At 35.0% G+C, this 72,089-nt stretch overlaps 4 protein-coding genes and 2 pseudogenes across 5 annotated transcripts in view; all 6 read right to left on the reverse strand.

Annotated features, from left to right (window-relative positions):
- Positions 1 to 2,739, reverse strand: part of LOC122103976 (olfactory receptor 2L13-like) — a 6,845-nt gene extending 4,106 nt beyond the window's left edge. Inside the window, exon 1 of one of the 2 annotated variants that reach the window (XM_042674662.1) lies at positions 1,834 to 2,739. In XM_042674662.1, the coding sequence (XP_042530596.1) occupies positions 1,834 to 2,739 (906 nt within the window). Of the gene's footprint in view, positions 1 to 1,800 lie in introns of those variants that run through there. The other variant, XM_042674661.1, reaches the window with a different exon arrangement.
- Positions 2,740 to 13,278: 10,539 nt separating this feature from the next.
- LOC122103889 (olfactory receptor 2L13-like) lies at positions 13,279 to 14,253 on the reverse strand. Its single transcript, XM_042674577.1, has one exon. The coding sequence runs from the start codon at positions 14,251 to 14,253 to the stop codon at positions 13,279 to 13,281; it is 975 nt and encodes a 324-aa protein (XP_042530511.1).
- Positions 14,254 to 28,043: 13,790 nt separating this feature from the next.
- On the reverse strand, positions 28,044 to 29,006 carry LOC122103892 (olfactory receptor 2L13-like). Its single transcript, XM_042674580.1, has one exon. It carries the CDS (start codon positions 29,004 to 29,006, stop codon positions 28,044 to 28,046), a length of 963 nt encoding a protein of 320 aa, XP_042530514.1.
- An 8,011-nt stretch (positions 29,007 to 37,017) lies between these two features.
- On the reverse strand, positions 37,018 to 37,938 carry LOC122103893 (annotated as a pseudogene).
- Positions 37,939 to 46,694: 8,756 nt separating this feature from the next.
- On the reverse strand, positions 46,695 to 47,633 carry LOC122103894 (annotated as a pseudogene).
- Positions 47,634 to 65,618: 17,985 nt separating this feature from the next.
- LOC122103971 (olfactory receptor 2L13-like) lies at positions 65,619 to 66,557 on the reverse strand. Its single transcript, XM_042674655.1, has one exon. It carries the CDS (start codon positions 66,555 to 66,557, stop codon positions 65,619 to 65,621), a length of 939 nt encoding a protein of 312 aa, XP_042530589.1.
- Positions 66,558 to 72,089: the final 5,532 nt, after the last annotated feature.

A 72,089-nucleotide genomic window follows, 5' to 3' on the forward strand; every position in this document is an offset into this window, starting at 1 on the left:
ACCCCAAGAACCACCAAAACTGAAAATATTTTAAAAATGAATTTAATACCTTATATAATACAACATACAAAATTCAGAATTTCAATACACTGTAAGGTATATATTCTTTACCCCTGACTTTAAAGCCAATTATACGGTAGTGTTACTGGCTTCTATTCAACCATGCAAGGGATTATGTTCTTGAATATATTTATCTCAAAGTTCAAAATTTAAAATCTGAGTTCCAATTTTACACCATCTATATCTTACTACACCATAAAATTTTTCCAATATTTTTCCTACCAGTTTCAAATTTCCCAGAGCTCCATTAGGATATTTGATCCATTTTCAATTTTTTTGACATCTAATTTAATTTTGTATATGTAGATACACAGTTTTGCCAGTGCCATTGGTTGAAGTGATTGTCTAATGAAGATTTTGGTGTACACAAATACTATCTAATGTACAATTCATTTATAAGCAATATATAAGTATATTTCATGTTATATTAAATATAATGATTTGAATTAAAAGGATCTATTAATATTATTGTTAAGTACAGAAAGCTGAGTTCATGCCATTTCACAAAGTATTTTAATTTGAAATATGTTACTAGAATTCCATTGTCAATATATATACCACATTTTCTTGATCTATTCATCCATGGGCAATATCTGGTTTGATTCCATATCTTGGTTATGGTAAACAATGCTACAATGAACATGCATGTGCTAATAGCTTTAGTGTTGCCTTGTTTGTGGCCTATTGGGAAATGCCCAGGAATAGAACTGCTGGATCAAAGGGAAGCTCTATGTTTAGTCTTTTCACGAACTTCTATACTATTTCCTGGAGTGTTTGAACAGAAAGAATAACATTGCATCATTTGTAAGAAAATGGAAAGACTTGGAAAAACAATTATTAAGCAAAGTAAGCAGGACACAAAAAAACATATGTTGCATGGCTTCCCTTACTTCTTATAAATTGAATGTGTTTATAGATCCACAAGTAAACACACTGGATGGTAAGAGTCAAAAAATTAAACTCAGACATGATAAATTATATGGAACTATAAAATCTCCCAAAGTAAGAACAAAAGCGGTTATTCTTAGGCGAGGACCACAAAGGCTCAATAGCTAAGTGTACATGATCATATCAAATGAGGTTTATCAAAATGAACTCCAAGAAATGGAGTTGTTGTTTCTTTGTTGTTATTTTGCTTTTTTTTCTGATCCATTACTGTTTTTGAGTTCTTTACCTTTTGTCTCAAGTATAAGTTTATCAGTTTTGGCGAGGTTAAAAAGAGCACAGAAATGGTGGAACAAAGAGTGAACAAATACATCAGTGATACTAACTAGACATTTGTGGTGTCTCACTGTGAGGGTCTCTGGCTTATCCTAACCACTTGAGATGAAAGAAATCTTCTAAGACCACTTCTCAAGCCAGTGTAGCAAAATGGTGTGCATTTCTCATCCCAAGCTACAGGAGAGTTTGATTTTAAAAAAAAAGGTTCATAAATTCAGATTAGCCCCAGCAGAGAGGTCCTTTAACACACTATGAGTGCATGGAAGCCTGATGTGGTAGAGTTTGCCTGAGGTTCAAGTGACTATGACAGTAGAATGTCTATAGTAGTCACCTCAGGGCTCATGTACATTGCTACACAGGAAGCCAAACAATAAAGTCACAGAATGAAAAGCATGTCTGTAATCATAGCTCGGCTGTGTTGTATTATAATAGGCATTATAAGGCACAGACTTGAAATACTGAGTCTTTCCAAATAAACAGAAAAGACAAGAAAAATATTATGAGAAGTATTATGAACGATTATTTTCCGATAGAAAAGAACATGCCAAGAACTCTTGAGATAGCCCTCAGGACTTCTTTATTCCTCAGGCTGTAGATGATGGGGTTGAGCATAGGGGTGAGAATGGTATAGAACACAGCCAGAATCTTATCCCCAGTAGCAGAGCGAAGATGAGAAGGCTGAAAATAAGTGAAGAAAAAAGGTGCATAGTAAAATGTTACCACAGTTAAATGTGTCGAACATGTGGTGTAGGCCTTTTTCCTTCCCTCTTGTGAGCGCATATGAAAGACTGTATAAAGCACACGTCCATAGGAAGCAGTGATACCAAGGAAAGGAAAGAGGAGGAACAGGCAAGTACTCACAAAAATAATGTACTCATACATCCAAGTGTCAACACAGGCCAGAGGTACCATTGCTGGAATATCACAGAAGAAATGGTTGATAGCCCTAGATCTGCAGTAAGGAAGATGAAGGGTATATGCTGTGTGTGCCAAGGAGTGGAGAGAGCCCAGTATCCACGATCCCATAATCATTTTTACACATACCCTTTTACTCATACGGATGGGATAATGGAGCGGTTGGCAGATGGCCACAAAGCGGTCATAGGCCATGGATGCCAGCAGCAAACCTTCAGCACTTGCCATAGTTGAAAAGAGGAAGCTTTGCACCCCACATCCAAGGAAGGAGATGCTCTCTTGGCCAGAGAGGAAGTTGAATGCCATCTTGGGGACAATGGTTGAGATAGACATGAAGTCCATGAGAGAAAGCTGGCTGAGGAGAAAGTACATGGGGATGTGGAGCCGGGGATCCTTATATATGAGGTAGATCATTCCTGAGTTACCAAACAAAGTAAAAGAGTACAGAAGGATGAAGAGGAACAAGAGAAGGAGCCCTATTTGGTTTGTTGGCAATAACCCCAACAGAATGAAGTCACTTGAAGTGTGATTCCATTTCTCCATTGAAATGTTTTCCTTATATTCCTTGAAAGAAAGATGAAAGTAGTTACCACAAATATGCATGAACCTGAGCAGAGGACTCAAAAGAAGAGATCTATAAATGGATTCAGTAGAAATAAATATTTCTCTATCCACACTGTAGCTTTGGTTGAACAGATGTCATATTAGAACTGAATTTTCCTTTTCCACCTTTGGCACTAGTGAAGAGGGATGTGCAGTAGCATAAATATGTTAGTTATAGAATCCTATCCATCCTCATGGCCAAATCCCTTAACCAGAACTAATAGCAAATCTTGTTTTCTCAAAACTCCAAAGATTTTCCCATTTCAGACTATCACAACTTAACCCAGCATACTTGCAATAGGAGCTCTAAAGTGTTACTCAGAGATATTCTGAATAACATGCTTATGTTTTCAGTGTCCTCTTAACTTACTTTATCCCAACCTTTATTTTCTGGTTCACCAACCCCACCTTTAGTATTCCAGAACATAAGATATATTCTTCATCTCCATTATTTTCAAGTAAGTTTGATCAATTCTTGAAAGTCTCATCACAAAAATGACTGTCTGAGCAGTAGAGATATTGTGTGCCCTGTAACAACCTCCCTGTTTTTCAAAATTTGAATATGCTCTCTTGCCTAATGTTTTTACATTTTCTGTGCCTGATAGAGCTCAAATTGGTTGGAAACCATGTCAAATACATTTCTCTTTCCTTCATGTAAAGAAATACATCATGTTAATTTTCACAGATCACAATCTTTTTACTTCCATTTTACATATACCTGCACTGCAACTAGTGTTGTAATTGAAAGTTAAAGTATGGTGTGAATATAGCATACATAAAACTCATCTGGAACTTCGTATATATGTTGTGGGTATGAATTCAATTGTGAGTATTTATCAAATGTGAATTCATTATTACAGCTATCTAGTTAACAAATATTGATAGTATGAAGGACACTGATGGGAACAAGCAAGGGGCAAAATTATATTGACCATGGAGCAAAGGTAGGATCAGAGAGAGGTATCCTCTGCTCTTACAGCTTATTAGAAATAAACTTATAACTTTACATATATAAGCATGTATGTAACATAAACATAAAAAATAATCTGTAGTTAGGATAAAAAACCATTGCTTTTAAATGTATTTCTTTTCTTTTTTAAATTGAAAATCTTGGTGTGGAATGGCATGAATTGATCAATAAAATATAAAAGGTTCCCCAGTGTGTGGTCAAATTGAAGTATATGAAGCAAATAATAGAAGGCTACATAAAATTCATAATAAACACACAGTGAATGACTGACTTTTATAGGATACTGAATTGGGGTTAGAGGTAAGATGGCAGTGGGATTATAATAATACTATATGTACTATATGGAACTTGAATTGCAGAAGGTAAAGAATATTTTACTTACAATGAGGAGAAAGTTTATGATGACAACAACAATGAAAGCAACCAAGACAAGAGTGTATGAGGGACAGGGTATATGGACATCTGAGTAAATAGAAAGGTAGACTAGAGTTTGGTGTTTAGCGAGATGAGACATAATAAGGAAGACTTGATCTGAGGTTGCTTTTGATTAAGGTTTATGTGTTGAAGCACGAGGTGTATGCCAGTGAGGAGGAAATTAGTTCAGATGAGGCTATACTGGATTTTAAATTGGTTGTACATCCTTGATAGCTACCTTGGCTGAGTTATACCAGGACAGTTGGTTACTTATGTGGAATACGGGTATAACTGTGACTCACTTAATTTTCTACCCCCTCATGTACTATGTTCTATCAAATTGGCCCACTGTTCTATTTCTAGTGGAAATGAAAAGAATTCTCTGTCTATATTATTACATGTATGAGAATATTTCACAACTCAAAAAAAAAGCGTGCCCTCTCTCTTTACATTCATTCCAGTATCATCAGGAAGAAGATCACAGTAGTCCTGAAATTGGTAAGTTTTCAATAGCTAATCTTTTACACATAAAGAGTCTTGTGTGTTTATGTATCCCATTGCTGAATCTTGAAGGCAGAGCATGTCTGCAGTTAGATTAATAGCTACTTAGACTAGACTCCAGAGAACTATAAACATGTTTGGATTATAAGCTACTGATATCTATTTTCTTTACTAAGTAGAAGTTTCTCAAATTGAGTTAATACTGGAAATTAGAAAACTTTAGGTTTGTGTACACCTAGGAAATGAAAACTAGAGTTGAAGGTCTATTTCTGTTGATGACCAGTAGCTTTGTTTATTGGACATATTTAGACTAAGTTTGTCTAAGATTAGTTTTTCCAATGAATTTTTTATGAGATACACCACTAAAACTGAAAATTTTAAAAAAGTTTTAATTGGCAAACGCTTTTGCAGAAAGAGGAAGATTTTTTTACAAAATTAAGAACTAATGCAAAAATTAAAACAGGAATTGTAAAGAAAAGCCAGGTGCCAGTGGCTCACACCTGTAATCCCAGCTACTCAGAAGGCTGAGATCTGAGGATCGTGGTTCAAAGGCAGCCCAGGCAGTAAAGTCCCTGAGACTCTTATCTCCAATTAACCACCAGAAAACCAGAAGTAGTGCTGTGGTTCAAGTGGTAGAGCACTTGCCTTGAGCTGGAGAGCTGAGGGACAGTGCCCAGGCCCAGAGTTCAAGCCCCAAGACTGACAAAAATATTATATAGAATGATTACAAAGCCTATAAACACATTATTTATCTGAGACAGATACTATAAAATCTGTACAATGTCAAAGGAAAGCTAGAAACACAGAACTGAGCTGTCTCTCTGTCTGTGATTGGCATTTAGGTTTTCAAGAAGTTTTGGTATACATTGTCATTCTGTGACTTAATTATTGACAAGTACTAGATGTAAAGCTACTTAGTATCTCAGTGAAATTCACAGCCTTCAACAACAGCATGTTGTAGAATTATAGAGGTTTCCACCTAACTTATTTACACTTACTTTTCCAGTTTGTTATGGAATTCAAGATCCTTTATTCATCAAGGATAGGAACTCTCATAACAGGAAAACCCTACCTCAAATGGAAGGAGCAACTTAGTTCAGTAATTTCATTTGGACTCACCTGGTCCAAAATTATCCAGTTTGTACTTTATAATGGCACCATTCCCAGATAATAATCCACAGAATTCTTTTCAAGTTCCCAGCATAGGACTGTGACCACATCATCTGATAAGGAAAAAATGATCATATCATTTATCAACACAACCTGCAACAAAACTGAACTCTAACATTAGAAACCCTTCTTTTCTACCAACATCCCTAGAGATTCAAAAGAATAGGTTGTGATATATATTGCTCTTTGCTCCCACTACTAGTCATTTTCTTTATGTTGAAATCAGAAAAAAAAATCTTTACCAACCTTCTTGAATTGCTTGTAAATGAATGGAGTAGGTAAAATACCTTCCTTATCATTCCCGTGTACAAATATAAGCAGGAAATATATATCACATTTCATGTCCTTAGGTTTTACTGATGAACAGTAGAAATTATATAAGCAGATGCTTCTGAAGCTTTTGAATTTCCACTATACCTTAATTGATCTCCTGTGTCCAAGTCAGTAGAGAATAAGTCTTCTGACCTATCAGTTGAGTTTGCTCATCTACAGATTAATTCAATTCTGAATTTAGAACAAATTGACCAAGTCCATCATCTTCACAGCACTAATCTATACTCCTGGTTAGATGAAAAAGATGTCTATGCCTTTATTTAAAATAATTACTAGAGTATTATACCATGCTTATTGTAATCCTCACTTTTTTTATGTTGTAGATCTCAGGGTTAAAGAGATGCAAGAAAGCCAGGAGCCAGTGGCTCACGCCTATAATCTGAACAACTAAGAAGGCTGAGAAATAAGGATCACTGTTCAAAGCCAGCCTGGGCAGGAAAATGTATGAAATTTTTTTATCTCCAATTAACCACCAGAAAACTGGAAGTGGAGCTATGGCTCAAGTGTAGAGCATTAGCTTTGATCTAAAGAGCTAAGGGACAGTGACCATCTAAGTGACAGGCCCAGAGTTCAATCCCCACAACTGACAAAAATTTAAAACAAAAATGATGCAAGAAAAACTTAAGTGTTTGGAAGGCAAGCAGAATTCATATCTGAAACTATTTCCTCTCTACTGGGTATTGCTTTTCCAGAGCTAATTTTGGATCATCTTGCCAAATTAAATCGCATGACAAAATACATACCTGCACTAGTAGAGGAGTAGGAAATTGATTTCTGAAAAATTAATTTAGTAGCCAATCTATTTTTGTATAAAAATGAATCAACTGTCTTGTTGCAAAAAGAGGATTCAGGTTCAGAGGGAGGTGTCTAGACTGCCACATAGAAACCTAGTCATTTATGTCAAATCCTTATCTTTGAAATGATTTGTTGGACATTCTGGGAACTATCTGGGAAGCTGTTTGGCCAATTATCACATAGTGTGTATGCAGTGTCAGGAGTGAGTAAACATTAGGATATCCTGTCCTATTCAACCTAGAGATTTGTAAAGCAAGAAAGTGAGCTTAACATTGTTTTTTATGCTAAATCATGAACTGGTATCTTCTATATTATAAATAGATGAAAGAATAGTATTGATATTTTAAATGAATATTAATGATTCATGTGACTGGAATTTAATGAAGTATGAACCTTGACCAAATAGTCCCATTACTCTAAAACTAGAGGTGGGATAATTTTAAAAATATAAATAAAATAAAACAAAATTATGTTGTAAATACATAGATATTTTAATTCTTGCCATTTGCACCTTGTGGGTGACTTCTATCACTCCTTATTCAACAAAATGTTATTCATGCCACTAATGTGAAAATTTTCACTGGGAAGACTAGTAATATAGGGGAAACTCAATATAACTAGTACTGTTTATGAGACTATAGCAGTTAGAAATCTGAGTTGGCAGAAGAAAGGTCTAACTCAAATAAGATACAATTACATTCAAGTCCTTTATTTTGGAGAGTAACTACTGGATGACTGGTAAGGACTTGCAAAATACAAAGTAGGAAACTAATTCTTTGTAATAAACAAATAAGATGCCCCAATTTTTAACATTTACCTTTATTACCCTTACATAGTTGTGCAAAGAGATTTCAGTTCAACATGTCAATTTATGTGTTCAATGCATGCTGATTATTGTCATCCCTTTCATCATTCCCCCCATCCCTTCAATCTTACCCTTCTCCACAAGGTACCCAGTTGCTTTTATACTCACATACACTGAATATCATTACTTCACCTGCCATCCATCCTCTCTCATTTATCTACCCCCCCCAAATGTCTCATTTGTGAATATGTTAAAATTCATTTGTTCTGCTCACAACTATGTGTGATAATTTTGTGAAGCTTCCCAATAATATGTTGCAGATATTTACTCTTTTCAGTATATGCCATTTTCTTTCTGTGGCTATCTAGATGCTGACTTTCTAAGTCCTTTAATCTGTGGTCATAGTGGCTTGTATAGTGCCACTGTGTGAGTTTCTAAATGTGAACTTGCCTATCCCTTGTTGTCACTGTATTTGATTTTGGTACTCTGTGTCTTTTATATACATTTATCTGATTTGGGAAAGAGAAGGGTAAAAACAAAATGATGAGACAAATGGTGACCCAATGCAACAGCAATACTCACAAGAGTTATTGGGAGGAGGGAAAGTGGGAGAAAAATGATGGAGGGGGGTAGCAATGTGCCACAAGAAATGTATTCACTACATTATGCATATAACTGTGACCCCTTTGTACATCACCTTGACAATATAATTAAGTTAAAATATGTGAATTTGATCTGAACAAGAGTATATGGATTTTAGAATTACTATTATCAATTACTATTAGCAATACTACCGCATAATAACTTATACTTGTAGCATGATAATATGACCCATTTATGTAAGATGTAATAATGAAATAGATGGATAATCTTTTTTTGAAGGGGGTCTGGTCGTGAGGCCTGAACTCTAGGCCTGGGTGCTCAGCTCTTCAGCTCAAGGCTAGTGCTCTACCACTTGAGCCACAACACCACTTCTGGCTTTTTTCTTTTTGCTTATGTGGTGCTGAGGAATCGAACCCAGGGCCTCAGGCATGCAAGGCAAGCGCTCTACCACTGAGCCACCTTCCCAGCCCAGCATAATCATTTTTATTTCCTGAAATATTACACATTTGTATTTGTTGGGACCATGTATACTCTTTTCTTTATTTTTAAATGTATCACAGATCTAAGCAGCCAATATTAACTCTACTATTCCATAGATAACTAGAAAGATTTCTTCCTATTTATATTTTGGTACTGCATATCTAAATTTATTATGTCCTTCTCAATATGTAGCTACCACTCCTATTAAGTCTGTTAGATAAAAATTTGATTTTCTTTTTTTTTTTTTTTAATTTTATTTTATTTTATTTGAGAACATACTGTACAGAGGGGTTACAATTACATGGGCAGGATAATGCATACATTTTTTACCAAGCATTGCAGCCTCCTCCTTTGTTTACCCTTCACCTCCCTTCCCAGCCAAAAATTTGATTTTCTATAAGTGAGTATATTATTATCTTTTTATATTATTGTCCTTTGCAATTATTTTCTTTCAGGCTGTATTATTACACTTAACAGAAGGAAATTAAATCCTACCATTGTCGATGCAAATGGCAAGGTTCATTTTCATGGCAGAAAACTATTTGGTGTGAATATCATTGCATGGATCTCTTTGATATAAAATTTTCATTTCAGATATGTACCCAATACTAAGATATTTGAACCATTTACTAGGTCTATTTTTAAGTTTGTGTGGAGCTTCAATACTGTTTTGCCATGATTCCTTACTAATTTTCATTCCTATTAATAGTGTATAAAAGGCACTTGTTTTTATTGTTATTGAAAAAGGCATGTACAGAAAGGTTATGTTTTAAAAAGTGAGGCAATAATGAGTACACTTCTTTTTGAACAGTGAATGCCCTTCCCTCACTTTCTTCCAGTTTTTACATTCTGACCCTGCCTACAAGTGATATAGTTTATTTTCAGCATGGTATCTGGTGAGTGTCACTACTGGGTTGTTCACCCTTCGTTCCATCAGTTCTGGGTTCCTTCCTTATCTTTTTCTAAAACAGATAAATTTACATATAAGACAAAAAGTGCAGAAAACAGAGATTCTTTCTAGCTATGCATCAGAAAAGGATCTCATATCTAAAATATACTGCGAGCTCAAAAAATTACCCCCTACACAAATAAATCATCAAAGAAACAAGTACTAAATTAATAAGTGGGTTAAAGACTTAAAGAGAGACTTCTGAGAAGAAGTCAGAATGTCCAACAGACACAGGAAGAAATGTTCAACATCTCTTGCCATAAAAGAAATGCAAATCAAAACAACAATGGAATTCTAACTTGCCGTTAGAATAGCCATTATCAAGAGAACTAACAATAAAAGATGGTGGTGGAGATAAATACCCAGGAGTGGAATTGCTGAGTCATAGGGAAGCTCTATGTTTAGTTTTTTCTGGAATCTCCATACTGCTTTCCGGAGTGTTTGAACAGAAAGAATGACATTGCCTAAGCCCCATGATTGACGAAAGAAAGAATCTTTTTATTTTAGTAGATGAGCATGTATCTTACCTTTTATAATTTAAAGCTTTTGTAATATCCGTTCATTAGTCCCTTCAAGACTGTTTATGATCTTAGTATTTTAAATGTCAATTGCCTTATCTATAGGATCATATTGTGTATGTTTTCTGGACATAAGGCATATTTATAGGAAAATAATTGTCAATGAATTCATTGCAAGGAAGCACCCCAACGCACATTTGTTCCATGTCTTCTTTCTGCATTGTTCTGATAATAGATATAGAGGTTTATTCCTTGTATTTGCTACGGTGAATAGGGCTTCAATGAACATGGGAAAACAGGTTTCTTTTCAACATTCTGATTTCATTTTCTTTAAGTGTATGCCTTGTACATGAAATATCAGACCTTACTGTACAACTTTTAAATTTTTGAGGATATGTTCTACTTTATTTAAGACTTGTAGTAATGTATAATCCCACAGTGTGTTTATCTTTCTTAACAAAAAATATTTGATTTTATTGACTTCATTGTACTTGCCATCTATTCATGTTGAACTTGTTGATGTGATATATATATATTATATGTATACTATATAATTACATACCATTAACATATAATTAAAAATGAAAATTATATATATTATAAAATCATATATAAAGTATAGGAAAAACATATATACATATATATTCAATATATATTGTATAAACATAATATATAACATATAAATGTTATATAAACACATAAGATTATAAAATATGTAAAATATGTTTATGTAAAAACGTGTAAAAAGTATTTAAATATAATAAAGTTATATTTATACATTTCTGTGCAGACACTTATTTTACACATTTGAAGTATGTTCACTCCAACTTGAAATTTCTATGCATCTACAGTTTCTATGATATAATGAATACCAATAGAAGAATGTATTAGTGGTATATATACACAATGGAATTCTATGCCTCCATCAGAAAGAATGATATTGCCCCATTTGTTAAGAAATGGAAAGACTTGGAAAAAATTATATTAAGTGAAGTAAGCCAGGCTCAAAGAAACATAGGTCCCATGGTTTCCCTTATTTGCAATAACTAGTATATGTCTGAGACAAGCAGAAAAGGTCAGATAAGTTGATGTAGGTGAAATAAACTCCAAGATAAGGAGTCAAATGTTTTTTCTTTCTTGCTATTGTTTCTAACATATTTATAAGATGATTTCTTTGTTGCTTTGTACATCCCTCCCTTATGGTACAACCCCTGTTTTCATTGTATTTGATGTTGGTATAATTTGTGGAAGGAAAGTAAAAAACAAATTGTTTCAATAGGGATACAGGTGGACCCATTGCAACAATGAGATGTACAAGATGTTATGTCGAAAACAAACTTTACAACTTTGGCCAGGGTGGAGGAGAAAAGGGGAAGTAAGGGGTTGGGGAGGTTGGAGGGGGGAGATGGGAAGGGATGGGAAGAGGAAACAAAGGAAGTGGCAACAATGCTTGAAAGAAATGTACTCATTACTTTGCCTATGTAATTGTAACCCCTCTGTATAGTATTTTCACAATTAAAAAAATTTTTAAAAGAAATGAAATCATGCAAAAGAAGAATGTAGCAATAATTTCATGTATTGTTGAGAAATAAAATTTTGGTATTGGCACAAATACTGTCATGTTTTCAGCAATATACTTTATAACTTTGGGGGGGGGCGGAGTGGGGAGAAGATGGGAAGGGATGGGAAGGGGAAAAAAAGGAGGCAGCAATGCTTGATAAGAAATGTACTCATTATCTTGCCTATGTAATTGTAACCCCTCTATACGGTATTTTCACAATTAAAACAAAGAAGAAATGGTTAATTTTATACTGGCTATAAGGATAAGAAATCAATGAATATATTAACAATGATACACAAATATAGTACATATTATTTTATATGATATTTAACCTTACCCTAACTTTTATTGCTGGCATATTTTAAGTTATATATATGGCTCAAGGTACTGCTCTGAGGTATCCTAATCAACATAGAAATGACCAACAAAGAAACAGGAAGTAAGATCTGTGTGTTTCACCATTTTGTTATTCCCCCTTCCCCTCCCCAAATTAGATAAATGTATATACAAGATGCAGTGTAGCAAAATCAAACACAGTAACAACAAGGACTATACTACAGGGAGAAGAACATACAAAAGAAACAAAAAAATCACATAGTATATTAAAAAACAATGACAAAGTAAAGCCTCTTGCATTCATATCTTGGGGTTCACTTCATTTAGCATCATCTTATATGGTCCTATGTACAGTTTTTGAGCTTTATGTTCATTTGATAAGGTCATCCTAGACATATACTAATTATTGCAAATAAGGGAACCCCATTGTAACAATGATACTCAAAAGACACTATTTTGGAAACTTACAATTCTTGGAGTGGGGAAATTGGGGAAGGAAGGGATGGTAGGAGAAAAAACAAAGGAGGGGATAGCAATGCTCAATAGGAAATGTACTCATTATCATGTAAATGTATACCCCTCTGTATAGCATCTTTACAATGAAATAGAATTTTAGAAAAAGAAAAAAAAATCTGTGTGCCTGTGGCTCACCATGTGGTACAGTGGCTAAACCTAGTTAATTGGGAATCTGGGGACAGGAGAATGGCAATTCAAAGCCAATCCAGGCAGAAAAACTTGTAAGATCTATTCTCAACAGAAAGTGGGCACAATGGCATATACGTGTCCTCTGAGCTATGAGGGTGACATTTCAGGGCATCACAGTTTCTGGTCAGCCTAGTTCACAAGACATTACTAAGAATGTAAAGTTAGAATTACAGTTCAGGCTCTGTTCCTACCACGTGCTAGACACTGTCCTATAATTAAACTGTGAAAGACATGACTAGAGCTTAGTCATACCACACAAGTCAGCAAGCATGCAAGCCTGCTATAAAACTCAAAGTAACACTGGAAGAAAAGAAAGAGACATTATTAGGGACTGAGTTGTCATTTTTTCCTGCAAGAAAACATTGCAAAGACTCTAGACATAGCTCCTAGAACTTCCTTATTCCTCAAGCTATAGATAATTGGATTGAACATGGGGGTGAGGATAGTGTAGAAGACAGCCAGAATCTTATCCCCTGTAGGGGAACGAAGACTAGAAGGCTGAAAATAACTATAGAAGAAAGGTGCATAGTAAAATGTCACCACAATTAAATGTGTTGAGCAGGTGGTGAAGGCTTTCTTTCTTCCCTCTTTTGAGCGCATATGGGAGACAGCAAAAAGGACCCGGCCATAGGAAGCAGTGATCCCAAGGAAAGGAAAGAGGAGAAACAGGCAGGTACTCATAAAAATTATGTACTCATAGACTCTAATGTCCATACAGGCCAGAGGTAACATGGATGGTATGTCACAAAGGAAGTAATCAATAGCCCTAGACTTGCAGTAGGGAATATGAAGGACATAGATTGTGTGTGCCAAAGCATGGGCAGAGCCAATTATCCAAGATCCTATGATCATCTTCACACATACAATTTTACTCATGCGGATGGGATAGTGGAGAGGGTGGCAGATGGCCACATAGCGGTCATAGGCCATAGAGGCCAACAGTAAGCCTTCGGATCCTGCTAAGGTCACAAAGAAGAAGATTTGCACTCCACATCCCACAAATGATATTCTTTTCTCGCCAGAGAGGAAGTTGAACGCCATCTTGGGGACAGTGGTAGAGATGTACATCAAGTCCATGAGGGAAAGTTGGCTGAGGAGAAAGTACATGGGAGTGTGGAGCCGGTTATCTATACGTATGAGACAAATCATTGTTGAGTTGCCAAACACAGCAACAAAGAACACGAAGATGAAAAAGATCATAAGAAGGAGGCCTGTTTGATTTGAAGGCAACAACCCCAACAGGATGAAATCGCTGGAAGTTTGATTCCATTTCTCCACAAAAATATATTCTGTTGCCCCCTTTGAAAGTAACATGAAAGGAAATGCACACAGTATGAATGAAAATGAAAAGAAGAAAAGAAACTAGCTTTGTCAGGGCTTTGCCAAAATTAATTGGATTTTCTCCCTAGTTGTTGTTTAAACTGGTTTAATATCTGAATTTCATGTTGTTTCCAGTAGTCTCCCACCATTTCAGCCTGTTAAGAGATATGGGTCCAGGCTGTGAGTGTAGTCATTGGCAGCAAAGATAAATGTGTTAGCTGGAGCCTTCCAGCCTTCCATGATTACTGACCAAACCCATCATTTAGGATTAATAACACATAGTATAAACTGAGGAGAGCTAATATCCCTACATTTTTCTTGCCCTTTTCTGCATCTTTATTTTCTGTCCTCACTCCCTACCCACACTACTACAGAGACACAGGTTTAACTTTATTTTTATGACCTACTTCTACAGTCTTTATTAATTTTGATCCATTCATTAAAGCCCACCAATTTTTTATTGTTTGTTGTCTAAAGAATTATTTGTATATTGTATAAGGCTTTCCCTAATAATAAAAGGTATTTGAACAGTCTTTGTTTACTAATATTCGAATTTAAATGAACAAAAAGCAAATGGATATATATCAAATACATTTTCTTTTATATAAAAAATTCTTCAGATAAATACCATATATTACAAAATTTCTTCATCTCAATATTACATATCTATAGACTCCCACTGGCATAGTAATTAAGTTTAATATATATTTGGTTATAACTAACAGAGATAATTATAAACATATACACATCATCACTATAAAAATACAAGAGATTTTAGTATGCTATACCTTAAGTGAAATCTTCATATTCATTTATTATAATCCTGCAAAAAGCAAACATTATTACATTTAACCATTAATACTTTCATGTAAGTAACAGTTTCATTGATGGGAAGAATAAATTTCTCTAATACATTTACTAAAGTTATCAGATGTTGAGCCTCAGTTTCACAATCCCATGTTTTGTAATGGAGTGGCAATGGTTCATTGTGCTCAGACCTCATTCAATCCACTAGGCTCATCTATTATCCTTCTCCAGAGGACTAGGCTTCTTTCAGCACCATAGAACTATTTTGACTCTTGTTCTATATTTTATATTTCCAATTCCTCAGACTGTTCCATGAAGCAGTTGAAGATGTTTACTTAGAAAGAAAGAACATGTGCTAACACATTCTTGATTTAATCTCAACTTCTCTTCTTCCCTTCTCTTCTTCATGTTAAATCACTTAAGTAAAATGTGGTATACATTTATGGTATACATTATATATGCTATACATATATATCATATATATATAATAAAGAAACAAACAGGAAAAGAAAATGAACAAATTTCCTTTCCAGGTTATTTTTTCCTCTATGGCCAGGTTTTGGCTTGGGGTTGTTATCTCTAACATGACACACAGTCTGTGTCTTGTTTTGCCAACTTAGTTTTCTTTCACTAATTTCAAGGATCTACATAATAATCTCCTTCCAATACGAGATTGTCTGCTTTGTATGTATATGTTCTACTGCTGGAAGAAGATTTGAGATCACAGGCTGCTCTGGACAAGGATTTTGGTAGTTATAATGTATTACTAATTGTTCAATATTTAATAACTACAGTCAGTGGTTTGTTGCTTTTATTCCTATACATAAGTTTAAATCATCTCAAATTTTCAATTACTTTTATGAGTATCAATATAGTTATAAGGGTTTATCTTAAAATGGAAATGCACTATTGTAACTTTGAGAAATACAAATAAAAACCATAGACAGGAATGAGATGGATATACAGTATGATTGAACATGGAGCAAAGACACAATCCTATGCATTGTTTGCTTTTTAATTTTTTAAGAAATAAAGAAGTCATGACATGAAATATGTATGTTATATACTATCTAGACCATACATGCTTTTTTCCATAATACATATATCAAACATGAAATAAACATATGTATGATATAGAATAACTGTATTATATATAATCAAATCATTATTTCAGAATATAATCCATTTTAGAAATTTTTAAAAATTCTCTTATGAACTGGCATGTATTTATCATTCAAATTTCACAGGTTCTGCAATCAGTACTCCAAATTAAGTACATGAATATGTAATGGAATGAAAGGGTAGATATATAATCTGATTCTGTGTAGCTATTGCATTACATGTAAAAATGTGGTAGGATTAATGGATATACTCATATATGGGCAGTGTATCACAGTAAGTAATTAAAGTATCATCTTCTTACAGTAAGGAAAATGAAAGAAATCTTGAATTGAAAATGTCTTTAGTACTAAGCACAGCAGAGATTACAGGAGTATCTGATGAAGAATATTTCAAAGTATGGTGCGTAAGCAGGAATTAGAACTTGCATGTTTTTTCTGTGAGATAAGACAGCATCAAATGAGAGTTCCTCTTAAGTGTATTTACAGAACTCACAGTGGTTGCTCTGGATGGGAAGGAAGTTAGATATCAAAACAAAGGAGGAGGCAACAATGCTTGATAAGAAATGTACTCATTACCTTGCTCATGTAATTGTAACCCCTTTGTATGGTATCTTCACAATAAAAAAAGAAAAAAAGAACATATTATCTAAACTAGGAGGTAATAAAAACAGATGGGGACTACACTGGGTTAACAAATCTAAGTCATACATCCTGGGGATCTACTTTAATCTGTGCACATCAAGATACTCGGCTTCGGGGCTGGGAAGGTGGCTCAGTGGTAGAGCGCTTGCCTTGCATGCATGAGGCCCTGGGTTCGATTCCTCAGCACCACATAAGCAAAGAGAAAAAAGCCGGAAGTGGTGCTGTGGCTTAAGTGGTAGAGTGCTAGCCTTAAGCTGAAGAGCTGAGGGACAGCACCCAAGTTCAGAGTTCAGACCCCACCAACGGACCCAGAAAAAAAAGATACTTGGTTTCTGTTTTGAGACTAGACTAATATCTGTGGTTTTATGAGCTCTATTTTTTGGTATCCTGCCTATTGCATAGTTGGACTTCAACTTTTCTACCTGGAGAAATGAGCCAAATAGTACACTTAGATGTAAATGAATGTTACTGTCATGTGACTAAATTGACAATATTATTTCAAAACTCAATATTTGGCATAGAGGCTCTAGAAATGTGGGAAGATTAGCATCTCAGAATTCTTATTTCATTCCTTTCTTCAACCCAGGATTAAACTGAAAATAATAGACCTAGCAGCAGTCTTGACAGAAAAAGTCTTGGAGACACAGGGTCTTTTCAATGTTTACTCAGTTAGTGAGTAAATCTTTTGAAGGGAAAATATTTGTGCATTTAGATTTCCTGCTATTCATATTAGCAACTGGAGAATCATAAAGATAATTGGATCATTGATATTGCAATAACTATTTTGTTTCCTTAATAGAAATTCTTATGTTCCATGTCAATGAAATTAGCTACTTTCAGGATTGTATACAACTGGGAAATGAGGGCATAAAGATCTGAATGACTACTGTTAGAACTGAGAGTCTATTTTCATTAATGTTGAACAGTTTTCTTTACTGATTATAGACTTAACAACACTACAGATTTAAGTGAACAATCATCACATTCTAAGCCCCATCTCACTTAAACTTTGCAATATACAAAAGATGAGAATATGGAACTTCATTACCTACCTTATTGTAGTGAACACATAGTAGGCCTTCAAGAAAGTTTATTCACTGTTCCCATATATATTTAAATGTCTCAAATACAGATACTTCCAGTTTTTAATTTCAGCCTTCAAAAGCATCAAGTTTTACAAATCTAGTAATTACTTCCATAAACTTTAACTTCAGGGTTTTGTTGTTGTTGTTGTTTTGGCCGGTCAAGGGGCTTGAACTCTGGGCCTGAGTGCTGTCGCTTAGCTCTTCAGCTCAAGACTAGTGCTCTACCACTTGAGCTACAGCACCACTTCCAATGACTTTACCCCATTTGTTAGGAAATGGAAAGACTTGGAAAAAATTATACTAAGTGAAGTAAGCCAGGCTCAAAGAAACATGGGTACCGTGGTTTCCCTTACTTGCAATAACTAGTTTATGTCTGAGACAAGCAGAAACGGTCAGGTAAGTCGATGTTAGGTGAAATGAACCCCAAGATAAGGACTCAAATGGTTTTTCTTTCTTGCTATAGTTTCTAACATATTTATAAGATGATTTCTTTGTTGCTTTGTATGTCCCTCCCCCACTGTATAACCCCCCCTTTCACTGTATTTGATGTTGGCATAATTTGTGGAGGGGAAGGGAAAAAAAATCGTTTAGAGATACAGGTGGACCCATTGCAACAATGAGATGTACAAGTCGTTATGTCGAAAAACGAACTTTACAACTTTGGTGGGGAGTGGGGGGAGGATCGGGTGGGGGGAAGGAGGGAGTATGGGAAGGGATGGGAAGGGAAAACAAAGAGGAGGCAGCAATCCTTGATAAAAAAATGTACTCGTTATCTTGCTCATGTAATTGTAATCCCTCTGTACGGTATTCTCACTATTAAAAAAAATAAAAAGAAAAACAATAAAAGAAAAAAAATGAACTTTACAACCTTGGCAGGGGGAGGGCAGGGATGGTGAGGGGAAACAAAGGAGGAGGCAACAGTGCTGGATAAGAAATTTACTCATTGGGCTGGGAAGGTGGCTCAGTGGTAGAGCACTTGCCTTGCATGCCAGAGGCCCTGGGTTCGATTCCCCAGCACCACATAAGCAAAAAGAAAAAATGCTGGAAGTGGCACTGTGGCTCAAGTGGTAGAGCGCTAGCCTTGAGCTGAAGAGCTAAGGGACAGCGCCCAGGCCCAGAGTTCAGGCCCCACGACCGGACCCCCCCTTAAAAAAAAGAAATGTATTCATTACTTTGCTCAAGTAATTGTAACCCCTCTGTATGGTAATTTCACAATAAAAATTTACTAAAAATAAATAGATTTTAGCTTCACTTTTTTAAGTTTTGTATTGTAAAAATACTGCACAGAGGGGTTACAGTTACATAAGTAAGGTAACGAGTACATTTTCTATTGAGCCTTGTTACCTCCTCCTTTGTTTTTCTCCTACCATCTCTTCCCTCCCCACCTCCCCAACTTCCCCACCACCACCACCACGGAAGTTGTAAAGTTCATTTTCCACATAATGTCTTGTACATCTCATTGTTCCAGTGGGTCAACCTGTATCCTTATTTAAGCATTTTATTATTTTCCTTCCCCTCCTCAAATTAGAAAAATGAATATACATGACAGAAAAGGTCAAAAGCTAAGTACATATGATCATATAAGATTGGGAAACAGGTGTTTTTTTTTTCTTTCTTGTTATTGTTTTTGATGTATTTATGATATAATATGTGATTTTTTTGTTGCTTTTGTATGTTCTTCCCCCACTGTGTAACCCCTGTTTTCACTGTATTTAACTTCACTTTTAACTTTCCCAGTTTGTCCTGAAATTTCTCATTCTCTCTTCAGTACAATGAAGTCATTCATGACAAGAAAACCACACCTCCAAAATATTTCCCGGTAGATAAACCTAACACAAACCAACTTAACGCTATAATTTCTTTTCCACTCACCTGCTCGAGAGATCGAGTTTACAATATAAGTGAAGAAGTAACCTTTTAATGATACCATTTTCTGCTTCAAGTCCATGGAGCTCTTGCCAAGATTTCAACATCAGGCTATTGTCACATCATGTGCTAGGAATGCAATAAGTTCACATCCCTGATCAATACAAACTCCAGCAAAACTGAACTCTACTCCGATATAAACAACCGATCTAAATCTACCAAAAACCGAGAAAGAAAAACACAGAACCAAAAAGAACAAATAGTTTGTGATACACATAGCTCACTGTTCCTACCACTAGTCAGTCTCCTTGTGATGACATAATACACAAAAAAAATCACTAACCATCTTAAATTATTTGCACATGGGTGCTTAGGTAAAACATCTTTGTTACTGTTTATTTGTATCAGTAAAAATAGAAAAGATACCTCATAGTTTAAGTTCAAGTTCTACTGAAGGAAGAGAGAAGAAAAGTTCCCCAATTTATTGCAAAAACTTACTTCATAAAGCATTAGATATTTAAATCTTATAATTATTTTCTAATGTCCAAGTCAAGTCAACAGGATGAAACAATCTGTAATTTGAGTTGAGATTGCCAATCTGGAGAGAAAAATCAAATCTGAATGTGGAATAAATCAACCAGCCCTATATGAACACTGGCATCCACATACCATTCAGAATTAAACTAATCAAGGAAGCATGGCACTATTCCAGAACATAATTACACGCTTGTAAGGGGTGTTAGGTCATGTTTATTACAATTCCATGATTTTATTTTTTTTAGAGGTGAAGGCCATTCAGGAAACACAAGAAGCCACTAAGAAAGTGATAAGGCAAGCCAGCCACTGGTGGCTCACGCCTGTAATCCTAACTACTCAGGAGGCTGAGATCTGAGGATCGCAGTTCAAAGCCAGCCCGGGCAGGAAAGTCCGTGAGACTCTTATCTTCAATAAGTCACTAGAAAACTGGAAGTGGCACTGTGCCTCAAGCAGCAGAGCGCTCGCCTTGAGCTGAAGAGTGCAAGGACAGTGCCCAGGCCCAGAGTTCAAGCCCCATGACTGACCATAACAATAAAAAACAGAAAGTGATAAAGAAAACAGAAATGGTATCAAGTAATAATTTCTTCTGTTGTCTGTTAATCTTCCAGAGCCAATCATTGAATATGTTAACCAACTTAAATTATGCTATGATAAAACATTTTGCTCTATTTATGAAGGGATAAACAACAGAGCTATGAAAATATTAATTCAGTCACCAGTTCCACTTTTGTGTTAAGGTAATTCAGCTATGTTGTGATGAAAAGAGAATTCATTTAATCTCAGAGAGAGACATCTCACATTCCAGAAGCCCCTGTGAAGAACCCCAGTTGGGCTAATTCCATAAGACATGCAGTTTTTCCAAAAATTCTTCTCTCTGGGCTACTTTTTTTGGGACTCTGGGAGCGGAATGGGTAGAGGGTAAAATATTGCATAGTATATATCCAAAATCAGGAATAAGTAAATTAAAGGATTACTATTAAGTAATCCTATTAAGTCCTTGTATCTGTAAATCACAGAAGAGAACATTTAATATTATTTTGAGTAGTTGTCATAAACTGGGATCATTATTCATAGGGAAAGTGAAGGAATTAATTTTTTTTGTCAATAATTACAAATGAATAACTTGATGGGGATTTGATAAAATTCAACTCTTCACCAATTTTAATTTCATTATACCAATTCCTTTGGTGAACAATGATAGTTAAAACAGTTTCTTGGGGCTGGGAATGTGGCTTAGTGGTAGAGTGCTTGCCTAGCATGCATGAAGCCCTGGTACCAAATAAATAGAAAAGGCCAGAAGTGGTGCTGTGGCTCAAATGGTAGAGTGTTAACCTTGAGCAAAAACTCAGGGACAGTGCCCAGGTCCTGAAATCAAGCCCATGACTGAAAAGAAAAGAAAACAGTTTCTTGGTAAAAAAAAAATTACAAGTAAAGGTTTTGCCTGGAAGGGAGCTTTGACATGAAAGGTACTCTGAAATGCTTTGTGTTTACTGACATGTTGAATGATTACCTCTTTATACAGCTACTGAGATTTAAAAACAATCAGTGAAAATGAGCAATAATTCAGTGAGGATTTTAGAAATCCGGGAGCCAGGAAAAAGCAGTTGAGTGAAGTATGGTACAAGTATGTGCAATACTTTGGTTTGGTGTGTGACTAGATGGCCAGTAAGGAATTTAGAAAGTGCAAAATTAGGGAGAGTGACTCTTTGCAAGAACCAGGAATAAGTGGATTTTTTTCTGGATATGCTTAAATTAATTTATATTCAGAGATTCTTTCGGTGTAGAATAATGCCATAAAGGTTTTCAGTAACCTACTATAGACATTTACTCTTCCCAGCACTGCATTGTTTTCTCTCCAGTGACCTGCATCTTACCTCAGTCCCTTTATAGACAGGGGCTGTGGTGGCTTTGATTCTACCAATTCATAAGCTAATAAGCATGGACCTGATCTGAACAAGGCTATAAGGATTTCTCATTAATATTATGATGATGACAGTCATTATTATTACTATTACTCATAGATTTTTGTACATTTATGTTGTTGTATGATAATCTATTTAATATATAATGATTAAATAGACTTGAAAATCAATTTCATTTCTTCAAATGTTAATCATTTGCATTTGTTGAGAATATCCATTCTCTTCTCTTCATTTTTAAATAGGTCACAGGTCACTATTCCCAACATTTAGCCTATTGTGCTTTAGAACATAGGACATATTTCCTCCTAACTATGGTTTGGTGCTTCTTATTTAACCCTGTCCTTCCTTCCAAGTATTTAATAACCAAAATTTTGTTCTTTTCTAGCCTCCTACAAGGTGAACATTCTGTTTTCCATAAGGTAGTAAGAATATGTATTTTCTAGTTTGTTTAATTGTTTAATGCAGTGAACTTAATTGTAATTCAGATAGTGATATGATAGGATAGCAAATAATAGGATTCATTATGGATGAATATTGTGCCATTATCAATATGTAATATTTCTCTTTATGAATTCCTATATCAGTGGACACCTTGTTGGATTTTATACCATAAATAGTATAAAGACTTCTTGAATACATGTAAAAATTTGAGTCTCTATGACATAGGTTTTCATTTTCTTTGAAGTCTGTACTGAGTAGTGGGAAAGATAGATCACATGGTATTTTTTAGTTAATTTTCTCTGGAATATCAATAATGTTTTCCATAATCCTTGTATTTATTTTTTACTATATAATAGTGTATACAAATTCTTCCTTTACCTGCTAAACAACATTTGCTATTTTTATCTTTGTGATGACAAATGAATAATTACAAACACACCAATACACACACTGGCACACACTATGGAGAAATATCTCCTCAGATTTTTAGCCTGTTTTATTTTCTTGTGCTATAATTGAATTTTGAATCAGGGCTTCTAAGTCTTATTTTGGTCAAATCTGGTACTCTACCCCCTTGAGCCACACTTCCATTTTTGGCATTCTGCTCATTAGTTTGAGCTAAGAATCTTTCTGACTTATCTGTCCAAGTTTAATATGAACTGAGATTCCCGATGTAGCCTCCTGAGTTGTTAGGATCACAGAAGTGGGCCACTAGCTCCTGGCCTCATTTCAATTGAATTATATTTCTTAACCAAGATGAATCTTGTTAACATCCAACATCCCTACAGTGTAAACCAGTCACCCTTTTTTGTAGCAGTTTTAAGGAACAAATGAGTCAGGCACCTAGAAGTAGGCTGATTATTGTATACAGTTTCATGCTATGCATGATATCACTGTGTTTACCTATAGATGAAAACATTTTAAACATTTCTCTTGATAACCTGTTTTCTATTTAACAGTGCCTTTTTAAATAATCTTAACAAATCTTCTATTCTTTTATGTAGATTACCTCATCCATGGGATCCTATAATGTATGGTCTTTGGTCAAAGTCTGACGTTATGGGGGGAAAATGTGACTAGGAACTAATTTTGTGAAAGTAACTGGTCATATCATATACACCATTGTCTATGAGTGTTTATACAGCAGTAAAAGTCCTGGTGGAGGTTCTTGCATGGCACTGGGTAGGTGCTTCTGTAGAACCTGCACTCTAGAAAAGTAAGTATGGAGTCTATGACTCTATGCTGGAGTGTGATTCTGATCTTCTTTTCACAGGTTATCACTAGACAAAGAAGTATCTACTCTCACTGTTTCACAAAATGCTCACAATAAGCTTTACTTTCTCTCATGCTACCTCATACCTTTGAGTTGAGGGACCTAATGCCCAAAGAAAAAATAAATCCTCAATTCTCATAGATACTAAATGTTGACCTAATTTATAGTCAAATTTAAGGTACCAATGAATTGGTTCCTTACGTGACACTAAAGACACTGAAGAAAAAATTGAAATAGGACCAAAAATATATGATGTTTAATTTAAAGTAAACTGCAATGTGTAAAGTATATGACTCACTCAGTACAATAAGCACTACACAGGGAATCCAGAAGATCTGAATTTGTCTTGTTGCATGACTGTTAAGTAAAACAATTATAGCAATGAACTAAATTAAAAAATGTCTCAGAAATCAAGTTGGGAGTTACTGATAGAAGATTTTTATCTACCTATAGTAATTGCAAATTGTATACAGAATTTTTTATTTTGAAAGGACTGCCAGGCGCTGGTGGCTCATACCTGTAATCCTAGCTATTCAGGAGGCTGCTATCTGAGGATCTCAGTTCAAAGCCAGCCCAGGCAGTAAAGTCCATGAGACTCTTATCTCCAGTAAACTACCAGAAAAACCAGAAGTGGTGCTGTGATTCAAGTGGTAGAGTCCTCACCTTGAGCTGAAGATCTCAAGGGCAATGCCCAAGCTCACCACAACCAACAAAACAAAAATATATAAATATATTTATATATACATATATATATGAGGGAAAAATTAAGCCACAATATGGTCTATGACATTTTTTATCTTGGGTTGATTATTTATAACCCTATTATATCAACACATTAGCAATACTAATAGTGGGATTATTTTTGGTATTGTCACCAAATGGATGTCAGTCATTATTAGTTAGAAATCTTATGTAAATTATTGAGATTAGTTTGACAAATACAATTTATCTGTTTTGGAGATTTTTCAGGAATGTTTTGGTTACATATGTCTTCTCAAAAATTACATGGAATGTAATTATGTCTTATAACTTCTGTTTTCATATGTGTTAAAATGTAATTCGTGACCCTTAATATGACTATATTAATGGGATTCAATCTGAACTTAAATTCATTTATTCTAATATTGAAAGAAGTATCTCATAAATGACATTTAGATTCAGTTTAATAGGTTGACTTTTAGATTCAATTATATTTTTACTGATTTTCTTGGTGCTTCACCTTTCACTTCCTCTAAAGGATTGCTGAAAATATCCAATTTTATCAACAGATACATGCAACCTATCTCTTAACCCTGGTATAATATTCATGCACATGAAGTTTAAGTGATTTTCAGAATGAATCCTTACATCATTCTGCCTTTCTTTATCTCTAATAATTTACTTGTTTTGAACCTGATTTGGTGTGCCATTAATAAAAGCAATACGAGTAGTGCTTTGTTTTAGGGTTACAATGGCTCATATTTCTTTTGTTTTCAGACCTTTTTACCTATATATTGACAGTATTTGATACAAATTAGTGTTGTTTTATTTTACAAGTAATTGGATGCTCTATTTTCACTGATATATTTAGATCACCAAAATATATATGTAAGCAAAAAAAGGATTATATACTACAAACAAATTATTGTATATAATATATATTATATAATATATTATACAAACTATAATATTTTATATATAAATTTTGTCTATAATTATAGTTATGTTATAAACATAAATTTCTATCATATAAATGTACATGTAATTAGAATATAAATATAAATAAAATACTGTATATAATTATTATACAAATTATATTATGCATATCTTATTATAACATTTTTCATATTATGCATGTTTTTATATATGTCATTTTATAGATTATATAATATGTGCTTTTTCAATTATAGATATCTATGACCTAAATATTTTAATGAAAATATATGAAATTAAGTTATTCTGTCATTATATAAGTAGTTTAAGTACAACTATCTTTTGCAACATCATCTGTATTATTTTATTAACTTGAATGTAAAAATAAATATGTAAGACTGTGTTGTTGCAGGCCAATTTATCTCAATGTTATTGCTGAAATTAGGGAAAAAATCCTGTAAAATAATCTTTCTTATACAAAGTTTATGAGGAAGGGACTGAATTCGAGTGTCAATTTTAATCAAGATATGCATGTTTAAAAGAGTAACATCAGGTTTGAATACTAATTTTACATATTATTTTTCATTCCACAACCCTTTTTTGTTGTTGGTTGTGGAACTTGAACTCAGGGCTCTTTTGTTCATCACTAGCACTCTAATTTGGGGAAGAGAAGGGGAAAAAACAAAATGTTTAAATAAGGATACAGGTTGACCCATTGTAACAATGAGTGGTACAAGACACTATGTTGAAAACGAACTTTACAACTTGGTGGGGGAGGGTTGGGGAGGTAGGGAAGGAAGCTATGGTAGGGGAAAAACAAAGGAGGAGGTGACAATGCTCTATAGGAAATGTACTTATCACCTTACTATGTAACTGTAATCCCTCTGTACACTAGTTTTACAATGAAAAATGTAATTAAAAATGTCAAGATAAAAAATATAAACTAGAGGGGCTGGGAAGGTGGCTCAGTGGTAGAGTGCTTGCCTTGCATGCCTGAGGGCCTGGGTTCGATTCCTCAGCACCACATAAGCAAAAAGAAAAAAGCCAGAAGTGGCGCTGTGGCTCAAGTGGTAGAGCGCTAGCCTTGAGCTGAAAAGCTCAGGGACAGCGGCCAGGCCCAGAGTTCAGGCCCCATGACCGGACCCCCCCAAAAAATAAAAAATATATACAAACTAGAGAAAATGATGAAAAAACCTGAAGGCACATTATGCTATATGTAAGGGCTTTACTAATTTATTCACCCATCAAAAGTAACTAAATGTTTCTCATTTTATTCCACAATGGCGGCATTGGATATTTCTTATCTTGTTGATAACAGCTGTCATGTCTATGATGAGGTAAATATTGTGTTCTTGCTGTGAAATGTATGCTTTGGAAAATATTTCATGATTTCCTATTCTGTGCATCCTGTCTAAACCCACATACATATAAGGACTTGAAACCCATAAAGTCTAATTTATAATTTTCTTTAATGAAGAAATATACATGAATCTTTTAAGTGGTAATGAAGTCCAAGTATGTGAAAACAGTAAGAGTTTTATGGCAATTACTTTGTAGTAGTTTTTCAATATCAAAATAAACTTCACATTAACAGTAATAATTCAAGTAGTATATGAAAAAAATATCTTGACAGTATAAATATTAATGCTAATTTTATAGTGATTTAAATTAGTAATAATATTACTATACATAAATATAGTACATGTGAATTCAATTTGTATTTAATTTGAAGTATATTACTATTAAAACAAATTAAATATGCTACTCATAGTACATTTCCATTAGACAGTACTGTTCTCTATCGCCCTATTCAGGATGAACCAGCAGTAAGAATTGGATGCAGGTGGTTCCTGGACTCACATTTGTATCTCATCCTCATTGCCTGGCAAGTTGAGAATGGGAGGGTGACTGTTTAAGTCTATTCTGTGACAGGAAATCAAGATAAATGAGAGAATGACCATTGAGGATTCATGGTTCCAGACCAGCCAGGGAAGAAAAATCCACAAGATTTGGTCACCAAACATGGGGAATCTATATTCAGAGTTTATGCCTGTAATCCAACAGCAACAGAAAACCAAGAGTAAGCATATTATAGCTCAGGAACACACCTGGGCAAGAAGCAAGTCATGGAAACAACCAAGGAAAACATGTGGGAGTCTAAGTACAATAGCCCCTGATTTCACACTCCCAAAAGATTAGCAAAAAAACAAATTAAAAGGAGGGCTGGGAAGGAGGCTCAGTGGAAGAGTGCTTGCCTTGCATGCACGAGGCTCTGGGTTCGATTCCTCAGCACTACATAAGCAGAAAAAATCTGGAAGTGGCGCTGTGGCTCAAGTGGTAGGGCTCTAGCCTTGAGCTGAAGAGCTGAGGGACAGGGCCCAGGCCTAGAGTTAAGGCCCCATGACTGACACACACAAAAAAGTAAAAAAAGAAAGAAATAAAGTGTGGTTGTGATAGATTATCTTTTTTTCATAGAAGAAATCATACCAAGGACTCTTGACATGGCTCTCAGAACTTCCTTATTTCTCAGGCTGTAGATAATTGGGTTGAGCATGGGGGTGAGGATCGTGTAGAATACAGCCAGAATCTTATCCTCTTCAGGGGAACGGAGTTTAGATGGCTGGAAGTAGGTATAAACAAATGGTGCATAATAAAATGTCACTACAGTTAAATGTGTTGAACACGTTGTGAAAGCCTTTTTTCTTCCCTCTTTTGAGCGCATTTGGGAGACAGCAAAAAGGACCCGACCATAGGAAGCAGAGATACCAAGGAAAGGAAAGAGGAGAAATAGGCAGGTACTCATAAAAATTACATATTCATAGACCCTGGTGTCCATACAGGCCAGTGGTAACATGGATGGGACTTCACACAGGAAATGGTTAATGGCCCTAGACTTACAGTAAGGAATGTGAAAGGCATAGATTATATGTGCCAAGGAGTGAACAGAGCCCAAGGTCCAACATCCTATGATCATCTTCACACACATCCTTTTACTCATGCGGATGGGGTAGTGGAGGGGGTGGCAGATGGCCACAAAACGGTCATAGGCCATGGAGGCCAGCAGCAAGCCTTCGGAGCATGCTATTGTCACAAAAAAGAAGCTTTGTACTCCACACCCCACAAAAGAGATTCTTTTCTGGCCAGAGAGGAAATTGAACGCCATCTTGGGGACAGTGTTAGAGATGTACATCAGGTCCATGAAGGAGAGCTGGCTGAGGAGAAAATACATGGGGGTATGGAGCCGGGGATCCACACATATGAGATAGATCATTCCTGAGTTACCAAAAAAGGCAACAAAGAACAAAAAAATGAAAAGGATCATGAGAAGTAGGCCAGTTCGATTTGGAGGTAACAGCCCCAAGAGTATGAAATCACTTGAAGTTTGATTCCCTCTATGGATAAAAGTGTATTCAGTTATCATCCTTTAAAGAAACATAAAATAAAATACTTTACCATAAAACATGAATGAATATGGGCAAGAGAATCTAAGGGTACTGGTTTCATTAGTGCTTCAATAGAATGGTAAATTGTTCTCCCCCACATCATAGCATTTGTTGAATTAATTTGCAAAGTGACTAAATGCTTTTCATCTGCTCTATTATGCCAGTAAGTCAGAGAGGTGTGTACTGCTTTTTATAAGCATAAAATCACGCACAGCCAACATAAATTATCTGAGGAATTCCCCGCTATGACGCTCCTGACCAAACACATTAGTTAGAACTAGTAATAAATCTCACAATGCTAGAGCCATTGCTTAAATCTTAGAACACTAGCCTTGAGTTAAAATGCTGAGTGAAAGTTCATGAATCTTGAGTTCAAGCTTCAGTAATGGCACACTTACAAACAATTAATAAGCACCCCTATATATTGAGGAGATTTGTGACCTCTACATTTAACATAGAATTCTTCAGTAGGAATTCATAAATGTTACTCAACAACATAGTATTTGCTTAAATTCTCAGTCCACCTTCCCCTTTCCCTTTTTGCATCTTTATTTTGTCATGCTCCATTGGCACAACTCCAGAGAGACAGGTTGCATTCTTTGACAATTCAAATGTAGCATTTTAACTGTAGCATTTTAAATTAATATTGATCCATTCCTGAAAATCTGCTTATTACCACAGCACTGTTTTTATTTTTCAAAATGCTTTTCTTGAATGGAAAAGATATTGCTTGTCTCCATGCTTACAGTATTTGCATAATCTCGCCTCCCTGATGCTGTTTGCATTTTCCATGTGTGACAGAATTCAAACCAAATAGAAAGTATACCAAATAACATTTTTTATTTTCTTCAGATAAGGATATTTCTCATGATAAATGTTATAGATTATTCAATTTTGTTTTTTAATTTTACATGTCTGTAAACTAAAACTAGTGTTGTAATTGCAATTTACCATGTGTACAGTGATCAAAACACAAACAATCATATACAAACCTATATCCTCCCTATTGAAAACAGAAGGATTTGAGACGCGAACTCTTCTTCACTTTACTTCATTTATTGTAATTCTGCAAAAGCAAACATTATGAAAATTTAAGCATTAATATCTTCAGGATCTTAACTGATCCTGATGGGAAGAATAAATTGCCCAAATATTGTTAGTGACTTGAGTCTCAATTTCATCATTTCACATTTCATAATGGCTTGGATATGTTTCAACTGTCCTTGGATCTCATTCAATTCAATGTGTTTATCACCTTTCTCGAGAGTACTGTGCGTATTTCAGTACCATAGATAGACCTGGAGAGGTAGATCACATAGGCATGGGAAAGGATGAAGCTTCTCCGCCTTTGCAGTTCAAGTTTCTATCACACAGGCTACATCATGATCAGCGAAAGCTGATCAGCTAGAAAGAGAATGTGTGCTGCAGTAGATTCTTGCTTTCTAGCTCACCTATAATTGTACTTATCCTCTTCACATTGAATCACTTAAGTAAAATGAAAACAATAAATGGTGATCATGAAGAAAGGAAATGTAAAGGAGAACAAAATGAACAAATTTCACTACCTGAAGATTTTTTTGTCTGCTTCTCTAATCTCAGCCTTTGGCTTGTCGACTTTTTTCTCTCCTTTCCCATTCCCTTTTATTTCTTTCCCTCCACTTCCCTTTCCTTCTCTTCCTTTAAAACTCTGGGACTTCTTTTTCTCACAGCTGATACTTTAACACTTTAGCCATACCTCTACTTCTGGCTTTTTACTGATTAATTGGATATAAATGTTTCAAGTAGTTGTTTACCCAGCCTGGCTTCAAACTGCAATTCTGAGATCTCATCCTCCTGATTAGCTAGGATTGAACATAGATGTGAACCAACTTCTAAATATGTTTGGGAATTTTTTTTTCTGTACCATGGTTCTTTATTGCCACTCTATGCACCTGTGTTACTCAGCTGTAAATTGTATGTCTTTGCTTCTACCAATCAACATACAAACTGTGCTATCTAGGTCCCAATAGAAGGTAGCTCTTTCCTCACCTCCTCTTATCTTAGTGCCAGATTGCCTGCATGAATTTTTCCGCTGAAACAAGTCTTGCTACCACAGACTGTCAAGGATGCTGATATGAGTAGTCATCTTTGATGATCAATTTTTCAACATTACTGTAATAAAAGTCACTAATATGTTCCATTTATTTATATGTGGTAATTTCAATCAGATGAAATTTCATAAAACTTTTATTACTATGAATAACACTATGATAGTTTATCATAGAAAAAACATGAATGGAAAGTCTCTATGGTTCATGAGGACGACAGTCATGAGTCGAGTGTGTAGAGGATAGAGTGTAGGGACATTTGGCTAGGACAGGAGGAAGACTCAGGCTTGGTTCTATGTGAGATCAGACACCTGGAGGTGAGACTTATTTTGGGTCTGCTTTAATAAGAGGTATATGGGAACACATGGAGTACTCAAGTTAGAGGGGACTAAGACCAGCTGGACACTATGCTGTGGTTATAAACCTAAGTCACATATCCTGGGAAGCTACCCTGGTCTAGCCCATCAGGACAGTTGGTTATCTGTTTGGGAATAAAATGGTATATATTACTACCTTGATTTCAATTCCTTAGAAAACTGTTTATCTCATAATCAGTCTTCAACCTATCTACCTGTATACATTAGCTAGGTATTAATCTGATAAAATAAATAAACCATATTTGACTAAATCAATGAGGCAATTTCAAACATCAATGTTGACATACATGCCCAGAAAATAAGGATTTAATCCACATTTTAATTGAGAGGAATATATTACTAGCAGTCTTGCCAATAGGCCTGTTTCCAATAGCAAATGTTGAACACACAGATTCTATTTTGTGTTTATATAATTTCAGGCTGAATTCTTTTGAAAGAAGACTATGTGTTCATTTAGATGTATTGGTTCTTAGACTTAAATTACAGAGAGTCGCAAACATTTATGTATGATTGTTACTGCAATAAATCTTTCATTTCCAAAATAGAAAGTATTCACTTTAGGATTGAGAGAGGACATTAAATACTTTCAGGGTTCTGTACAACTTGGAAGTGAAGACATACTAATCTGAGACACTACTATTATCTGAAGGTCTATTCCTATTAATACCTAACAACTTTATTTATTGAGTATGGATCTGAGTTAATATGTTAGATTTAAATGAACAATCACCCTCTTCATTACATATTTACGTAGATGATATAATTTCTGTAGTATAAATTTTATCTTAAGAATAGCCTTTCTGTTTATCTGTCTATGGGACACATTAGTAAGCTTATTAAGATTGAAATTAGGAGCAATTGTAGAGAAATTAGATGTTGGTGTAGCAAGCACGAAATACTGATTCGTTTTGCAAAAGTGACACTGTACATACTAAAACAGTCTTATACACCAGTAAACTAATTATTTAAACACTATAACATGATAGTGTAGCAGGACTGGTAGAACATGGAAATCAGTGACTTCTCATTGAGCAGCACATAATGAGTTGTCCAGAAATTTGTCTCCTTTCTTACACTGTACCTTAACAATTGAAACATCTCAAATGTAGAGAATTTCTGCATCCTAATTAGGAATACAATCTTTAATGATAGCGTGTTGTATAAGTTATAAGTTCAGTTTTAAGTTTTTCAATTTGTTTCCAAATTGTATTTTCTATGTTAACATAATAAGATCCTTCATGACAGGAAAATTAAACCTCGCAAATATTTACCTTAGTTCAACCTACCCAATAACCAACTTAGGTCAACAATCTGATTTAAACTCACCTGACCCAACATTCTTGAGTTTGCACTGTCAGTAAACAAGTAGCTTTATAAGCATGGCGTTTTCTACTGCCATTTCACTGAATTCTTTAAAAGGCTTTAACACCCAGCTGCGCTCCCATCATCTGCCAGGGATGTTACTGAGGTATATAAACCTCCTCACATTCCTTTAATACAAGAATTCCTTCTTTACCTAGCAAAATCCCTAGAGAGAAATTCAAAACAATGGTGTCATGTAATGCCCAAATTTACCCCACCAAGTACATTTCTTATCAAGCATTGTTGCCTCCTCCTTTATTTCCCCTTCTCATCCCTTCCCATCTCCTCCCTCCATACTCCCTCCCCATCTCCCCCAACCCAAGGTTGTAAAGTTTATTTTTCAACATAGCATCTTGTACATCTCCTTGTTGCAATGGGTCCACCTGTATCCCTATTTAAATGATTTGTTTTTTTGCCCTTCCCCTCCACAAATTATACCAACATCGAATACATTGAAAGCAGGGGTTATACCATGGGGGAGGGACATATAAAGCAACAAAAAAATCATCTTATAAATATGTTAGAACAATTGCATGAAAGAAAAAAAAACATTTGAATACTTATCTTGGGGTTCATTTCACCTAGCATTAACTTATCTGACCTTTTCTGCTTTTCTCAGACATATACTAGTTACTGCAAATAAGGGAAACCATGATGGGCCCAGAAAATTTTTCTGAGAAGACTTTTTCCTACAGGAAAATTCATTATGACAGTACATTTAATGGACTATAGTGATAATTTTCAGAAATCTAGTAAAATAAGGAGAAAGAAACAAGTCAAATAGGATGCTGATATGTGTAAGATTTTATTTAGGAGAGATACTACATGGCTATTAATGTATTTGAGAACTTCAAGATTAATAACAGTGAATCTTTGCAAAGGGCTTTTATAAATGGACACATTTCAGAAATAAGGATACAGGTTGACCCATTGTAACAATGAGATGTAAAAGATACTATGTTGAAAACGAACTTTACAACTTTGATGGGGGGAGGAGTTGGGAAGATGGGAAGGGAAGAGTTGGGAAGGGAAAAACAAAGGAAGAGGTAACAATGCTCCATAGGAAATGTACTCATTACCTTACCCATGTAACTGTAACCTCTCTGTACAATATTTTTACTATATATATAAATATATATAATATTATTGCTATACAAAGCAGTTCTTGTTTTGCCTAATATGATGTGAGGAACACTAATACTGTATGAAGAACTTCTATTTGTTCTGAACAAATGTACTTCTGCTTTAAATAACAGACATCAGTCTTGCCTATAAATTATAATAAAAGACCAGGCATATGTGAAAAAGATTTCTGATGACTTTTAGTTCGGGAAAACTAGGAAAATATACATCTTCAACTTCAATCTATCTTTCTAAGCTATGTAGGCCATAGTATAGTTTACTGGATTGGGAAAAAAGTGAAAATCTCAATATCATTATTGACTTCATTCTTGATGTCATATACAGCCATTCCTGTTTTCCTTTGTGACGATGTCAATGACATGTTCCTGGTATTAGGAAGGAGAATTGGAAAGGACATGATAGGAAAGTGTTACCATTGATAACTTATGAATTTGTCTGCCCAGGTTGGACTTGTATCTTTGTTCACAGATCCAAGAAATTTGAGTAGCTTGATTGACAGGCATGATCCTTTTTATTCCCATTTTGGTTTTGTATTTTTCCTTTCAAATCTCCAGTATGCTCCCTCAAAATGGAAGAAATACCTGGGCCATAGTGTTATGGTAAAAACCAATTCATAAACAGGTAAAAATTACAGTTACTAAATATCTACTCTCTTTACCGTCCTCAATATTATTTTTCCTAATCTGTAATTTGAAAATATGCACATAGACGAATGTTTCAATGACATTTGTTATAAGTTTGTGATAATATTTGTGAAAGTTGTGATGTAAGAACATGGAATGTGAATTGTGCAAAATGTGTTCATAAGTAAGAGAATAAGACAAAGACACCAGAAGTTTCTAGAACTAGGAAATGGCTCCTGGTCTTTCAGATGATGAAAGAATGAAAGGTATAGAGGTTAAAAATCTAGAGATATCTTGACATTTAAGTATTGGACTGAGTAGAATATTGAATGAACATTTTCATGCCAAGCTGTAGATAGTATTGTGAATCCAACAAGAATCATAGATTATGGAATAAGATGATTAAGCCTCTGTTATAGCAAATATTTTGTTAAGCACTTTAAATAAAAGGCAATGGAACTTCATTACAGCTAAGGTCAAGTTTATGTTTAACCTTTGAGATGATACTTAAAAAAACCCTTGAATATATTGTGTAATATTTTTTAACATTACACACTTGTATAAATGAATGAGTACTTCTTATAGTACCAAAATTTAATTTCACTGTTGGTATTCAAAGCAGAAAAGCCCTGTTAATCTTTCTTAGCATAGTCTTACACAAGGCTGGATATCACTTGTCAATTGCAATGAAGATTCCAGTGCAGAAAAGAACAGTATAGTGAATTCTTCAATACCATTCAGAATGTCCATTTTTCTCAGTGCTTCCCTTTCTACCATCCATATATTCTATATCACAAATGTATATATTTTGTGTTATTTGTATGTACGTTTTCATTAATATATAACAAATGTCCATGTGACATTTCAATCTGATATTTTAATATATGGATATGATATCATGATGAAATCAAATCTATTACATCAGAATTTTTAGAGTTATTTTATTTAAGTATGTTTAAAATCCCATTTTTTTCTATTGAGAGAAACATAATTATGCTCATCCGACTGAGCCACACTACATCAGAATTAATTCCTTCTATCTCCATATAGCATGTTACACTGACATCTCTCCTGTCATACATCAGCCTACTATAAATGGACTCTGGTTATATCCATTCTATTATTAATTCTATAAGATCAGCTCATTTTATATTTCACATACCAGCAATATCTTGCAATGGTTATGGGAAGGAGGTAGTTACTGTTAACAAAATTCTATGTTCATTCATGAAAACACGTAGTCAGGAATTTTGTTCTTTCTATTGATATAATAGCATTCCATGGAGTATATTCCCTCATATTATTCATGCATTCTTCTATTGATGTTTATTTATGTTGGCATTATGTCCTGGCAACTGTATAGCAGCATGTTTCAATAAACATGGGAAGCACGTCTTGTAAACATTTGGATCTCACTACTTAACAGTGTACAAAAACCTTATAGGTTTGTCTTAAGGACAAATAAGGGGATTGCCAGATTCATAATTCTGAATTTTTGTGAGAACATATACTGTCTCCTATAAGGTATTCATTTATTTCTATACCAAGCAACAATGTGTAAATGTTTCCACTTTCTTCAAATCGATATCTGGGTTTTTTTTAAATTACCATCTTCTTGTGGACATCATTTTAACTCTGGGGAAAGTGTCATCTGTTAATGTGATGCAATGTGATGTGTGTGTGTATGAGTGTGTGAGTGTGTACTTCTTAAAAGGGGTTGGGGGTGGGGTTGGGGGTGTAGCTGAGGAGGTGGGAAGGAAGGGATGGTAGGGGAAAAACAAAGGAGGAGGCAACAATGCTTGATAAGAAATGTACTTATTACCTTGCTCATGTAACCCCTTTGTACAATATTTTCACAATAAAAAACTTAATTAAAAAAATCTTATAGTTTCCTATTCCTTAAATTCCAGAAAATGAAACCATATGGACACTGGTCATACATGAATATAACAGAAAATTAATTGTGCTCTAAATATGTTTTAAGTAAATTAAACACAAAATGAAAACCAAGATTTTAAGCACAGTACTGCTAATTTTATATCAATTATATAGAAATGATATGTTAGTATTAAAAAATGTTACACTGCAAAAATAACTATTACATTGCAATTAACAAGCACACAAATACATGTATAACATTATATGATAGGTTAATTATATACTATGAATTGTACTGTTGTGTATATTATTGGTTTTTATGATTTGAATTAATAATTGTAATTTTATTAATACTTAGTAATTCAATCTATTACTTACTTGTACTTTTAAATATGTCATTAGAAAATTTTCAGTTACTTGTGTGTTTTAGTACCTTTCAATTAGAGGCTGTGCTCTGTGGAGGTCAATGAGCTTCAAAAGAATAAAAAAAGAGCAGTTGGGACAGAACCATCATTTATTTCATGCAAGGGAACATCCCAAGAACCTTGGCATGTCCCCCAGGACTTCCTTATTCCTCAGGCTGTAGATAATGGGGTTGAGCATGGGGGTGAGGATGGTGTAGAACACAGTCAAAATCTTATCTCCCGAAGAAGATCAGAGATTCTTGGGCTGAAGGTAAGTGTAGACAAAAGGCACATAGTAAAAGGTCACCACAGTTAAATGTGTTGAACATGTGGTGAAGGCTTTCTTTCTTCCCTCTTTTGAGCACATACGAGAGACAGCAAAAAGGACCCGACCATAGGAAGCAGTGATCCCGAGGAAAGGAAAGAGGAGAAACAGGCTTGTGCTCACAAACACCATGTACTCCTAGACCCAGTGTCCACAAAGGCCAGAGTCAACATGGCTGGAACATCACAGAAGAAATGCTTAATGGCCCTAGATCTGCAGTAAGGAATGTGAAGGGCATAGACTGTGTGTGCCAAGGAGTTGACGGAGCCCAGTAACCAAGACCCTATGATCATTTTGACACACATCATTTTACTCTTGCGGATGGGGTAGTGGAGCGGGTAGCAGCTGGCCACATAGAGGTCATAGGCCATGGAGGCCAGCAGTAAGCCTTCAGAATCTGCTAAGGTCACAAAGATTTACACTCCACATCCCGCAAAGGAGATGACTTCTGTCCAGAGAGGAAATTGAACGCCATCTTGGGGACAGTGGTACAGATGTAAATCAGGTCCATGAAAGAAAGCTGGTTGAGGAGAAAATATGTGGGGATGTGGAGCCAGTTATCAATACGGATGAGTCAAATCATCTTCGAGTTCCCCAAAACAGCAACAAAGAATATGAAGAGGAAAAGGATCATGAGATGGAGGTCGGTTTGATTTGGGGCAACAGCCCCAACAGGATGAAATCGCTGGACGTTTGATTCCATTTCTCCATGAAAACGTATGTCTGTAGTACCCTTAAACATTAAAGCACGAAATAAGAATAGAATAGAGTGAGAATGTCAAAGAGAATTAACTTTTTGATACTTAATATGAATGAACTTGTAGTTTTGAGATTTTTTTTAACGATGAAAATGAATGTTCATTTCCTCTTATCTCAAGTGCCACTTAAGCAAGTCAGAGAGATTAGTTTGGTTTTTTACTATAAAGTCATAATTAGCAGATGTAAATAAGACCAGCAAAGCAGTCCATGCTTTGTAAACTCTTGACCAATCTCATGATTCCAGATTATAGTATGAATTTATATTGAAGAAAGCCAAGATGATTCTATTTTTATTGTCTCCAACTGAATCCTCAGATTTGCAATATAAAATTAGAAGTCTGATTTGATAATAAATATTCTGTGCTTCTAAGATCAAATTTTCCTCTATTTTTCACTCTTCTAGTTCTGAACTTTTGGTTCTCTATCATCTGAAACTACTTTATACAGATATACTAGATCCTTGACCTGATGTTCTATCTCTTGTATTTTAAAGTATTTTCTGTGTCTTTGCTTAAAATATATCCATCATCCTAAATCACTGTCCTGGAAATGAAAAGGCATTGTATGTTCTATCAACCATCTTTATAATAATTCTATTTGAATGTATGATTTAACTGATTTTCACTCCCAAATCCAAAATCTGATTCCTAGATTGTCAACACATTTTTCTATCTTCAATTAGGCAAAGCACATATGATAATAGTCACAGATGACTTTACATATCTACAAATTACTATGTGAAATTTCATGGGGTTTTGGTGTTTGTAAGGAACACAAATAAATAAATGCATATACAATCTACTTATGTACAATCTGGAGTCTTTGACACATTATAACTTATATGAACTCTTCTTCACATTACTTACTTTAATACTTCTGGAGGACATTTGCACATTAATATTTTTCTTTTCCAAATAATCAATATTTTGTTGATATGAAGAAATGTTTCTCAATTATTGTGAAGGCTAGGATCAGATTTTGAGCTCTTGAAAACTTCTGTAATTTCTACTTGTTCCATTATGCCACTTGGTGTAATGGTTTTGTTGTGCTTGCTTTACGGGAGGCCATTCTTGAGTTCAAACGGAGCCACTCTGCACAGCTATGACTCTGTTTGTACTATATACCAACACAGTGTACATGCACACAGGAGGGGATGCTGTTTCTCTTGCTCTGCAGTTCAAGTTTCTCAATGCTCAGGCTGGAGCATGAATCATGTGCAAAGCTAATCAACCAGAACAAGTATAATCAATAGTGTATTCATTAATTTCTAACTCCATTTTTTGTCTTCATATAATATTCATAGTAAAACAGTTGAGTATAATAACAAAAACAAATGGCAACTATTTTCAGTTTAAAAAAGAAAAAAAAAGAAAATGAATATATTTAAATTCCTAAAAAAAATTTCAGCTTTTTCTTGTCCAGCATTTTCTTTTCCAGTATTTTCTTGGCCTGGCAATTATATCTGAAACATGACATGTTATAGCTGTTTTGTTCCAGAATTCTCTGAATTGTGTACTTTATTATTTTTCTCAGGTTTTAATGCTGTATAACTATGGTTTTGTATATTTCTAATACATGTTTTCTATCTTCTATCACCATAAGTGTGAAGGGTATATTCATATCTCTATTTACATATATGTGTATATAAAACATGATAATACATTATATATAATATATGACATATAATAAAAATTCTGTGTAATTTCTCCTTTAGAAAAGTACAGATATTAAAATTTACTGTAGTGATACCACTTTATTCACTTTTCTTCAATAAAGAAAAGTATTTATTAGTTCATTATTATTATTCACATGTAGTAACTTAAGTCTCCCAACATTTTCTATTCCTGTTAAGTGCTAATACAATGAAAGTGAGTGCAATAGATAAGGTAAATATGAATGAATTATAACATATACGCATGTGAATGGCCATGGTGAGCACAAAAAGATAATAGGAAACTAGAATTGTCGATATGAGGATTGAGTATCAGATGGAAGGGAGTGAGTCAATAGTGAGGGTAATGAGAGTAGTAGGAGGTTATTATGAGAGTAATAATGAGAGTTTGGTTGAAGTATATTACAGTATAGACTGTAGAACAGTTAAACTTGATGAAATTAATTTAATAAGAAAAATTGAAAGCAAGATGGTAAGGCATAATTTGATATGGGTACTATATATACTATAGATAGAAACACAAATGGCACTAGATATAGTATAAAGCACATATAGTACAATATATAGAGTATGTCATATATATCATGCTATATGTTAGTATTAATATATAGTATGCTATATGTAATATATATGCTGTAGTATATATACTATGCTATATATAATATACTGTATACAGTATATACAGTACACATAATATATACTTTTTGTAGTACATATATTACATATTATATATATACTATATACACTGCATGCTATGTATATTTACTATGTATATGCTATATACATAGTATATAGTAAATAGTATATATACTATATATAACATGTATACTCTACAGATGTATACTAGATATAGCATAATATACTGCATTTATTATATATACTGTATATACTATGATTATTATATATAGTATGAGTATACTATATATATTATGTAAACTACAGTATATGTACTGTATATATATGGTATACTATATACTGTAGATAGTATACATATCAATATAGTATATACGATATAATATATATACATTTGCAAAATATATATAAAGTATTGTGCCTATATACGCATATATGTATGTATAACATTTCACAAAACATCCCTCCTTGTATAACTAATATATGCTAATAAAATGTCTTTGAAAATCAGATGTTCACTTTTATAGCTTCTAATGAACACATACTAACAATAAGGCATGCACTGTGGTGAAGTGCCAGATGCCTTCCCAGAGTGAGTTAAAGAGAGCATGTGGTCACAGACATCCTATACTTCCTGAAACTCTCAAAAGAACACAGATACACAGAAATATGAAAATGAAACTATGATCACCACCATTATGATTTTATTCATGCAAAATACATTGAATATGGCTTACACATCTATTCCCATATGCTGTAAATCATCAATCATTAAAATATATAAGAAGTCTGTGGTAGTTATTAAGGGGGTGATTCAGATATCAGAATTATAAGCTCAAACATGTAATATGATAATGTGTAGCGATCCACAGTATAAGGGAAAATGTAGTGGTAATGGTCATAGTGATAGCCCGCTCACTGCATAGAACTTCCATGCCATAAATTCTATTAAGGTGTTTTCCAGTCACAGTGGTGAATCAGGTCAAATCCTTCCTTTATGTAAAGCCTCTTCATTTCATGAAGACATTACCATGAAATGTGATTGAAGGATAAATTGTAGTGACATTTCTGTAAGATAGAACTTATATTGTGTCTTGTGGAGATATGTCAAGGACTTCAACTTGCTCTCAAGTGCAAGTGTAAAACTCTTAGAGATGTTTAAGTAAGAAGAGAGTTGTGAGGAGGAGCACATGGCAGACCCTAACTAGTAAGATTAAGAAGAGGTATGGACTACGTTAGCATTAAAACTAGAAAACTCTTCCTTGAGGAACCACTAAGACATAGGTAAAGCAGAAATGCAAAGAACTATTTAGCAATAGGGTATTGCAATATGACTCATTCCTCCTATATTTCTGGGCGAAATAGACATTCAACATATCTACCTGAAGAAACAAATGTTAATCAAAGACTGAGTATTACTCATACATAAAAATGTGGATATCTTTTGAAAAATAAATCTTGGTCCTACATGTCATGTCTCTTTTGTGCTGTTACTGCAGCATGAAATCAGGGCTTTGGACTGCTGCTTGTTAGTTTTCACTCAAGCTGGCACTCTGCCATTTAAGCACATCTTCACTTCAGGCTTCTTGCTATTTATTGGAGAAAAGAGTTTCTCACATTTGTCTGCCTGGGATGGCTTTGAACCTTGAACCTTAGATCTCAGCCCAGCTTCAAGTAATATTATTTTGTTAAGTTTAGATTTAAGTTGAGAGGAAGAAACATACCAATAGTCCTGACACCAGGTCCATTTCCAATAGAAAACATTGGACATACAGATTCTGCTCTAGGTTTACATATTTGGTGGCTTAGGTGTGTCACTGAACTATGGACTGGAACATATGTATATTTAGATGATCTTCTACTAAGATGGGAACCCAGAAAATAATCACTGCAATATTCATTTGAGTTGCTAAGTTGAAAATTTTCATGTTTATATGAAAATCCTCATGTCTGTATGAAACGGATAAAAATGGAAACCTTTAGGATACTTGATGATTTTAGGATCTGAAATTGCAATTAATCCTGAGATTCCATTTGCATGGCTGCCTAGAAGCTTTCTTTACAGAGCATGGATCTTGTTCTTCCTACAATTATATATTTACTGTCTTTAAGTAACTGTACACAGGTGTTGCTTTCAACAAATCAGTTACCCTTCAACAAAACATCTTGATGGCTGTCACTCATTTCATCCTTCTCCCCCACGGCTCCCAGCCCAACTCCTCCCTGTACTATATTATAGGATAAACATCAACTATCATGACTACATTCTACCTGTACCATCCTCTCTTTCTTCAACACTCTCTCTCTCTCTCTTTACCCTCCCCCTCAACTTTCAAACGCCACTTTTCTGATATTCATTTTGTTGGACTGTGACTTAATTTTGCTAAATTCTCTTTTACAAATGCCATACTTAATTGTGTACCTTTGTGGTGGCATATAAACTCATGTGTTTATTTTTACAGTTATAAATTAGTTTGCACTCTCGCATACATGAGGAAACAAGTGTCCTTTGTCTCTTCTGAACCTGATAATACAGCAGTTATAAATGCATCGTTCTGTAGGGTACATCATTATTTGAGGAGATTATACCAATAACTTAAATCTAGTATATGAATAATCACTCTCATTTATTTCTAAGGGGTATATTGATGAAATAAATGGAAGTTAAACTTAAAAAAAGATTATTTGGCTGGAGTCTGTGTATATGTACAAATTGTAAGCTCCTGAATTTACTTTGAAAAAAAAAACAACATATAAAGCACACTTAAAGAAAATGTAATAGTCAACAGGATAAATATGCAAGTTGTGCATCAGCTAATTAATTCAGTACCAACCAAGTCATAGGTTTCCTGGGAACACGGAGCATTCTGAGGCTAGCATATAATACATCCTAAGAAGTATCAATCATCTTTGAAGACATGAGAAATCACAAATAGAGCTCAGAAAACATTTTCCCAGCAATTTTTTCATTATTATGAAATTTGGTTAACCAATTAGAGTTACATAAAGCAAAACACACAATTCATAATATTTTGAGGTCAGTATTGCTCTAACTTATGTTGTTCATATGAGTAATCTCTCTCTGGATATTTCTAAAAGGCCTTTAGCTAAAATTCAAAAAGATTAAAACAAAGATCTCATTTGGTCTGACCAATATATGTAAATGTGCTTGAGTGTAGGATTGATTTTATTATTCTGCAGAAGTAGCACATAAAACACAAGAATCAAAAGTACTATAGATCATCAGTAGAGGACCAACAATTAAAACTGTTGTCAAAGTCCAAGCCTATATAATCTCAACAACATTGTAAGAAACCTGGCAACACAGAATCCAGCGACTTCTCTGTGGCAAGCAAAGAGTAAATCCTCAAAAAATTTCAATCACCATTTTCAAGTCCATGTTTGGTAATAGGCCTCAAAGGCATATTGGTCAACTGAAATGTAGGCAGTCAGCACTTCATTGTTCTGTTTGTTCTGGTTCAAATAACAGAAATCAGTGTTCTCACCGACACATATTAAAATGATTTATGAGCTGGGTGCAGGTGGCTCAGCTTTATAATCTTAACTACTCAGGAAGGTGAGATCTAGTTTGAAGCTTGCCCTGGTAGGAAAGCTTGTGAAACTCTTATTTCCAAATAACTACCAAAAATACAACTGTGGTTTAAGTGGTAGAATATTAACCTTGAGCACAAACACTCAGGGACTGTGGCCAGGCCCTGAGTTGTTGTTTTTTTTTTTGCTTAAGACTGAAAAAAAAGGTTTCTGATGTTTGCTTACTTCATCCATGATGTCATAAGTGCCCACGGTTGTCTTCCTTTGTGATGATGTTACTGACATGGTCCTGCTAATACAAAGGAGACTTGGAGAAGGACCGAAAAGAAAGTGTCACCATGTATGACTCATTGATTTTTCTCCCAAGGCTGGCCTTTTATCCTTGTTCTCAGATCTCAGCCTCCTGAATAATATCACAAGCATCATCTTCTTTATTTCCCCCTTTTCTTCTTTTCAAATCCCCAATATGCTCCCTCATGGTGGAAGAAATGCCTATATCCTACTATTATGGTAAGAATGATTACTAAACAGGTGAAAAATTTTATTAAAATTTAATAAAATTACATATTAAATATATTACCATCCTAATTATTTACTTTCATAATATTTTTTGAAAGGCACAAACATAAGCATAGCTGTTTAATACCATTTATTATCATAAGCTGTTTATCAGAAAATGTGTGAGGGTTAATGACAGTTGTGATGTGGGAACATGGGATGGGAATTTTGTAAAATGTCTTACTAAGCAGGTTCAGTGCTAACAAGAAATCATAAGAGATGGACACTTAAAGTTTTTCATGTAGGAAATGGTTTCTGCTGTTCAGATAGTGAATGAAAGGACTGGAGATTAGAAATCTAGAATAACCTCAATACTTAAGTATTGGACTAGGTACCATATTGATACACATTTAAAACAATTTTTGTATGATCATATATATATAGTAAATATTGTGGATTAAACAAGGAGTAATAAATTGTGGAATAAAAGTCTTTGTTATAGCAAGATTACGTTAAGTAGCTTAGCAACAAAAGCATTGAACTGCGACACAGGTAAGGTCAAATTTGTGTTTTACTTCCAGCTGATATTTCATATAAACCTCCCCAAATAAAAATATCTTGCATAAGATTAAATAGCATTGTTTTTTGTTTTTTTAAAGATTTTTTTCTGTTTTCTTTTGTCGGTCTTGGGGGCTGAACTCTAGGCCTGGGGGCTGTCCCTCAGCTCTTCAGCTCAAGGCTAGTGCCCTACCACTTGAGCCACAGCACCACTTCTGGCTTTTTCTGCTTATGTGGTACTGAGGAATCGACCCCAAGGCCTCATGCATGTAAAGCAAGCACTCTACCACGGAGCCAACTTCCCAGCCCCTAGCATTAAGATTTTAAATGTATACACAAATATGAATAATTCATATGGTGGCAAGATTTAATTTCACATGATCAAAATCAGAAATAATATCTGTCAGTAATCATTCAATGAAAATACCACTGCTGAAAAGGAACAATGAACACTTTCATACAGGTTCAGAATATCCAATTTGCTGGTTGCTTCATATTCTACCATCCATATCTTCTATATCACAAACATATATTATGTGCAATTTTCATAATTTAATTAATATATAATCACTGTCTCTACAACATTGCATTCAGGTTTTAATACATACAAACATAGAGGAATGATTGAATTAAATCTATCACATCTTTCATTTACATATGTTCAAAATCCTATTCTTATTATTGAGATATATTATTTCTCACATATTATGCATTACTTTGACTATGTTCATCGTACTGTGCCATACAATATCAGAACTAATCTTCCTATCTACATGTGATGTTGTACATTGACTTCCTCTTCTGCCCATATAAGCCAACTCTCATCTGACTTTGCTGACCTCTATTCTATTATCAATTATATGAGATCAGCTTATTTATATTTCACATACAAGCAATTTCTTGCACTGCTTGTGTATGTGTGTGTCTAATTTATTTTAACATAATTTTCTTCAAATGCAAATGCAAGATTTTTATCCTTTCTAATGACATAATAGCATTCCAGGTAATATAATCTCCAATCTCCCTCATGCATTCTTCTATTAATGCACCTTTAAGTTGGCTTTACCTACTGGCCACTGCAGCATGTGAGAACACATACTGTCTACTGTAAGGACGATGTTTTCTTCTAAACCAGACAATATTGTAGATGTCTTTCACTTTCTTCAAATCCATATCAGATTTTAGAAATTACCATCCTTTTGCAAATACCCTTTCTAACTGTGGAGAAAGTGTAATCTTTTAATATCATTTATTGTGTGGGTATGAGTGTGTGATTGTTAAATCATTTTATGGCTTCGCTATTCCTTGGTGTTCCAATACTTCAGATAATTAATATATATGGACATGGAACATACATATATAACTAGCTAAAAGTAATTGTGCTCTAAGTATGCTATACTTAAATTGAACACAAAATGAAAGACAAATATGTAAGCACAGCACTGCTAATTTCGTATCAATTATATAGAAGAATTTCAGTATTAAAAATAAATATTAACATATACAATAATATTTATTATATGTAACTTTGTAATATTCTGTTTCAATATCATAAATCAAAATGCTGTAAGTAGTATTAGTGGTTTTAAAGTTCTGAATTAATATTTTCAATGTTATTACTTTTATTCAATTATTACTTAGTAAGTCATTATATTACTTATTTGTACCTTTAAGTATGTTATTAGAAAAAAACTGGTTACATATGTGGCCTTAGTAACTTTTCATTGGATAGTGTGCTCTGTTTAGGTCAGGTAAGTTCTAAGAGGATAAAAGAAGAAGAATAGGCACAGAACTCTCAATTTTTCATGCAACGGAACATCCCAAGAACCCTTTTCATGGCCCCCAGGACTTCCTTATTCCTCAGGCTGTAGATAATGGGGTTGAGCATAGGGGTGAGGATGGTGTAGAACACAGCCAGAATCTTATCTCCCGAAGGGGATCTGAGATTCTTGGGCCGAAGGTAAGTGAAGACAAAAGGTGCATAGTAAAAGGTCACCACTGTTAAATGTGTTGAACATGTAGTGAAGGCTTTCTTTCTTCCCTCTTTTGAGCGCATACGAGAGACAGCAAAAAGGACCCGACCATAGGAAGCTGTGATCCCGAGGACAGGAAAGAGGAGAAACAGGCTTGTGCTCACAAACACCATGTACTCGTAGACCCAGGTGTCCACACAGGCCAGAGGCAACATGGCTGGAACATCACAGAAGAAATGCTTAATGGCCCTAGATCTGCAGTAAGGAATGTGAAGGGCATAGACTGTGTGTGCCAAGGAGTTGACGGAGCCCAGTAACCAAGACCCTATGATCATTTTGACACACATCATTTTACTCATGCGGATGGGGTAGTGGAGTGGGTGGCAGATGGCCACATAACGGTCATAGGCCATGGAGGCCAGCAGTAAGCCTTCAGAACCTGCTAAGGTCACAAAGAAGAAGATTTGCACTCCACATCCCACAAACGATATTCTTTTCTCACCTCAGAGAAAGTTGAACGCCATCTTGGGAACAATGTTTGATATGTACATGAGGTCCGTGAGGGAAAGTTGGCTGAGGAGAAAGTACATGGGGATGTGGAGCCGGTTATCTATACGGATGAGGCAAATCATTGTCAAGTTCCCCAAAACAGCGACAAAGAACACGAAGAGGAAAACGATCAGGAGAAGGAGGCCAGTTTGGTTTGGGGGCAACAGCCCTAAAAGGTTGAAATCGCTGGAAGTTAGATTCCATTTCTCCATGAAAACATTTGCCGTGTAGTGCCCTTAACATTAAAACATGAAATAAGAATACAATAGAGTGAGAAAGTCAAAGAGAAATTTTTCAGTATTTAATGTCAATGACTTACGTTGCACCATGCTGTAGTTTTATTGGGTTATTAATTTTTTTTGGGGGGGGAGCGTCCGGTCATGGGGCCTGAACTCTGGGTCTGAGCTCTGTCCCTCAGCTCTTCAGCTCAAGGCTAGAGCTCTACCACTTGAGCCACAGCGCCACCTCTGGCTTGTTTTTTTTTTTTTTTTTTGCTTATGTGGTGCTGAGGAATCGAACCCAGGGCCTCATGCATGCAAGGCAAACACTCTACCACTGAGCCACCTTCCCAGCCCTTATTGGGTTATTTTTGATTCGTGAGAACTAATGTTTCTTACCTCTTATCTCAAGTACTATTTCTGTAAGTCATAGAGATGAGCCATTATTAGCAAGTATTAATAAATAGCCAAAGCATCCATTCTTTAGAACTTCTGACCAATCCCATGATTATAGGTTATTATGAATTTATAAATTAAAGAAAGCCAAGATAACTTTATTTTTGTTGTCTCCAACTGAATCCTCAGATTTGCAATAAGAAATCAAAAGTCTGATTTGGTAACAAATATTGTGTTGTTCAGATAAAATATACTTAGAACTCAAAAAACTAAATCCCCCAACAAATCCTCAAAGAAGTAATCACCCCATCAACAAGTGGGCTAAAGTCTCAAAGAGAAACTTCTCTGAAGATGAAATAAGAATGGCTAATAGACACATGAAGAAATGCTCAACTTCTCTAGCCATAAAAGAATTACAAATCAAAACAACATTGATATTCCACCTCACCCCAGTTAGAATGGCTATAATCAAGAACTAATAACAAGAGACGCTGGAGGGGATGTGGCCAAAAAGGAACCCTACTGCATTGTTGGTGGGATTTTATATATATATATATAATATATATATATATATATATATATATATGAATTCTATGTCTCCATCAAAAAAGAATGACACTGCCCCAGTTAGGAAATGGAAAGACCTGGAAAAAATTATATTGAGGTTAGCTAGGACCAAAGAAACATAAGTCCCATGGTTTCTCTTATTTGCAATAACTAGTATAAGTCTAGGACAAGCAGAAAAGCTCAAAAGCTATGCACATAAGACCATATAAGATGATGTTAAGTGAAATGAACCCCAGGATAGGGACTCAACTTTTTTTTCTTGCTATTTTTAACGTATTTAAAATGTACTATGTGATATTTTTGCTTCTTTTGTATGTGCTTCCCCCACAGTATAACCCCTGTTTTCATTGTATTTGATGTTGGTACCATGCATCTTGTATTACATTTTTCTAATTTGAGGAGGGGAAGGGAAATAACAAAATTCTGAAATAAGGCTACATGTTTACCCATTGTAACAATGAGATGTACAAGACACTAAGTTGAAAATGAACTTTACAACCTGAGGGGGAGGGCAGAGGGAGGAGTTAGGGAGGTAGGAAGGGAAGGGATGGTAAGGGATAAACAAAGGGAGGAGTTAACAAAGCTCAATAGGAAATGTACTCTTTACCTTACTCATGTAACTGTAACCCTTCTGTACACTATTTATACAATAGAAAACATTCAAAAAAGAAAAAAATGAATAAAATTTGCCTCTATTTTTCACTCTTCTAGGTCTTAATTTTGGTTCTACCTCATCTGAAACTGCTTTATACAGATAAACTTGATCCTTAACCTGATGGTCTATCTCTTGTATGCTTTTATGTAATTTGTATCTTTGCTGAAAATATAACTACCATCCCAAATCACTGTCCTGGAAATGAAAAGGCATCATTAGTTTGATAAAGCCATTCTCCTCATAATTATATATGCATTTATGATTTCCCTGTGATTTTTACTTTCCTGAAATCCTTACACACTCAAAATCTGATTCCTAAATTGTCAACCCATTTTTCTGCCATCAAGTAATGCACATATGATAATGGTTATGATAAAATGATGTTTTTCTTCTACTTTACACATCTTTGCACTACTCATGTAAATTTCACAGGGTTATGATGTTTATAAAGAACACTAATATGCATATGGAATCTACTTATGTACAATTTGGAGTCTTTGAGACATTGTAACTTGCATAAACTCTTCCTCATGTTAGTTTAATTCTTCCTCGGGACCAATTACATATATCTACATATTAATATTTTCCTTTTCCAAACAAGATTTTGTTGATATGAAGAAATACGTTTCTCAATTATTGTGAAGATTAGGATGAGATTTTGAGCCCTTGAGGGCTTCTGTAATTTTGACTTATTCCATGATGCCACTTGGTGCAATGTTTTGGTTTGTTTGTTTTATATGGGGCTCTTCTTAGGTTCAAAGTCAACCACTCTCACTCCTCTCCACAAGCTGTGACTGTTTCTACCCTATGTTCCAACACACTGCACATAGACACAGGAGGGGTTCTACTTCTCTTGGTTAGCAGTTCGTGTTTCTTGATGTACAGACGGAGCATGAAGCAGGTGCAAAGGTAATCAACCAGAAAAAGTACAATCAGTAGTGCATTCATTGATTTCAACCTCCGTTATGTATGTCTTGATATTTTTCATAGTAAAACAGTTGAGTATAGTAACAGAACGAGACATGATCATTTTGAGTAAAAAATAAGAAAAAATTGATGAGAAAATGAACATATTTACATCCCTGAACATTTTTTTCTTGATTTTTGTTGTTCAGATCAATGACGGGGAATTATAGTTGAAACATGACACATTGTGGCTCTTTTTGCCACATAATAAATACCCTTCATAAATGTGAAGGGTTTTTTTTATCTCTCTCTACATATGCATATATATATATATATTACTAGAAAATTATAATATACATTATATTATATTTATATTATGTCATGTTATATATAATATATAACTATATATAATAATAGTAGTGCATATTATTTTATGGTTTAAATAAGTACAGATCTCAAAACTTACTATAGACACTGAATTGTGTAGTGATACTATATTATTCATTTTTTCTTGAATAAAGAAAAACACTTATGGGCTGGGAAGGTGGCTCAGTGGTAGAGTGCTTGCCTTGCATGCATGAGGCCCTGGGTTGGATTCCTCAGCACCACATAAGCAGAAAAAATAAAAAAGCTGGAAGTGGCACTGTGGCTCAAGTGGTAGAGCGCTAGCCTTGAGCTGAAGAGCTGAGGGACAGCACCAAGGCCCAGAGGTCAGGCACCACGACCGGACACCCCCCCAAAAAAGAAAAGTACTTCTTAGTTCATTCACATAGAGTGACTTAAGACCCAGCATTTTCTATGACAAGTAAGTGCTAATACAAGGAAAGTGAATGCAATGTGATGAAAGTAAGATTCAGGGCATAATTTGACTTAGGCATTATATATATATATATATATATATATATATGTATATATATATATTTATATACACATTGGGCACTATGTAGCATGTACAATATATGCTATATATTATCAGTATATATTATACTTTATATGTTATATACAGTATATATAGCATATGTCACACAGTATATACTATATACAATATATAAATATAGAGTATATTATATAATATATACAGTATACACTATATAGCATATATTATACATGTTATATAATATGTAATTTTATAGAATAGTATATGATAGCATATATTATTAATTTATATATTACACTTTAGATAGTAAATTGTATATACTCTATGCAGTATACATAGTACAATATATATAGTACACATAATATATACTATATATAGCACATAAAGTATATACTGTATGTATACTATATATAATGCATGCAGTGTACACAGTATATACTATATAGTATATCGTATGTACAGTGAGTACTGTATATAGTATATCTATATACTATATAGAATGTATAGTATGCAATACATATATGAATATAAAGTATATATATTATATGTTCCTATATATGTATATACATGCTTAAAATGTCACACTAAACCCCTCCTTGTATAACTAATATATGCTAATAAAATGATTTAATAAATGAAAATCAGATGTATCCTTTTATAGCTGTCTGAGTGATACATACTAATAAGGAGACATGCAACTGTGGTAAAGTGGCAGATGACTTTCCAGTGTGATATAAAGAGAGCATGTGGTCACAGACATTCCATCCTTCTGAAACTCTCAAAAAACAGATTTGCAGAGATATAAAAATAAAACTATGATCACATCATTGTTTTATTCTTGCAAAATACATTGAATATGTTTTATACAGATATTTCCATATAATGTAATGCATCAGTTGTTAAAATACATGAGTAAATATTAAGGCGATATTTCAGAGATCAGAATTTAAGCTCAAACATGTAATATGATATTGTATAATGATCCAAAATATAAAGGAAAAACATAGGGGCAATAGTCATAATGATAGCCCAATGTTCACTGCACGGTGCTTCTATCTGAAAACGTCTCTTAAAATATTTTCCCATCACAGTGAAGTGTCAGGTAAAATCTTTCCTTTATGTAAAGCCTCTTCATTATCATGAAGACATTACAATGAAATATTATTAAAGGACAGGTTGCAATGATACATGTGTAAGACAGAACTTACATTGTGTTTTATTGGAGATAAGATATTAAGGACAAAGGAGCGGGTAACAACGCTCAAGAGGAATGTACTCATTATCTTCCTCATGTAACCGTAATCCCTCTGTACAGTATCTTTAAAATGAAAATATTAAAAAAGATATCAAGGACTTCAGCATGTTCTCAAGTGCAGGTACAAAATTACTACAGATGTTTAAGTAAGAAGAGAGTTACCAGGAGGAGCACATGGCAGACCCTAGCTAGTAAGATTAAGAAGAGTTGAGGACAACACTAATATTAAAATTAAAAATGTCTTGTCTTGAGGAGTCACTAAGGCATAGGCAAAGCAGAAATACAAATATATACATATTTAGAAATACAGTAGTGAAATATGATTTATTTTTCCTATGCTTCTGGATCTAGTAGGCGTTAAATATATATGCCTGTTGAAACAATTATTCGCCAAAGACTAAATGAGTATTATCAGTCATGTGGAAAAAAATGTAGACATCTTTTGAAAAGCAAATCTTTGTCATACATGTCATGTCTCTTTTATGCTGGTACTGTGGCTTTTGAAATCAAGGCTCTCTACTCTTGCCTGTTGATTTTCACTCAAGCTGTTACTCTGCCACTTGAAACAAATCTTCACTTCAGGCTTTTTGCTACTTATTGGAGAAAAGAGTTTCTTAGATTTGTCTGCCTGGCCTGGCTTTGAACCTTGCTTTTTACATGTCAGCCTCCTGAGTAGCTAGGATTGCAAGCCCAACCTACTAGTGCCAAGCTTCAAGTATTATTATTATTATTTTGTTAAGTTTAGGTTTAAAGTGAGAGGAAACAACATACCTGTAATCCTGACAAGAGGTCGTTTCCAGTAGAAAGCATTGGGAACACAGAGTTGGCTCTAGGTTTTCATATTTGGTTTCTTAGGCGTGCCACATGGTATATTTAGATGATCTTCAACTAAAATGTAAACCCAGGAAATAATCATTGCAATATTCATTTGAGTTCCTAAGTTGAAAATTTTCATATTGATATGAAAATTCTCACATTTGTAGGAAATAGATGAAAATGGAAACACTTATGATACTTGATTATTTTAGGATCTGAAACCACAATTAATCCTCAGATTCCATTTGCCTGGCTATCTAGCAGCTCTCTTTACAGAGCATGGCTCTTGTTCTTCCTAAAATTATATATTTACTCTCTTTAAGTAGCTATACAAAGGTGTTACCATTCAACAACTCAGTTTACAGTTTGCATCTTGATTGATGTCACTCATTCAATCATTTTCCTCCATGGCTCCTAACCCAACTCCAAATTGTATTTCCTTAATTTTATAGGATATGCATGAATATCATAACTAGATTCCCCCTGCACAACCTCTCTTTCTTCAACTCACATTCCTCACTTTACCCTTCCCCTCAACTTTCAAGTGACACTTTCTGATATTCATTTTGTTAGACTGTGAGTTCATTTTTCTACATTCTCTCTATCAAATGCCATATTTCACTTAATTGTGCACATTGGTGTATACTTGCATATATCCTCAAATGTATTTACTTTTACTCTTATTAATTTGTTTGCACTTCCCCATATGAGAGAAAATATGTGTCTTCTGAACCTGACTTTATGCAAGAGCTATAGATTTACCACTCTGTTGGTTACATCATTATTTTAGGAGATTATTCCTGTAACTTAAAGTTAGTCTATGGTTAATCACTCTTTTTTATTTCTAAGGGCTCTATTGATGAAATAACTGAAAGCTAGAACTTGTGTACACAAAAGAACTTCAAGCTTTGGAATTATTTTGCAAAAATAGCACATCAACAACTGAGAAAAAGTACAGGGCAAATAAGCAAGTTGTTCCTCACCTGATTCAGCATCAACCAAATCACAAGTTTCCTGGAAGCATGGAGCACTCTGACAACATCATATCTAACTTGTGAATATTCTCAGGTACAGATAAATTTAGTGCCTTTAGGAATAGCATGTTATACAAGTCTAGGTTTAAATGATCATTTTTTATACTTTAACTTCACTTTTGCCTTTCCAATTCAATTTGCAGTGGCAGACTCAGAGAGAGATTCTTCCATAATAGGAAACCAACCACATTTTCTAAATCAATGCTAACCAAACCAACTCACCTCAACATTTCATTTAGACTCACCTTGCCAAAAGTTCTGTAAGCTTGCCTTTAAATGAGGAGTTTTAAAATGAAAGAGTTCTTTCCTGTCAGTCTGTTGAATTCTTTAAGAGTATTAGACACCACACTGGGCTCACAGTCAGCCAAGGATGCAACAACATAATGTCACCAATCAGCACAAAGCATTTAAAATTAAACTCTCCTCTCACATGAGAAACATTACTTTCTATATCATAATCCCAAGAAAGAAATGATCATAAAGAAACAAAATTGTGCATTGCTCCCACAACTAGTCATTCTTCTGAAGTTGAGACAAAAAGTAAAAAATGGGAAAATAACATCTTTACCTTCCCTCCTAAAATATCTGCATATTACTTGTTTAGTGAAAATACTTTTATTTATCACTCTGTTGGTGACTGAAAACAGAATATGACCTTTCTCACTTAATTCTCCTAATGAATGACAGAAAGACAAGTTTCTCTGTTTTATATTCTGAATATCCATGACAATGCCTTAGATATTTCGCTTTTCTTCTAGCAGATCCCTCATGTATATGTCCACAGAGACCAAACCCTCTGTTATTTCCACTAACCTTTATACTCTGTAAATAAACTTATTTCTGAACTGTTAATACACTCTTACGAACTAGCTTTGTACCCAGTTTGACCCAGTACCTGTATCTTGCCCCCTGAATCAAGATTTGAGATTTGTCAGAGACATTAAGCAACATTCATTAAATTCCTTCATAGTAGGAGAAAATTGAGGGAAGGGATAATAAGGTTGAAAAGAAATGTATTCATTTACTTATGCAACTGAAATTTCTCTGTACATCACCTTGACAAAAAAAAAGAGAAAAATAAAAGAAAGTTGACTACCTAAGTTTAAGGTTATGTACAAAATATGTCTCTGTGTTAAGACAAATCATGGCAGACTTGATCGCAAGAACAAATTCCTCTGTACTCCCTAGTGGATTTCCAGAGGAAGTTCTTTGTAATTCACGTTCTGAGTCTTCTATGTATAAATTCTGTCTTCTTCAGTGCAGAGTTGTACATGTTGCACTAACCTATACCACTTTATGCATATGAACCTGACTAGGCTTCTACCTGATCTGGCTTCTTACCATTTTTACCATATCTCATCCGTAATAGAACACAGGATTATGGCTGGAGAAACTCAAAACTGTGATTATGGCCCTTGATCCAAATTTAGTGATATCGAATCTATATTACTTTTCTCTCATGACACAATCCTCTCTAAACCATGACACAATCTCCTCTCTAAACCAAGCGTTCCTACTTTCTCAACAAAGGGCTTTAGTTTTTGTTGTTGTTGTTGTTTTCTCAGAGCACTTTCTGCTTCCCTTTCTAAGCAGAGTGCTTGCTTAGGTTTTCAAAAATCAAAGTGCCTTTCCTTTCTTAGTAAGTCAAAGACCTATCTTAAGTAAACGTTTTTCCTCTTAAATGAATCCCTTTCTCTTCCTGTCTTTCATGGAGTACTCCCCCTCAACCAAAAGTTGTCTTTCTTTTCAAAGAGCTTTTAAAGGTTTTTCCCCCTTTTTCTTGTTTCCTTCTTTCCTTCTTTCTTTCTTTCTTCTTTCTCAGTAGAGTGCTTTCTCAATTAAGTGTTCTCTGTCTTTCTTGTCTCTTTCATAATGCACTTTGTTTTTGTTCCAAATAAATCAACCACTTTCCAAACAAAGCACTTTCATTTTCTGTTCCAAAGTACTGCATTTTCTGAACATAAAGCTTTCTTTCCTCCTTCCTTTTGTTCTTTCTTTCTTCCTATTTAAAAAGTGTTTTTCTTTTTACTTATAAGTAAGCCGTCCTTCCAATAAAGAACACTTTCTTTCAAGAAAAATATTAACACCAAAAGAACACAAATCGTTCAAATAGGGATACAGGTGGACCCATCACAACAATCAGATGTACAAGTCGTTATGTCAAAAATGAAGTTTACAACTTTGGTGGAGGAGGGGGAGGAAGATTGGGGGGAGGGAGGATGAAAAGGGATGGGAACGGGAAACAAAGGAGAAGGCTACAATGCTTGATAAGAAATGTACTCATTATCTTGCCTATGTAATTGTAACCCCTCTGTACAGTATTTTCACAATAAAAAATATTAACACCATATTCTTTCTTTCCCTTCTGATAAAGTGTTTTATAACCCAATAAATTTCTTTCTTTTTGAAAAATGCTTCTTTTTACTATGTGATAGAAAGTACTCTCAACAGTTTTTTAATCAAATAAACTAAAAAATATAGACAGCTTATGCTGAATCTGAAGGCTGACTCTGAGAATGGGTGTAAGCAACGCAACCCAACCTCAGAAAGACACATGCTATATGTTTCCCTCATATGTAGAACCTAGAAGACAAACAAAAAACATGAATGTGCAGTTCATGGTGGGGTCTAGAGAGGGTATGTGGTGAATACAGTCAATGTATGTTGTGAACATATATAAAATAATAATTTAACATATTTTGTAAGAAGAAAAATTGTAAACAAAAATCAAACAATGTACTTTTGAGAGCTACTAAATTCTGGATCACACAAATATTCTAAAATAGCCTACAAATTTATTTAATTTTTGCCTTATCAGAACCATCAAAATTTTCTTCCTTTCAATTTGTTTTAATTTTTTTGTATTAATTGCATCAAGGCTCCTCCATAATTAACTTCGATAAGTTTCCAGATAGCACTTATATCAGATACACACAGTCCTGACTATGAGCTTGACTCACTAGGTAGTACAAGTCAATTTTTTCTGGCTCTGGGCCCTGAAATCTGGGATTCCGAGCTGTCCCTAAGCAGCGTTTGCTCAAGGCCCTCTATCACTTGAGCTACAAGCACCACTTCTACAACGACACAGATATGACTTAAAAAGAAATCATGTAGTATGTAGCCATCAAAATTGCCATTTTCACACAGTATTATGTATTTAAGCTTTCTCTCCAAAATGTAATTCTTTTTTTGTTTACAATTCTCATAAATTTCAATCCTTTTACATACTTATTCATTAAAAAATGTTGCTGAGCCGGGTGCCAGTGGATCACACCAATAATCCTAGCTCTTCAGGAGGCTCAGATCTGAGGATCAATGTTCAAAACCTGACTGGACAGGAAAGTCCATGAGAGACTGAATCCATTTAACCACCAGCAAAGCAGAAGCGGTCCTGTGGCTCAAGAGGTAGAACACTTAGAAGAGTGCAGGGATAACACCCAGGACCAAAGTCAAGCCTCACCACAACCACCACTGACAAAAAAATGTGGTTGAAAGAGTGCGTCATTTTTTTCCTTTCAGCTTGGAGTTGGAAGTGTTGGGTTGTTGTTTTGTTTTGTTTTATTTTTTTAAGGAAGTGCTGAAACTCTCATTTCTATTTAACCACCAAAAGGCCTCTTGTGGAGCTGTGGCTCTAGTGGTAAAGAGCTACCCTTCCACTCCCCTGCCCCACCCCAAAACAGGAAGCTCATGTACAGCATACAGGCCATAAATTCAAGCTCTAGGACCCCCCCCCCACACACACACCCCATCCAAGCACACATAGAAACACACATAGAAAGCAGTACAACAGAAATAGTAAAATAAATGAATAACTAGAACTAATGAGTCCTGTAGGCGTTCATGCCACACTAAGCATGACATCTTGTTTCTCCTAGTAGATTTATATAGTCTATTCTAAAATTCTTCACCCAAGATACTAATTCCAAGAAAATATTCAAACAAATAAAACCTATGCTCAACAAAGACAGCTGTTATCAGAATCACATAATTCTTTTAGAAAACATGAAAACAGACTTGAACAGAAGCTCCAAATTGTAACATCCATCCTAATAATACAAATTATTTATTTAATGTTGGCTTTAAATTTGTCATAAACAGCTTTTATTATGTGAATTGTTCCATTTAGTCCGAGCTTATCCAGAGCTTTTATTATAAAAGGATGTTGCTTCAATATTACAGGTCAGCCTTGCAAGAGATAATCACAAGTATGACTTAAAAATATTTTATGTGCTTAAATTCCAAAACCCCATCCCCTTATCTTCATCTTCTTTCTAGCTGATCATAGGCAAACTGTTTCCCGTTCCATGAGCTGGAGTGGGAGGCTGACTCACAATTGCTCACTTGGAAAACATACATAAGACATAATACATTCCTGATCTCCAGCTCACCTATGGTTGTACTTGTGCTGTTCAGATGCATTCAATGTTTAATAAGTTTTTTTAATGAAAATACGGTACAGAGGGTACAAATACATGAGCAAGGTAATGAGCACATTTCTTTTCAAGCATTGTTGCCTCCTCCTTTGTTTTTCCCCTACCATCCCTTCCCTCCCATCTCCACAACTACACTCCCCTCCCCCACCCCTAACTAAATTGTAAGAAAAAATTTTAAAAAGTAGGTAGTGGCCAACTAAAAACAAAGCAAAATAATAAGAAGAGAAATTTCCTTCCTGTATCTTTCCTGCTGTATTTCCATAGACGGTTCTTTATTATTTGATCTGTTACCATGATATTTTTTTATTGTGAAAATACTGTACAGAGGGGTTACAATTACATGGGCAAGATAATGAGTACATTTCTTATCAAGCATTGTAGCCTTCTCCTTTGTTTCCCGTCCCTTCCCATCCTCCCCCCCACCAATCCTCTTTCCCGCCCCAACAAAGTTGTAAAGTTCGTTTTTGACATAACGACTGGTACATCTCATTGTTGCAATGGGTCCACCTGTATCCCTATTTAAACGACTTGTTTTTCCCCTTCCCCTCCACAAATTATACCGACATCAAATACAGTGAAAGCAGGGGTTATACCGTGGGGGAGGGGCATACAATGATACAAAGAAATAATCTTATAAATGTGTTAGAAACAAGCACATGAAAGAAAAAAAAACATTTGAATACATATCTTAGGGTTCATTTGTGTGTCTACATTAGCTAATGTGGAAGGGAGACAAAGTATGTATTTACAGTCTGCTAGTAAGCTTAGATTGCAAGGAACCATGATGATATTTTGATGATAACAACTGATTTGTAATTTGATAGATTTTATGTTCATTTGAAATGAATGAGAGTGAAAAATCCCATGATACTTGAAATTTGAAGAGCTGAGAAAACATTTGCCCAACAAATTTTTTTTATCACTAACTGTGAACTTTTGTTAATCAGAGTTGAATGAAGCACCACACACACTTCATAACAATATTTTGAGGTCAGTATTGTTCTAATTTATGTTTTTCATATAAGTAATCTCTCTGCATCTTTCTAAAAGGCATTTAGCTAAATTCAAAAAGTTTAAAACAAAGATCTCATTTGGTCTAAGCATTATATGCAAGTGTATTTGAGTGTAGGATTTAATTTTATTTATTTTTCGCACACTTTTTTATTGTGAAAATACCATACAGAGGGGTTATAATTACATGAGCAAGGTAATGAGTACATTTCTTATCAAGCATTGTTGCCTCCTTCTTTGTTTCCCCTTACCATCCCTTCAAAGTTGTACATAAAACACAAGTATTATAGATCATCAGTACAGGACCAAGAGTTAAATCAATTGTCAAAGTACAACCCTATACAATCTCAACAACTTTGGAGGAAAACTGGCAACACAGAATTCAGTGACTTCTCTGTGGCCAGCAGATAGTAAATCCTCAAAGATTTGAATCATCATTGTCAAGTCCATTGATCAACCATTGAGAGTACACAGGTACAAAGAAATTTAGTATCTCAACTAAGGTTGTACTATTAAAGAGTAGCATAGTGACGAATTCAAAAATTTTACAGCTCTCTCAAGAATGTTACTGTAATTTTCTTAGACATTGATGTACCTGAAAATATTGTATTTAGTGAAATAAGTCAGACTCAGACTGTGGATGTTAGATCTAAATTATACACATATGTGTATTATATATTATATATATGTAAGACTATTCCATTCTAACTGGGGAAAAGTAGTCTCTTAGTATGGTTTTTTTGGGGGGAGGGTCTGAGTGGGGCCTGAACTCTGGGCCTGGGCGCTGTCCCTCAGCTCTTCAGCTCAAGGCTAGCGCTCTACCACTTGAGCCACAGCGCCACTTCCGGCTTTTTTCTTTTTGCTTATGTGGTGCTGAGGAATCGAACCCAGGGCCTCATGCATGCAAAGCAAGCGCTCTACCACTGAGCCGCCTTCCCAGCCCTCTTAGTATGGTTTTGATGGGATGCATATCATTTTTATTATATGCATTTTATGTTTCTCTTCTTTAGTATGTTTGGTAATAGGCCTCAAATATATATTGGACAGCTGAAATATATGCAGTCGGCATGTCATTGTCCTCTTTGTTTTGACTTCTGGTTCAAATAACAGAGGCCAGTTAGGCTTACAAACTGTTCTCACTGACACATGTTAAAATGATATCTAAGCTGGGTGCAGGTGGTTCAGCCCTATAATCTTAACTACTCAGGAGGCTGAGATCTGAAGATTGTGATTTGAAGCTAACTCTGGTAGGAAAGCCCATGAGAGATACTTATCTCCAAATAATTACCAAAAAAGCCAAAAATACAACTGTGGTTCAAGTGGTAGAAGACTAGCCTTGAGCACAAAGGCTCAAGGACAGTGCCCAGGCCCTGAGGTTTTTGCCTAAAATTGAAAAAAAAAAAGATTTCTGATGCTATTGTTTACTTCATCCATGATGTCATAAGCACCCATCACTATCTTCCTTTGTGTTGATATTACTGATACGGTCCTGCTATTCCAAGGTAGACTTGGAAAGGTAATGATAAAGTGTCACCACATATGTCTCATAGATATGTCTGCCAAGGCTGGCCATCTATCATTGGCCATCTATCATCTATCTCAGCTCTCACCCTCTTGAGTAGTATCACAGGCATGATCCTTTTTTTTTCTTCTTTCCAAAACCCCAATATGCTCCTTCAAATTGAAAGAAATTTCTGTATCCTAGTACAGGTAAGAACAATTCTTAAACAGGTGAAAAGTTTTATTTTATTAAATTAATTATTAATTACTTACATTACCATCCTAATGATTATCTTACATAATCTTTAATTTAAAAAGAGGCACAGAAATAAGCATAGCTGTTTCAATACCATTGGTTATCATAAGCTGTTTAGCAGAAAAAGTGTGAGGGAGACTTATAGTTGTGATGTGGGAACATGGGGTGGGAATTTTGTAAAGTGTCTTAAGAAGCAGGTTCAGTGCTAACAAGAAGTCAAAAGAAATGAACGCCAATAGATTCTTGGACTAGGAAATGTCCTCAGCTGTTTAGATGGTGAGCAAATGAAGGGTCTAGAGGTTAAAAATCTAGAACAACCTTAATACTTAAGTATTGGTCTGGGCAGCATGTTGAATGAACATTTAAAACAAGTTTTGTATGAACATATGTATGGTAAATATTGTGAATCCAAAAAGGAGTGATATATTATAGAATAAAATGATTATGTCTCTGTTACAGCAAAGATTATGGTAAGTACCTTCAGTATAAAAGCATTGAATTTTGACACAGGTGAGGTCAAATTTGTGTTTTACCTTCCACCTGACAGTCCATATAAAAGTCCCTAAATATAAATACCTTGTGTAAGATTAAGTAGCATTAAAATTTTAAATGTATAAACATGCCACGCCACATACACTTGGTTGAAACTTCTGGAATGAAAGGTTCTGGACAGGAGTGGAGCCTGACATAGACTCAAGCCCCAGGCATCCCCCAGGAGTTGGTGAAGAACCAGATTCCCTAGAGAAGACAATCTGGTCAGACTTAACCCGTTGTTCTCTGAGAAAGAGAAATTCCAGTGTGACTGCTGCTCACCACAGTGAACCAGGGCCCAGTGGCAGGATGCCTGCCCTGTGCCCTGACAAGTCCCACCTGGGAGAGCGTCTGTCCTGCCTCCAGGCCAGTTCAGGCCTGCCATTGTACACAACAACCCTTGTTTCTTCCTCTAACAAGCAGCTCAAAATCCAACTACCATGGGAACCCAGTCCGAGAGGCACAGGCACAATGGAGGGGAAGCTGCTGAAGCAAGCATTTGGAAAGGAGCAGAGATCACAGCAGGCAAAGCAGCCATGAAGATGTGTCTGCAAGGAGCCCTTAGCTGGGTTCAGCAGAGAGAGGCCGGCGCAGGTGGGCGGAGCACTTCCATAAAGCTGCCTGTGGTGGATAGATGGCTTCTGATTTGACATCGGCACCAGAATAAGGGGCTGCAAATTCAATGAATAGTCTCTGGCCAGAGAAACAAGGTCAGACGCTTAAGTTTCTGCACTTCCAGTGGTTCCTGGTATTTCCAGCTGAGTGGACATTTTTCTCTGACCAGTGGGTGCCATGCCACTTTCTGCGGAGTCTGCGTGAATGAGATCGCGTTAGACAAAGAGCTTCAAGGATGCATGCCTGCAGTAAGGGGGTGTTAGTTCAAGGCTTCCCATACACTTGCCTGCACCTTTATAGCCTCTACCTTTATTGTTACTATTTTCTTCTTGGCTGTATATTCATTGCCTTTATTCTCGTTTTGGCTATTTTTCTATTGATCCGCAAACAGAGCATGTTGTATCTTTCCAGTCCAATAGAGACGGCTTCTCTAAGTAATAAAGACTAAGGCCAAAGATTAAATGTGGGCAATGCCCCAATCTATCATCTGATGTGATGCTGCCTCCAGAAACTCCTACAACTTCACAAGCGGTTTTGCAGCTCACGCATAGTAAATATAGAGACTTAAAATTTCCAGATATGTCACAACAGACAAAAATCAATGAATTAAACTAAGTTAGAAAGAGTTATCCCAGTAGTTCAGAGAGTTCCAAAAAAGAAGGGACCTCTGATTATAAAAGAAAAAGAAAGATTCTCCCAACAGTTATGATTGTTTAGTCCAACTTACGTTATAGAGAATAGATGGTGTTTTCATACAAAATATAAAGTTAGTAACATATTTCCTGAACCAACCAAGAACCATTTCCTTATACAGGAGCTTATGAAGATGAAAATAGTTGGATAAAAATAAAAATAAAAAAGTATAATGTAAGTACAGCCCTGTCTTAGGTTTGTTAATTATTAAACATAAAAAGGCTGAATAGATGATGCATTCTATTAAACAATATGCTAGACTTGTTTCGCACCACCTAGCTTAAACAGTTGGTGGGATAGTCATCAATTTTCATGTAATTCATCAATGCTTTGCCTTTAAAAAAAATTGATTACGTGCTTAAATAAACAGAGAATCTATGTCACAATCACACACTGTATAAAAATGTTAATTCTCCTCAATAAAGATACACTCAGATGCAACTCTTTTGAGTCTGTGTCTGTTTGTCACTTTGCCGACTCCTTGCCCACCTATCCCGAGATCCTTGTCCGGTCGGTCCCAGTGTTCCAGCCGAGCTGGTCCGTTGCATAAACAAATATCAGTAACTCATATAGTAGAAAAATTTAATTTCACTATTATCAAAATCAGAAATATTATCTGTCAGGTAATCTCTCAGTATTCTTAGGCAAGAATGAATATCACCTGTCAATTACATTGAAAATCCAACGGCTGAAAAAAGGGCAGTGGACATCTTAATGCCAGTTCTGAATGTCCAATATGCTTGCTGCTTCATATGCTACCAACCAAGTCTATATCACAAATACATATTATGTGCAATTCGAATATTTAAATTTAGTTAATATATAACCACTGTCCCTACAACATTGTAATCAGGTTTTAATACATACAGACAGAGAGGAACGGTTGATTCAAATCCATCACATCGGAATTTTACAGTTCTTTTGTTTGCATATGTTTAAAATCCTATTTTCTTATTGAGAGATATATTATTTTTCACGTATTATACATTATTTTAATTATGTTCATCCTCCTGTACCATACAATATCAGAACTAATTCCTCCTGCCTACATGTATTGTACATTGACTTCCTCTACTGTCCCATATAATCCGGCTCTAGTATGGCTCTGATTATCTCTACTCTGTTATCAATTCTATGAGAGCAGCTCATTTTATATTTCACATACCAGCAATATCCTGCAGTGCTTGTGTGTGTGTGTGTGTGTGTGTCTAATTTATTTTAATATAATGTTCTCCATGTTCATGATAACACAAATGCAAGAATTTCATTCTTTCTAGTGGCATAATAGCATTCCAGGTAATATATGCCCCAATATTCTGTATGCATTCTTCTGTTGGTGGACATTTAAGTTGGCATTATATCTTAGTCACTGTACAGTAGTATGTTGCAATAAACAAAGTAAATGTGTCCTTAAATATCCTGATTTCATACAGGTGGACCCATTGCAACAATGAGATGTACAAGTAGTTATGTTGAAAATGAACTTTACAACTTTGGTGAGGGGGGAGGGGGGAGGATTGGGTGAGAGGGCGGGGGGAGAAGGGGAAGGGATGGGTAGGAGAAACAAAGGAGGAAGCTACAATGCTTGATAAGAAATGTGCTCATTATCTTGCCCATGTAATTGTAACCCCTCTGTAAAAAATCCTGATTTCACTCCTTACATGTGTGAAACCACCTTACAATTTTCTCTTAGGGACCTAATTGGGGAATGGCCAGATCCACAGTTCAGGCATTTAATTTATGAGGACACATACTGTCTTCTCTTATAATGACTGTCCTTGCTTCAAAGAATAATGGAGACACGTTTTACTTTCCTTAAATCCATATCACCATATCAGTCTCCAGAAATTACCATCTTTGTGAAGACCATCAATTTAATGTTGGAGAAAGTGTTATCTTTTAAAGTCATCTGTGTGTGTATAATTATTAAAACATTTTATAGTTTCTCTATTCCTTAGTGTTCCAATACTTCAGATAATTAACCCATATGGACACTGAATATACATACATAAAAATTAATTGTGCTCTATATATGTTAAGTTTAAAGGTTTTGAACACAAAATGAAAAACAAGTATTTAAGCACAGCACCACTAATTTCATATTGATTATACAGAAATGATATTTGTGTTAAAAATAAATATTAACATATACAATAATATTTATTATATACAACTGTAATATGTTGTTTACATATCATTAATCACAATGCTGTTAATAGTATTACTGATTTTAAAGATTTGAATTGATAATTTCAAAGATATTATTTTAGTCAATTACTACCACTTAGTAATTATATTTTTTGTACCTTTAAGTATGTCATTAGAAAAAAATTGGATGCATATGTGACCTTAGTATATTTTTATTAGGTAATGTGCTCTGTTTAGGTCAGGTGAGTTTGAAAGGGATAAAAGAAGAAGGATAATTGGCACTGAATCATTTTTTCATGAGAGAGAGCATCCCAAGTACCCTTGTCATGGCCCCCAAGACTTCCTTATTCCTCAGGCTGTAGATGATGGGGTTGAGCATAGGGGTGAGGATGGTGTAGAACACAGCCAGAATCTTATCTCCTGAAGGGGATCGGAGATTCTTGGGCCGAAGGTAAGTGTAGACAAAAGGTGCATAGTAAAAGGTCACCACTGTTAAATGCGTTGAACATGTGGTGAAGGCTTTCTTTCTTCCCTCTTTTGAGCGCATACGAGAGACAGCAAAAAGGACCCGACCATAGGAAGCAGTGATCCCGAGGAAAGGAAAGAGGAGAAACAAGCTTGTGCTCACAAACACCATGTACTCGTAGACCCAGGTGTCCACACAGGCCAGAGGCAACATGGCTGGAACATCACAGAAGAAATGCTTAATGGCCCTAGATCTGCAGTAAGGAATGTGAAGGGCATAGACTGTGTGTGCCAAGGAGTTGACGGAGCCCAGTAACCAAGACCCTATGATCATTTTGACACACATCATTTTACTCATGCGGATGGGGTAGTGGAGCGGGTGGCAGATGGCCACATAGCGGTCATAGGCCATGGAGGCCAGCAGTAAGCCTTCGGCTCCTGCCATAGTCAGGAAAAAGAAGCTTTGAATCCCACAGCTCAGGAATGAAATGCTTTTCTGTCCAGAAAGGAAGTTGATCGCCATTTTGGGCACAGTAGTGGAGATATACATCAGATCTGACAGCGAGAGCTGGCTGAGGAGAAAGTACATGGGAGTGTGGAGCCGAGCATCCACACCTATGAGGTAGATCATTGCAGAGTTACCAATCAAGGCGAGAAAGAAGAGGATGAGGATGAGGAATAAGAGAAGCAGCCCAGTTTGATTTGGAGGCAATAGTCCCAGAAGAATGAAATCACTTGAGGTCTGATTCCATTTCTCCATGAAAATTGATGTCTATCACTAGCTTGAAGAAAAATTAAAACATGAAATAAGAATGAAACAGAACCAGATACCAAAGAGAATTAACTTTTTGACAATGAGTGTGAATGAATGTTTTTCCTCCATGGTGCAAATCTGTTGAGCTGAATTTAATAATTAAATTTAAAATTCCTTTCCTCTTAACTACTATCTCAGCAAATCAGAGAAATTTTGCCTTTATGTATAAAGTTATGGTTAGCAAGTATAAATAAGACAGCTAAAATATCCCATGCTGATCAAACCCATGATTCAAGCTTATTAACTGTTTATTAGCTGAAGAAAGAATTATTGAATTTTATCTCCAACAGGCACCTCAAATTTGTAATAGAAAATCAAATGTTTGCTTTAGTAACACACATTCTGTGGATATAGGATCAATAATCCCTCTCACTTTTCTCCCTTCTGTCACTTTGAATTTGGTCCTACTTCCCTATCTGAAATTATTCGATACAGGTAAGCTTGAGCCTCACCTTGATGGTCAACCCCTTGCATTCTCTTGTCATTTATCTGCCTTTCTGAAAATAATCTCACCAACCCAAACACTGTCCTCAAAATGTTAAACCATGTGCAAACTATAAATCCACCCTTATTATAATAGTATTTGAATATTTGCTATCCCTATGGTTTTCAAACTCAAAATTCATAGATTCCAAACTCAAAATTCATGGATTGTCAATTAAACAAAGTACCTACAATAATGATCTCAGACAAAATGATGTTTTCCCTAATACATTACACATCTGTGAATTACTATATGTAACAAATTAACATTGTTAAAGTGATTATAAGGAATGCAAATATACACATATACATACTACCTATCTACAATCTTGAGTCTTTCATATGTTATAACTTACACGAACTCTTCTTCACATTACTTGACTTACTTTAATTCTTCCTTGGCACAGATCAAGTGCATTTACACATCAATATTTTCCAGTTTCAAGCAACCAACACTTCGTTGATATGAAGAAATACGTTTCTCAATCATTGTGAAGGCTAGGATGAGAGTTTGAGCCTGTGAGGGCTTTTGTAATTTCTACTTATTTCATTATGCCACTTGGTGCAATGGTTTGGTTATGTTTGGTATATGTGGGGCCCTCTTTGATTTCAAGCTGAGCCACTCTCCCCTCTATCCACAGGCTGTGACTGTTTCCACACTATATGCCAACACACTGCACATGGGCACAAGAGGGGATGCTGTTTTTCTTGTCTGCAGTTCAAGTTTCTTAATACACAGGCTGGAGCATGAAGCAGGTGCAAAGCTAACCAACCAGAAAAAGTATAAACAGTAGTGTATTTATTGATTTCCATCTCCATTATGTTTGTCCTTATCCCATTAAGATTGAATCCGTTGAGAATAATAAAAACAAATGCTGATCATTTATCGTAAGGAAATGGAAAGTGAGAAGCAAATAAATTTCAATTGCTGAATTTCCACTTCTCTGTGCCAAGCCTTGGTGATTTTATTGAAACGTAGGACACTTTGTATCTGCTCTTTGCCCCCAGTTCCCTGAATTGTTTAGTTTGTTATTCCTTTCCTCAGTTTTCCATTTCTGCATAAGTGAGTTTTCTTATATTTCTAATACAAGTTTACTGTCCTCTCTTATCATAACTTTGTATGAGACTTTTTTCAATATATGTATGCTTTTCTGATTTAAATAAATACAGATGCCATAGCCTAATTGTGATACTGATTTAAGTAGTGATATTGTATTATTCAGTTATCTACAATAAAGAAAAGTTGATAGTAGTTCATTGCTATTTCTTAAATCATGGAATTTTCCAAATGTTAAGCACTACTACAAAGGAAATGAGAGTCAATATGACTGAATTTTAATATATGCATATATGAGTATATAATCTAAATAATGAAAGAAAGCAAATAAATCTCAGGAAAGTAGAATAGTCTATGTGAGGATTAAATGTCAGAGGAAAGGAAGAGAGCCAATGGAGACGATGAATGTGAGTAAAGATGGTTGAAGTAAATTATACCATATATGACAGTGGAACAATTAAACCCTTGGAAATTATTTTAAGAAATGATAAAAGGGGATAAAGAAAAGAGATGGAGAGCAGAATTCGATTTGGATACATAATATGTATATATGAAAATATCACTATGAAATTCCCCTTTATATAAATAATATATGCTAATAAAAATAGGGGGAGTGCAGGGGGGAGGATGGGAAGGGATGAGAAGGGGAAACAAAGGGGGAGGCAACAATGCTTGACAAGAAATGTACTCTTTTTTTTTTTGCCTGTTGTAGGTCTTGAACTCTGGGCCTTGGTGCTGTCCCAGAGCTCTTCAGCTCAAAGCTACTGCTCTAACACTTGATAACTAGTATATTCTGAGACAAGCAGAAATGGTCAGATAAAGTGATGTTAAGTGAAATGAACCCCAAGTTAAGGTCTCAAATGCTTTTTCTTTCTTGGTATTGTGTATAACATATTTATAAGATATTTCTTTGTTGCTTTGTATGTCCCTCCCCCACAGTATAACCCTTGTTTTCACTGTATTTGATGTTGGTATAATTTGGGGAGGAGAAGGGAAAAAACAAATTGTTTAAATAAGGATACAGGTGGACCCATTGCAACAATGAGATGTACAAGACATTATGTCAAAAAACGAACTTTACAACTTTGGCGCGGGGTGGGGGGAGATGGGAAAGGATAGGAAGGGAAAACAAAGGAGGAGGCAACAATGCTTGACAAGAAATGTACTGATCATCTTGCTCATGTAATTGTAACCCCTCTGAATGGTATTTTCACAATAAAAAATACAAAAAAAAGATAATTATTACCATCATTATTATGCATTCTTCACAGTACAGTCTATCTGTTTTAAGGAGTTGTTCCTATAAGAATGCATTGATCATTAAATATATGAGAAATCTGTAATAAGTTTTAAGCAAATGATGCAGATATCAGAATATTACTTCAAACACATAGTATGAGATTGTGTAGTGACCCATTACACAAGGAAGAATGTAGGGTAATGGTTAGAGTGACACCCCAGTGATTTCTCTATGGAGATTCTCTCTAAGAAGGCCTTTTAAAGAATACTCCATTAACAGCGAGGAGTAAGGTAAAATCTCTTTATAAAGCCTCTTCATTTCATGAGGATATCACCATTAAATGTGCTTGAAGGACAAGTTCTAGTGACTTTTGTGTAGCTATGGACTTGAATTTTATTCTGTGTAACATGAGACCTCTTGCAGTCAGGCACAGATAGAAAGATCTCACTGATGTTTGAGTGCAGAGACTTGTGAAGCCTTGTATCTCAAGAAAACATGTAGCCATCGCATATCAGGAAAGACTATTCTTAAATAGTGTAGTGAATAAAGACTCATTTCTCTTCTACCTCTGTATGAAACACATATTTCACCGTAGGTTTTAAACAGATCTACCTGTTAAAAGAAACATTAGTTTTAGACTGAATGAGTATTTTCTTCGTATTGAAGAGAACATAGATATCTTTTGCAAAGTCAATGTTTGACATGCATGACATGAAAATGAGAACAGAGGATCATTTCTGGTAACATTTTTTATTCTCTTTCTTATTCTGGTACTGGAGCTTGAATTTGGGGCTTTGGTCTATCACGTGTTCTTTTCATTCAAGTCTGACACTGGCACACTTGATCCATTCCTTCCTGTTTGGCTTTTTGCTGATGATTGGAGATCAGAGTTTCTCAAAATTGTCTGCCTGGTCTGGCATTGAACCTTGATCCTCAGATCTCAGCCTCCTTAGTACTTAGGATTACAAAGATGATGCTCTGGTACCAAGTAACGTTATTAAACCCATTGTTGAGTTTAGGTAAATTGAGAATAAGACACTTACCAATAGTCCTGCCAACAGGTGTGTTTCCAACAGAAAGCACTGGGTGCACTAAGTCTGCTCTAGGTTGTGCTGAAAGGAGGTAAAGCCATGTGTGTATTTAGATTATCTGCCACTTAGATGGCAATCTAGAAAATACTTCAATACTTACTTGAATTCCTAAATTGAAAATTCTCATATTAATAGGAAATGGATGAAAATACCTTCACAATATTGAAGATTTTTGGACCTACGACTCAGTAATTAGTGCTGAGGGTCCATTTTCATGGGTGCCTAACAGCTCTCCTTTTAAAGCAGGGATTAGTATTTAAAATTTGTATTTATGCTATTATGTAGTTTTACAGAAAGAGTTACCTTTCAACAAATCAGTTTATAAATTCAAGGCATCTTGATGAATGTCACTGGCTTGAGCATTCTACATCCCTTCCAGGCCAACTGTCCCCTCAAGTTTCCTTAATTTTATAGGATATGCATCAAATATCATGACTGCACCCTCTCTAAACCTTTCTCTCTTCAATTATATATCATTGCGCCTTGACCAAACTCACATGCCCTTCAAGTGCTATTTTTCTGGTATACATTTTGTTTGTGAGTTTTTCTAGGGAGTTGCAGTTTAAATTTTCCCTTACAAATACCATACTCTGCTTAATTGGGAACATTAATGTATGCTTGCATACCACATCACATGTCTTTACACAAACATTGTTAAATTAAACATATGGAAGAAAATGTGCAACCTTTGTCTTTCCTGAGCCTGACAATGCAGCAGTTTACAGATGCACAGCGTTGTTGGTTATATTGTTATTTGAGGATATTACTCATGTTACTTAAAGTGAGTCCTCAAGTAATCAGATACATATTGCTGAAATTCATGGAGGCCAAATTAAAACAAGCTCATTTAGCTATAAATTGTAAATGAAACTAGTATAGGTTCCTGAGTTTATTTTGTAAAAGCAAAATACCGAGCACATTTAGAGAAAATAAGTACAGGACCAATTAGCAAGTGATTCATCACCTAATTCAGTATCAACCATAACAAAGTTACCTGGGAATGTGAAATTCAATGACTCTCTGAGAGTAGCACATAATAAATCCTAGAGAAGTGTCAATCATTTTTGTCAATGTCATAGCTAGCCTTAACTACAGATAAATTTAGTATCTTTATTAAGGTCATCTTCAAGATATAGCCTAAAATAGAATTCTAATGAGATCAAAATATAAGTTTTTCTAATTTAAGTTCATTTTTTAACTTTCCGATTTAATATATACTACATATTTCCTATTTTAGCAGGAAGAGATCGTCCATAATAGGAAGCCAAACCACCATAATACTTCTCCTTAATGCCAACCTCAATGACCTCACCTCAATAATTTCATTTGGACTCACCTGACTGGTTTTTAAGTTCTTGTTTTTAAGTGGAAATGTCATTTTATGATGACACCATTTCTTCCTGTCAGTCTGTTGAATTCTTTACTTTTAAACAACATGCTGGCCTCACCAGCACTGTCCTGTCAGAAAATGCTGTGGATCAGAAAAAGCATGTGAAACTAAACAAACTAGCCTCTGACATGAGAAACATTTCTTTATATATTAGAATCCCTAGAAAGAAATCATCAAAAGCGGTTGCATTGTTCATTGCTCCCAAAACTAGTAATTC

Source organism: Dipodomys spectabilis, unplaced genomic scaffold, assembly GCF_019054845.1.
Source record: "Dipodomys spectabilis isolate Male_0828 unplaced genomic scaffold, ASM1905484v1 ptg000019l, whole genome shotgun sequence".
NCBI lineage: Eukaryota > Metazoa > Chordata > Mammalia > Rodentia > Heteromyidae > Dipodomys > Dipodomys spectabilis.

Excerpts from the sequence above, each read along its gene's own strand:
- LOC122103889 (XM_042674577.1), bottom strand. The coding sequence starts at position 14,253 with ATGTTACTTTCAAAGGGGGCAACAGAATATATTTTTGTGGAGAAATGG.
- LOC122103971 (XM_042674655.1), bottom strand. The coding sequence starts at position 66,557 with ATGGAGAAATGGAATCAGACCTCAAGTGATTTCATTCTTCTGGGACTA.
- LOC122103892 (XM_042674580.1), bottom strand. The coding sequence starts at position 29,006 with ATGATAACTGAATACACTTTTATCCATAGAGGGAATCAAACTTCAAGT.